General features: G+C 36.2%; 2 protein-coding genes across 5 annotated transcripts; one reads left to right on the plus strand and one right to left on the minus strand.

The window, feature by feature from the left end:
* The first annotated feature begins 5584 nt into the window (after positions 1–5584).
* On the plus strand, positions 5585–31507 carry LOC110114085 (putative methylesterase 11, chloroplastic). 2 transcript variants are annotated; one of them, XM_020846847.2, is made up of 5 exons: positions 5585–6108; positions 16348–16536; positions 16996–17139; positions 17795–17926; positions 30918–31507. In XM_020846847.2, the coding sequence occupies exons 1-5, from the start codon at positions 5794–5796 to the stop codon at positions 31227–31229; spliced, it is 1092 nt and encodes a 363-aa protein (XP_020702506.1). In that variant the 5' UTR covers positions 5585–5793; the 3' UTR covers positions 31230–31507. The 2 variants fall into 2 exon arrangements, with proteins under 2 accessions (XP_020702506.1, XP_020702505.1); XM_020846846.2 differs by having other exon boundaries at positions 16348–16584; positions 30918–31466.
* A 3617-nt stretch (positions 31508–35124) lies between these two features.
* LOC110114074 (kelch domain-containing protein 2) lies at positions 35125–55561 on the minus strand. 3 transcript variants are annotated; one of them, XM_020846831.2, is made up of 11 exons: positions 54959–55561; positions 48655–48804; positions 47980–48147; positions 46247–46399; positions 45491–45643; positions 44589–44690; positions 44242–44412; positions 36970–37144; positions 36680–36887; positions 35729–35849; positions 35125–35503 (listed from the first exon to the last, which is right to left on the minus strand). In XM_020846831.2, exons 1-11 carry the CDS (start codon positions 55164–55166, stop codon positions 35442–35444), a joined length of 1671 nt encoding a protein of 556 aa, XP_020702490.1. In that variant the 5' UTR covers positions 55167–55561; the 3' UTR covers positions 35125–35441. The 3 variants fall into 3 exon arrangements, with proteins under 3 accessions (XP_020702490.1, XP_020702488.1, XP_020702489.1); XM_020846829.2 differs by having other exon boundaries at positions 44589–44750; positions 54959–55559; XM_020846830.2 differs by having other exon boundaries at positions 35125–35500; positions 44589–44750; positions 54959–55558.
* Between the last annotated feature and the right edge of the window lie 16528 nt (positions 55562–72089).

The raw sequence follows: 72089 nt of genomic DNA on the forward strand, positions 1-72089 counted from the left end.
TTTTAGATCATCAAAGTTGCTGGTGAGAGGAGCTTGCATGTGTTGACTCAATTGTTGAACGGCAAATTGTATATCTGGACGGGTTAAGGTGAGGTATTGTAGCGATCCAATGAGTTACCGATAGAGGTTTGGATTGGGAAATTCTGGACTGTTGCTGCTGGAGATTCCGGTCTTGCTGGAGATGGGTGTTGCCACCGGTTTGGAGTTTTGCATACCTGCTTTGTCCAAAATTCTTTGAGCATACTGTTATTGATGAAGGAGTATCCCGTAGGAGGTTGTAGTAGTTTGGATGCCCAGAAAATTCCCCCAGATCCCGCATTTGGAACCGGTCATGCAGGCTTGTTAAGAGTCGGTTGATCTCCGAAGTTGAGTTTCCGGTGAGTAAAATGTTGTCAACATAAATAAGAATGTAAAGAAGATTAGAACCCGATTTGTAAATAAAAAGAGAAGGATCGGCATTACTAATATTAAACCCGAAATTTTGAAGATGATGTGAAAGGGTAGCGTACCATTCGCGTGGAGATTGTTTGAGTCCGTATAGCGCCTTGTTTAATTTGCAGACGAACGTAGGATGAATGACGTCTTGGTACCCAGGTGGTTGTTCCATATAAACGGTTTCAGACAGTTGACCGTGTAGGAAAGCGTTGGAGACGTCGAGTTGGTGAATATTCCATTTGAAGTGAAGAGCGACGAGAATGAACACACGAACCGTGGGAATTTTGACGACAGGACTAAAAGTTTCCAAGTAATCAATTCCGTGTTCTTGGTTGAATCCCTTAGCAACGAGCCAGGCCTTGTACCTCGCAATGGTGCCATCGGATTTAAGTTTGGTTCTGTACGTCCATTTGCATCCGAGGATATTTTGAGATGGATGTGGAGGAACAAGATCCCAAGTTCCTTGTAGTTGTAATGCTTGGAATTCTTGCGACATAGCTGCACGCCATTGCTCACTTTTGCTTGCTTGATTGTAGGTAGTGGGTTCAAATTCGTGCAGAATGTGAGAGAGATTGAAAATTTGCTTTGGTTTAGAGATACCAGTCTTAGATCTGGTGATCATGTGATGCGTTGGAGGGTGTAATATGGGAGAAGAAGTGCACTGATTAATGTTAGAAGCCGGATGCGAGTGTTGACTGTGTTCGATGACAGGAGAGGTAGGAACCTGATATTGATTAATCGAAGTGCTCGGCTGAGATGTGGGTATACTTGAAGTGGGATTAGAAAGGTGATTGCTGATGGTGTTCGGAAGACTGGTAGTGGGCACGAGAAGCAGCGGAGGAATGTTGGGCAACAGACTGTGAGAAGATGAAGTACTAGTAGAGAGAGTTTTGAACGGAAAAATTTGCTCATTAAAAATGACATGCCGAGATGTATAAACCTTATTATTATTGGGATCCAAGCAACGATAGCCTTTTTGAAGGGGAGCATATCCAATGAAGATACAAGGGTATGAAAGAGGAGATAATTTGTGACTCGAGTATGGCTTGAGCCAAGGGTAGCATAAAGACCCGAAAACCTTCATATGAGTATAATTGGGTGGTTCATGATGAAGTATTTTGTGAGGAGATTTGTTGTGCGTGTTAGGTGAAGGAAGTTTGTTTATTAGGTAAACAGCTGTGAGAAGAGTGTCTACCCAAAGATAGGAAGGAAGAGAAGCTTCGATGAGCAAGGCGCGAGTTGTCTCGGTAATGTGGCGATGCTTGCGCTCGGCGACTCCGTTTTGAGATGGCGTGTATGGACAAGTAAATTGGTGAAGGATACCGTGGGCGGCAAGGTAACTTTTGAATTTGTTATTGACGAACTCGCCTCCGCCGTCAGTACGAAGCTTGCGAATCTGAGTTTGATATTGCCGTTCGATCATTTTCTGAAATTCAAGAAATTTAGAAAACACTTCTGATTTATATGTTAGTGGATAAATCCAAGTGTATTTGGAATAATCATCTATAAAACTAACATAAAATCGAAAACCGTAATTAGAGGTAATTTGGGATGGACCCCAAACGTCGGAATGAACTAACTCAAATGGAAAAGAGGTATTATTAACAGAACTTGAAAAGGGTAAGCGGTGGCTTTTAGCCATCCTACACGATTTGCATTTAGTAGTAAATGATTTATTACAAATGTATGGAAATTGTTTTCCTATCTGAGAGATTATTGCCGACGACGGGTGGCCGAGGCGCCTGTGCCAAAGAGCGTGAATAGCCTGAACAGAGATGAGAGCAAGCTGGGCCGTGACATTAGTGTTGTTCTTGTTTGGACGAAGAGGATAAAGCCCATTAATACACGGACCCGTGAGAAGAGTTTTGTTGTTCGTCTGATCCTTGATGACATAGCCATGCGAAGAAAAGGTAATATTGTAATTGTTGTCAGTGGTCAATTGATGAACGGAAAGAAGATTGAAAGAAAGGTTAGGAACAAAATTTAATTGAGAAAGTTGAAGATTACCTTGTGGGGTGGGTAACAAGCCTTTGCCGGTGTTATGAATAGGAATCTGCTGTCCGTTTCCTATGGTAACTTGAGTAGCACCGGTATAGGGATGCGAGTTGTGAAGTTGAGTTGGATCCGAGGTAAGATGAGAGGATGCTCCACTATCAAGATACCACTCGGTCGGTGGCGGAGGCGCTGGGGAGGTGAAGAGAGCAGTGTTGGGCTGTTCAGTAGTGTATTGATCGTCGTGGCGGTGCCAACACTTGACTGCAGAGTGACCATTCTTGCCGCATATTTGGCAAGTGATAGCGATTCTGGGTGGTCGACCGCCTTTGGTGTTGGATGGCTGATTCCGGTTGTTGTAGTTGGATCGACTGCGAGACGAATTTGATCGGCCTCACCCACGTCCATGCTGGGCTACAAGGGCGGTAGAATTGCCTGAGATTTGTAGTGAGTTAAGTTCACGTGTGGTTTCATGTGCGAGGTTTAATTCCTCGCTACACAGTAAAGTGTAGAGATCGTCGAGAGAGATCGGTTGTAGATTTGTCCGGATGGATGTTTTGAAGGATTGGTAGGTGGAGGGAAGGCCGTCCAGAGTATAATGGATAATTTCTTCTACGGCGATGGGGGCACCGGTAGCAGCGAGCGAATCGACTTTGGTCTTGATTTCAAGAAGATACTGCGCCATGTTCTTGTCCTTCATGGTTAGATAATGAAGCTCATGTTTGAGCTGAATGATTCTTGAGCGAGTGCTTGATTGGAGCCGGCGATCAAGAATAGTCCATATTTCGTGGCAGTGGTCGACGGAGAGGATGTAAGGTAGAATTGTAGGCGAGATTACCGAGTATAAGGCCGCCGCGAGGTTTTGATCAATTAAGATCCAATTTGCGTGGGCGGGATTTGGGACTGAATCACCAGAATAAGATATGATAGTATCCGGTGGAATGGGTAAAGAGCCGTCCAAGAATCCGTGGTAGCCATTAGCTTTGAAGAGTTTCAGCACTTGTGATCTCCATAGGGGGTGATTTTCAGCGGTAAGAGCGTTGGCGACGATGTTCTCTACATTGCTCATGAGAAATTTGAGAGCAGTGGGAAAGGTGGGGCAGTTTTGCAGCGGATCGTCGGCGACGAGAGGGGAGGAAGGAATAGAGGTAGCCGTGGAGGTCGTCATGACAGGAGGCAAGTTAGTCCAAAATTTCTGCCGACGGGTGGGTGGGAGGAAGAAGCAGGTTACTGCTCTGATACCATCTTGATAGAAGCAGATGGACGCGAAGCAGAGAAGGGAAAAGAATGTGGAAAGCAAACAGAATTTTTCATTAATGGATTATACAGAGATACATGGTATATATAAAGTAAAGACTAACAAATGTCCTAACGTCTGGATGACGTGGCAACGGTGATATGGCCAACGGTTATACAAGAAGGTACAGTTTCTTGTATAGCTAACAGAAACCACAGGAGGCATATTAGAACGAGAAGTCTTCTTCCAAATATTTCTAGTCCTACTTCTCCCTCTACCTTTTTCCTTTGTAAGTTTTTCTTTACTCTTGAGCTCCTGTAGCTTAAATGGGCAAAGCAAGATAGGATGAACCAAAGAACCACAGCCGGAACATGCAGTTGGTTTCCATTAATAAACAATATTTAAGGAAATAACATGACGTGCAACTGAAACTTTCACTTTCTTAGGAAGAGGAGAATCTTTATTAATAAGAACACAAACTCTAACAAATATAAGCTTATCTTGCTTTGCCGTAAGGGCATCCACCGAAACAAGAACACCCACACGATTGGCAATCTTAGAAATAACATTTGGAGTCAAGCAAACTAAAGGCAAATCAAGAGTTTTAATCCATATAGGAATAGAGGTAAACTCCTCACGTTTAGGCCAAAACAAAAGCGACCACAACTGCAATATAAAAGGTTTTTCGAAAAAGAACCAAGGATCTCCAAACCAAACCCTTTCATAATATTCACGATATGAAAACTTTATTAAGAAAAAACCTTCACTTTATGCAAGAAGAGTAAAATTTTCTTTAAGCTTCTAGGTTTTAAGCATTATCGAAGGTAGTGCTTCAAAATAAGATCACTTATCCAAAGAATAGTTAATTAATGTTAAACCCTATTTTTTTTTGAAGCCGACGTAACATCATCTTCAAAAAAATAAGCAATATTATCTGAAGAGGAGATAAAAGAAACATAAAATACTTTGAAAGAAGATTGACGAGAAGTCAATTATCCATTCCAAACTTTCTTACTCGCGAGAGTGCGAGACCCCGGATGAGATATCCAAACTTTAATCGACGACAAAGGAGAAAAGTCTTTCAAAAGATAGAAGAAAAAAAAAACAAGAAAAATCAGGGAAAAAAACTTCTTAGGATTTGTTAGAAACCTCCGCTGCCATTTATTAGGGGTGTCAATTTTTGACACGACACGAAACACGACCCGAACCCGACCCGGAAAAATCCAGGTTCGGGTCAACCCAAACCCGAAACGGGTCGGGTTCGGGTTCATGAAATCAACCCGTTTTAAAAATCGGGTCGGGTTCGGGTTGACCCGCCAACCCGAAATTGACCCGAAAGTGACACGAAAAATCATTTTTGACCCGAAAACCCGAGATTGACCCGTTTTTGACCCGATTTTGACCCGAAAACCCGAGATTGACCCGATTTTTGACCCGAAAATTAGCATTTTTGGGTCAATCCCAGGTCATTCGTGTCGGGTCGGGTTGACCCGGACCCGAATCGGGTCGGGTTCGGGTCCAGAAACCTGACCCGTTTTTAAAAACGGGTCGGGTTCGGGTTGACCCGAACAGTGCCGGGTCAGTTCCGGGTTCGACCCGAACCCGACCCGTTGACCCGAATTGACACCCCTACCATTTATATCCACCCCGCTCAGACCAGAGAGATTATTAGGTGCGGAGTGCGGATGGGGAGAATCGTCCGCACAATTATTGGATATCTAGCAGTACCCGCACTCGATATTGCTAAATAACGTTAGGTATTCAGTACTTATGCGGACGATGCGCCACCTAATAATTTTTCCTCAACCGAGATGCTCGTGGCATTTTACATTTGTAAAACATACAACAGAAAAAACCTTAGGGGCTTATACGCAAAATGTGCTCTCATATTGTATATATAAAAATTAAAAATAATGAAGCTGTCGTCTTCCCCTCCCAACCCTTTCCAGTTTCACAGAGCCAGCGATACCTACAAACAGCAAGCAAACAAGAAGGAAACGAAAAAAGAACTCGGCCGGTGATTTACCATTTCCTTCAATATTTCTTCAAAAAATGAATTTTTTTAGCTCTGACTCAAACCCTAGAAAGAAAATCGCCCTCCTTTGTTTCCCTTCGTCTCCAACGAAGGAATGGGTGGAATGGCGTCATGTTTCGCCAAGAAGAATGAAGGGGCGGAATCGGATATTAAGTCCAATAAGAGGCGGGTGGAGTTGCAGAGTGGGATGGATGCGGATGAATCGCTGATTCAGGAGGCTGCGGCGTTGTTGTTGCTTAGGCAGCCGCAGAATGACAGACTAGACATGACGCCGGTGTTTGATCGTTCGTTTTCGGTGAAGTCGCCGTTGATAGGGAAGAAGAAGCCGCAAGGATTGCCGAGGAACTCGAGCTCCAGGGCTAGGTCGCTGACTGCCCCCGCCATTTCGCTGCGAGAGCTTGTGAATCAGGTGAGTGATTGAAATTTAAGAAGCCTTTGGGAAACCAATCGTAGTTGAGTTCTTTCAAATTAAAGAAGGGATGCTTGTTATTATTTTGGTTTTTGTTAAGGGTGGAAATTTAAGATCAATATATCTGCCTATTAACACTGCTAAATATTTTTTAATATCAAGCACAATAAAGCTACTCAACCTCATAGAAACATGGATCAATAAAACTCGTAAAGGAATTATTATCAACATTATTAAATATAATCAATTATTGTCCCCTAGATTTGGGTAAAACTCTATTACAATGATATAAAATATGTAATATATATATATATATATATATATATAATTGTTTCATTAAAAAATGCATGAATATTACTTATTTTTACATAACTTCTGATAAACAAAAATTAATAACACTAATTTTGCATTCATATCATGGGAAAAATAATAATTACAGATCTTTTACAATTTAAATAGTTAGATTAAGAGTGTTCAAATCACCTATATAAGATCTTTTGAGTCGATTTTTGTTGAAACTAAGGTAGGTTGGTGTTACAATGATTTCTTCTTAGTCCTTTCTCACTTTTCCTTAAACCATAGCTCTTTGAATATTAACTTTACATTCCACCTTAAGCAACAAAATTTTAAAGGATCACTAAGTGAGCTGATAGGAGCAGAAGCAGTTGTATAGGTCATATTATCATCCCAAACCAACTTTGCCATGAATCAACTAAAAGGTTAAGAAAACTTGGTGAGATAATGATGATGTTTTGGCTCAAGATATTTGTAGGCTTATTTGACTCTACAGAGCTTCCATCTTTGTTAATTAGGCAAGGAAAAAAGTTGTTTGATGAGGCTTTGATCATCATTAATCTTAAATGATCCAAATATGGTTGATTTGGTGAAGAAAGTGCATAATTTTTAGTTCCTTAGCCCCAAAATTTAGCAAAACTACACCGTAGGCTTTAAAAGAGCTTCATGTCTGAGGAAAGAAGATATTGTATCATATCACCTCAGAGGATGGAAATAATGTATCTCTTCTTTCCAACATAAGAATCAATGGAAGGCTGATTGAGTGAAATCTTCTAGAAATTTATTAGTAGTGATAAAAGGTGTTAAAGTGAATTTAACTGATTATGGGTACTTGATTTCCCATGGGTGTGCCATACTCTAGAAAATCTCCTTAATAAGATCATTCTTTCCTGCTCCTAAACTCAGCCTAGTGAGATCTAATAATTACATAATCAAAGGGAGATAAGATTAAGCGGGTAGTCAACACATGGAGCTCCACAATGGGTTACATTTGTGAAACAATTGGATGACATTAGAGAGGTGATGTGGATATGTGGGGCTTACAATCCACGAAGATAGGATTGTCGAATGATAACCTGAGACTTCTCGACATTAATTCCATGGGAGATACTAATGGATTTGACCCAAAAAAAGAGACTAGATCAAGTGACTGAGCTTACATTTTCCTAAGGAACTATAGGGTAACTGTTTGAACCAGGAAAAGGGTGGTTTCACTCTTCTAAATGCCTAAGCATAGGGAGGGGGATCATGAAAGCTAATGATAGGATGTATGCTCTATGGATAAAGGACACATTCCAATCCATTTCGAATGATAACGTGGTTTCACCCTTCTAAATGACAATACAGAAGGACAACTAGTAAGAAGGCAAAGTGGGTCTTATGATCTTGCCGTGGAAGCATGATAGCCCATATGCACATGAGGGCTGCTATCTAAAGTATAAAATATAGTTATTCTATATTACATGCTTACTTGACTCAAAGCCATGCAATTTGAGTGTGCAGCAGCTAGGCTTTGTCGAATTGGTTTAATTTTGTACCTTGGAGGTGTGTAGCCAAATGCTGCCACACTTCTTTTCTGATTTATAATTAGACTTCAATGTTCATTTGAGAATTTTTAGTAGAAATGACGGGCCAATGGATAATTTTTAGGAAGAATACTTGATTATTTTTAGCTTTTAAATTCTTTCCTAGAGTGCTTTCCAAAAATTAAATTAAAACATCCTCACACAAGAAGGTAAAACAAGGAAATCTCGCAAGTCTTTAGTTCTTTCTAGGAAAGTAGTAAAGTAGAAAAATTACGACGTAAAGATGAAATTGCATTAAAACATTCAACAATGTCACCCACTTAGTCATTTTTCAAACTCTGTAGGGGTTTATCGCCCAAGTAACGTATACATAACACAAATACTTGTTTATTATATCAAATGGGCTATTGTATTAGCTTTGAAATATTAAAAATAAATATTTATATTGAACTAGAATTCCCTAAAAATGTCATTATTGGTTCAACATCAATATAATGTGAGTTATAACGGACTCCACAATGTCAGTGACATGTAAATAGTGGGTGATGGCATACTGGACTGAAGGACCTATCAAATTGATGACCAATGAGTCCACACAGTACCGAGCGGCTATGCCCAATCACTATGAGCTAATCAAGGCATGGCTTATAAATCGATCCATAAGTTGGTTTGAGAGCTGATGGGTTGAAGTAGCCTCAACATTGAAGTTGATGACACTAGAGTTGGCATGTGGATGCAGAATGACATTAAGATTTTGTTTGGGACGGCTTTCTTGCTGCTTCTTAAAGCCGCTTTTTAGTATAAAATTTTTATACTAGAAAGCGGCTTTTAGAAGCAGCAAAAAAACCGTCCCAAACGAAGCCCAAGTTGAAGTCATCAGATGTGCATGGATGCACAGATTGGAACGAGCATGTGCTGGTGATGGCATATTGGGGCATGAAGGGTGGATTCATGGTGGGGGAATGGTGATGCCAAGTTGCAGGGTAAATATTTTGGCGACTCAAACAGATAAAGGTGCCACCTCACAGCAAGCCAAAGATGTCATCTAAAAGTAGAAGACATTTTATCTCGGTGACATGGAAATGTTGTCTCCCTAAAGTTGAAGCATCGTTTTCCTTGCTAGAGCTGATGAGTGGACAAAGTTAGAGGTGTTGGCATGTGGTTGATGATTTGTAGTAAAATATCTAACGGTTTGTAGCCACGGACCTGCTTTTCATTTCATTTCTTTTATTATTATTATTTATTTATTTATTTATTTTTGGACCTGCTTTTCATTTCCATTTAGTATGATAGCTAGGGAAGAGCCACTAGGTGGGAGGTTTGATGACGAAAAATGAGTTGGCGAGAGGAAAGGCAAAGGTGTTTAGGAGAAATTACCTCTTACGATGCTTTGAATGTAAGGTACGAAAGTTCTTGGGGAGCATGCTAATCAGAAAGATCAAATTCGTTGCAAAAAAAAGGTGCAGATGTTTTAAATTTCAAATCCTCCCAAAGTCTACTTATAAAAAGGGAATAAAGTTATTCAGATGTATCTTTCCATATTGTTGAAGGGACTAATCACTTTAAAAAGACCTCTAAAGATGGACTTCCTCCTCTGGCACAACAAAGTTTGATTTTCAGCCTCAAACAGATGGCTTAAAAGTCAAAGTGAAGGGTAGAATCCCTCATGCTTGGGTAACTTTGAGAATTATTATCCCTTTGATTCTTAACATGACAAAATGGAGAAATGATTCATGTAGCTGACCTCACATAGTGGATAAAGGCTTGTTGTTGTTGTTATAATGATCATTTTAGTCATGCGAGATAAAAAAGAATATTGACACCTTTCACACTTTAATGAACATTTTGAAATTAGAAAGATCACATGTTATCATTCTATATGATTTTTAAATGATTATCTTTTAATTTTTGTGGGTCCCACAAAAGTTAACCTCTCCATCTATAAATATAGGGGGAGGCTAGTTCATTTTCATCGATTTTGGGTTCATTCAAATTCATGGTGTTTTTTTAGGCTTTGAGTGTCGTGGTGAGGTCCTGTTTGCATTCTCGAAATTACAAGTATTTCAAAAGTCTCTTTAAGTCCTATATTTATGATTTATCGTTCTTTTTTTTTGTTATTTTAGAGCCATTTACATTGTATTTTAGGTGTTTAACTTTGTATTTGTCACTTCATTTAGTTATATTTTGATCATTTTAAGTCTCATGTATGTTTTTTTATTTATTTGTTTAGTTCAAATTTTGGCAATTTCATGATGTATCCCCCTACGTAGGAGGAATATTCAAGGGTTTGTGCCTGCTCACAATGCTAAGAAATGTCTGCATATTTAGTGTCTCACGACACCGCAACTAAAATTTTTAAAATCCAATTTGCTAAGACTGGAGCTTTGAGAAGTTGCACAAGAGAAATTGCAACATGTAAATTTCCTCGCTATGCTAAGAAAAGCAAGCTAGGTGTCACGCCCAAATATTGGAACTAGAGGTTTGACCAAACCCCTTGGCGTGACATGCTGAGTAGAGACAAAGAGGTCCTCCAGAACTATTCCTAAATGGGGTCACACGGGGGATGTAGCTCAAACGGTAGGAAAAAGGGGGGTCACATGACATTGAAAGGTTCTAGAAGACTCAGGAAGGTTCTAGAATATTCTAGAATGTTTTAGAATATTCTAGGAGGTTCTAGAAGTTTCTAGAAGACTCTAAAAGGTTCAAGAAGATTTTGAAAGGTTCTAGAAAGGTCTAGAGTTTTGTGGAAGATTCTAGACTACTCTAGAATGTTCTAAAATAGTGTTGATACTTAGAGAGTATTCTAGGATTATCTAGAACTCTCTAGAATGTTATAAAATTATGTAAGAGTGTAGAGAATAATGTGGAGTGTTCTAGAGAACTTCACACTCATGAATAATGGAGGGAACTCTAGAATGTTCTTAGGCAAGGGCGGAGGGCTATAAATAGGACCCCTCCCCCTTATTTGTAACAATCTCCTCACACCCCTCAAAAACTCCTCTTGTATAACATCCCTTGTAATAATAAAGCTCTCACATTCAATTTTTCTCTTTCTAGCCAAGCCTTGTAGGAGTTTAAGGCTACTTAGCACTAGGGAGGTGTGCTAAGGCCACACTTGTGACTAAGGCAAAGTTTCCCCGTGGCATAGGGCTTACTTGCTACGTCACGAGCACCACTTACAAGTTTTCCCGACCATGTTAAAAAAAGCGTGCATGATTATCTTGTCATGGCAAACACACCACAAATAGGATTTAGAATTTATTTGTTGCGTCGCCAAAGTCATCGATGAGTTCTCTCCCTGTACTATAAAAAGCATGCATAAGTTTTGTTCTTGGGCACATGTGTCACTATCGGGATTTTGAGGGTGTCGTTGGCGAGTTTTCCCTTCATACTAAGAAAAGTGTGCACGGGTTTCACTTGTCGAGCTAAACATGTCGCCAACGAGATTTTAAGGATTTTGAGTTGCATTTTATACTTATGTGCACGAAGGCATTTACAAAGTCTCTAAACTTTGGTTCGCCACCTTTGTTTGCCTATCTACCAGTGGATGGTAGGCGGTGCTTCTCTTAAGAACAGTGCCCTGCAACCTGAACAGCTTCCTCCAAAACTAGCTGAGGAACACTTTCTCTCGATCAGACACAATCGATTCAGGAATCCCATATAGTCTAACCACCTCTCTGATAAATGTTGCCGCCACTGATATTGTGGTGTAGGGATGTCGTAAGAGGATAAAATGTGCATACTTACTAAGTCTGTCAACCACCACTATGATGACTGTGAATCCCTCTGATCGTGGTAGGTCAGCTATGAAATATTGAAATCCATAGACATTTCCTCCCATACTCTGTTTGGAAGTGTCAAGGGTTGTAATATTCCTCTTGGAGCCATGACTATATATTTATTTCTCTGGCACACTTCTTACCTCGCCACCATCTCCTCAACATCTTTATACATTACCCTTCAATGAAGCTCAGATGGCAACTTTCTATAGGTCTTCTGTACTTTTGAATGACCTCCAACTGTACTGTCGTGGAACTACTGTAATAAGTGTGAATATATATGGAAGTTCGTGGTATCACAAACCTCCCTTGATGCAACAGTTTCTCTCCCTCAATATAGTAACTAGGATGTCTACTATTATCTTTCATCAAATCCTCCATGTTCTTTCTTAACTCTTCATTCTACATGCTTTCTTCTTTGATGGCCCCCAATCTACCATCAGTAGTATTGAAATAACCAACTCCTGAAGTTCCCCAACACATCTGGATAAGACATCAACCTCTTTATTTTCAGAACCAGGCTTATACTGAATCTCAAAATCATAGCCTAATAGTTTAGACAATCATCTCTTATGCTCATCAGTCACCATCCTTTGCTCCAACAGGTACTTCAAGCTCCTCTGACTCATCCAGACAATGAAATGCCTACCCAAAAGGTAAGGGCACCACTTATGAATAATCAAGACAATGACCATAAACTCTCTCTCATACACCGACTTCAATCTAGCCTTTGTAGACAACACTTGACTAAGTATGCTATAGGTATGTGATTCTGCATCAGCACTATTCCCAACCCATATCCGGATGCATTGGTCTCCACTACAAAGATTTGGATGAAGTCCGAAAGAGCTAAAACTGAAACTATAGTCATGGCTTTCTTCAATCTCTCAAAAGCCGGAGTCGCTTCCTCTCCCCATAAAAAGTTGTTCTTCTTCAGTTGCTCGGTCAAGGGCTAAGCTATGGTATTGTGCCCCCTCATAAATTTCATGTAGTAACCAGTTAGTCCTAGGAAACCCCTCAAATCCCTTATGTTCCTAGGCATAGGCCATTTCTGCATTGCCTCAATTTTTGTTTGATCGACCGCCACTCCCTCTTGGGACATTACATGTCCCAAGTACTCCACACTAGATTGGGCGAAGCTGCACTTCTTTAGGTTGTCCCTCAGTTGATGCTCCTGTAAAACTCCCAGAACCACCTTCAAGTGCTCCAGATGCTCCTCATTCTTACTGTGCACCAGAATGCTATGAAAAAATACTAGAACAAACTTCTTGAGGTACTGCCAGAATAGCTTGTTCATCAAATATTGGAAAGTGGCAAGGGCTTTAGTAAGCCCAAACAACATTATCATAAACTCATAATGCCCCTCATGTGTCCCTTAAAGATATCTTTGAAATGTTTGTCTCCCTCATTCTGATTTGATGGTACCCTTATTTCAGATCCAACATGGAAAACATTACTGCCCCATACAATTCATCTAAGAGCTCATCAATCATAGGAATAGAGAACTTATCTGACACTGTCCCCTTGTTCAAAACTCTGTAGTCCACATAGAACTGCCAACTCCCATCCTTCTTCTTGACCAGTAGGACTGGACTAGAGAAAGGACACACTCGACCTGATAATCCCAGCCTCCGCCGTCTCCCGGATCAGCTTCTCAATCTCATCTTTTTGGATATGAGGATAGCGATAAGGACGAACACTGATCGGCGTTACCCCTTCTTTTAAAGTAATGGAATGCTCCAACTCCCTTTGTGGTGGTAGGCTGTGGGGAGGTTGAAAAGCCTCGCTAAAATGCTGTATGAGTTGCTGCATTAAAGAGGGAATATCTCCATCCTCTTCTAGTCCGACCCTCTCCAAGAAATGCAACTATATAAAAAATCCTCCTCCCACCTCCTCTATGGTCCTGATTAAAGTCTTGAGAGATACCCCAGTCTTAGATAGCCCTGGATCACCTTGAATCACCATTCTCTTTCCCCCAACCACCAGTTCCATCCTCAGTGCCCTTGGTATCCCCCAATGTCTATTGTCACTTCATCCCCAGGATAACATCAGTGCTTCCCAACTTTAAGGGAAGAAAATCTTTCCTCACTTGGATCCCTTGTATGGCCAACATCACTCCCCTGCAAACTCCTTTACACATCTCCACCTTTCCCGTGCCCATCATCACCCCATACCCCCTGTATCCACTAATTTGACCCCCAGCAGTTCAACAATCCGGGTGGAGATGAAATTGCGGGTTGCCCTACTGTTTATCAACACCATAACCTCTCTATCCAATATATCTCCCTTCACTTTCATGGTGTGATTTGGGGTGAATCCCACCACTGAGTTTAAGGAGACTTTTGCTAATCCTCCACCTCTAACCCACTCTCACTTCCCTCTTTAGCTTCCTCGTCATCACAGACGGTGAGAGCCTGAAGAATTTGATCCTTACACCTATGCCTCGATATGTATTTCTCATCTCATCTAAACACAACCCTTTTGCCCTCTTCTCTTGTATCTCCTTTTCTACTAGTCTTTTGAAATTTCTCCCATTTCCCCTTCTCCAGCTCTCTCCTTGGGCTCTTCCCTTAGACTCCCCAGAGCAGGTCCCTTGGGAGCTAAGAAGGTAGTGGTCATTCTGTATGACCCTCTTAAGTTGCTCCTTCTAGCCCCCCTCTCCATATGCTTATGGTCCTCCACCAACTGTACTAGCTCCATGGACTCTCCTAGGTCTCGTGGCATCATCACCCTAACTGCGATCTCCGTTTTAAGCCCTTTCATAAAGTTTCCCTTTAGCACTGTCTCTGAGAGTCGGTCAAGTCTGCTGGCTAGATACTATAACCTGTCACAATAATCTGCCACGGTCCTCTCCTGTGTTAGGACAATGAATTGCTCATAGAAATCTCCTTCCCTACCTGTTCGAAAATGTTCTAGCAAACAATCTTTTAACTCCCTTCAGCTTCGAATGGGTTGCCTCATGTCTCGTCATTGGTACCATGCCAGTGACTTACCCTCCAAATACAGTCCTGCCACTGCCAGCTTCTCTTTCTCTGTCAACCTATTAACAACAAGGTAACGCTCCACTTTGTAGATCCAACCATGGCCATCCTCGCCCTGAAATATGGGCGTCTTCAGCTTTCTCACCTTCGGATCACCCCTGTTTCCCCTGAATCCTCCATAACCTCCCATTCCTCGAAGAGGACGTGCTCCCCAGTTGTCACGATCTTCCCTCCGACGATCATAACCAAACCCTTCATCACATTACCCTTTTCTTCTTTCAAAATTAGTACCTCGGCAGTAGAAATCGTCCATTCTCCCCACAAAATCAGCACCCCTCCATTCGTAGCCCATATTCATCTCCTCCCTAGAAAGTGGTTCTAGATGAGGCAATCCGTCATCTCCCTAAAGGATCTCCACTTCCAGATTCTCCCTCCCCCTAAACGGGTTCAAATTTCCTCCTCTCTCATGGCCGCCGGTGGTCTCCTTTGCTTCCGATGTCGCCGAATCTTGTTTGTCTTCAAGCATATTTTTCATCATGTCTTTCAAGGCGACGAACCTTCCTTCCATCTTTTCATGGATGGATGCAAACTGTTTCTGAAAATCAGAAGTTTTCTCCTCGAAATCTGTCTTTAGTTGTCCAAGTTCTCCCTCCATGACTTCAACATTCCTTCCGGCCATTGATAGCCCTTGGATCGATGTGCTCTGATACCAATTTGATAGGAAATGGACACCTCCAACAAAAAGTCTGCTGTTTTTAGAAGGCAAACAATAATATGATAGCAGCAACTTAAAAACTGTAGAAATCTGAGAGGAAAACGATGGATTCCACTAGGAAACGAAGAAAAAATAGCAAACGATACAAGTTTCTTCAATTTGAGAGGAAGAAACGAGTCTCCAAATCCCTAGCCAAGCGATTAGAGCCCAAGCACAATGAAGATCTCAAATTTCATATTCAAATTCAAGATGAAACCCTAATTCTAGCTTTAGCAACTAATTAAAGCCAAAGGATATATACAAAATCTCTAAACAACCTCTAATTCAAATATTTCCCTCCAAAGCAATTTTTAATCAAGGCGTGAGCCCCATAGAAGCAGCCTGCCCCTTCTCTTCCTCTTCCCTGGGCCGACGGCTGTAGTAGAAAACCGGTCCACTGGTTCAACAGGAACAGCCAGCCCCTCTTGGGCTGGCCTAATAACACCCTTATCATGTTTGCAAATATGATAAACTGTGAAGTTTTTATGCAAATGACCCTTCCTAATTTGAGATGATGCTGTTTTTTTTTTTTTTGCTGCTGCAATAATGCTTCTTTTCCATTTTATTTTACTGCTAATCAGCTTCTATCATCTGCTACCAAGTTACTATTAAATATTGAATGGTATACTAAGTTAGATATTTATAATAAATTTTGGTCTGTCCAGTCTTAGGAAAATATTTCATTCTGACTTTTTTTTCCTGTCCGAAAAATGAAAGCAGGAAAATTCATCCATCTATGATGAAAGCCATCTTTATCTAAAATGGATGACCAATGCTATCTGCGTTAAATTAAATCTTTCAATCTGGTTTCTTTTGGGCAAATTATTTTTCTGATTCTTTCTTTTTTGAGTTTTTCTAAAAGAGTAGCGTTGTTGTTTCTTGTTTTTTAAATGATACCTTTACAGGAAAGAGGACTGGATGGTTTAGAAACAAAGAAAGTTGTTCTTGTGCATGGAGGTGGTTTTGGCGCATGGTGCTGGTACAAAACAATGACACTTTTGGAGGATGCTGGATTTGAAGTCACGGCAATAAACCTTGCTGGATCTGGAATTCATTCTGTCGATACTAACAACATCACAAGTCTTCCCCAATACGTAAATCCATTGATTATTTTTCTTGAAAAGCTTGGTGATACTGAGAAGGTCTGCCTTCTTCTAAAATTAAGATTGAATGTGTTGCATGATTCATTATATTGCAATGTTGTTTAATGTTAGAATCTCGTAATTCACCATGAATTTACTATGTCAAGAAAAATACTTTCTGATTTTGAGCATAATTGTCTACATTCCAACCAAAGATGTGTAGTTTTTTTTACAATGACACTATTCCAATCAACTTGTATGATATGAAGATATTCTATAATGTTAATTTATTTTTGTGTTTTTCTTCTGTAATGTTAATTTGTTTTATGTGCATCTTACAATGCTTTTCTGAAATGACTGCCCCTTGGCTCTGCAGCGGTGTAGAATTCACGTCTTGATTGGGGAGCATTGAATTTCTTGCTGGATTTGAAAACTGTACTCTATTGAATTTTAGCTTCATGCATTTTGCAGGTGATCCTGGTTGGGCATGACTTGGGTGGAACATGCATCTCATATGCCATGGAAGCTTTTCCGGCAAAGATTGCCAAATCTGTTTTTCTTGCTGCAGCTATGCCAAAAAATGGGCAAAGAACTATTGACGTGCTCTCTCAGGAGGTTTCAATTCATTTTTACGAATCTTTCAACAATTTATATACTAAATAATATATATATATATATATATATATTGAAGATTATAAAATATAACTAAAAATTTTAAATTATAGCTAAAAATACTATTAATTTTTCTTATTAAATAGTTTTATTAAAAATTACTAAAAAAACCTCTAATTTTAACACCATTAAATCTAACATCCATTATTTTGAATGTTGGGATCAAAATAATCCCATTCTAAAGAGTTGAATGGTCCCTCAAGATAATTTGAGACCATTTTAATCCTTCCTAAAGAGTTGATAGACCATTTTGATTTTCTCTCTCTCTTTATATATATATATATATATATATATATATTCATTTGCTAGCTGGTTGCCAACGCATATGCTCATGTCTTTGAATTTGAGATCTATTATTAATATCAATTGTATCTATGAGAAAAGCAAATGCACTTGAAAAATTGTGAAATTTCTTGACATTTCTCTAAATGCACATTATTGTGAGGTATATGGACAACATCATATGTGCTTAGTACTTATGAATCGGTTTTAGGGTTAAATGTAGAATAATGCTTTCTAGAATCAGAGGATTGTAAGCTTTGATTAATCTGCGTTGAAAACTCATAATCTGGTCTGCTTTTCATTTTTCTGACAATAGGAAGCTACCAACGATCTGATGCAACATGGTCAAATCTTTTTGTATGCAAATGGAAAAGATCAAATTCCTACAGCTATCAGCTTTGAAACGTCATCATTAAAAGATCTTTTATTTAATCAAAGTCCTACGAAGGTATGTCTTTTTCTTAGGAAAAATCATTTGTTTATTATTTGTTGTGGAATCCCTATATATATACAAAAGAACGCATACAAAAGGAAAAAGTAAATAAGAGAATATCTTGATTGTGGATTTGTAGAGATATATCTAGTACTAATATGTTAATTAGCACTTTTCTATAACTCTTCCCCTTAAGTTAGATTATATATATCACTTAGCTCCAACTTATCATATAGCTTGAAAATTTGAAGTGAACCCAAAGCTTTGGTAAAAAAATTGCTTGTTGTTTTGAGCTTGGAACTTGAGTAGCAATAATCTTTGATAGATTGTGTTTTGAATAAAATTACATTGAACCATGAAATGTTTTTTTCTTTAATTAAACATATGATTACTAGTAATGTATATAGCCACATGGTTGTCACAAAAAAATAAAGAAACACAGGTTGAGTGGTTGTACAAATAATTTCCACCAAAGGGTCTTTACCCACATCATCTCACATGTAGAGCATGTCATGGCTATATATTCTGTCTCAACTCTTGATTTTGCCACCATTATTTGTTTCTTGTTTTTTTTATGTGACTAAGGCTTCGTTCGGGACGACTTCCTTACTACTTCTTAAATAAACTTTTTAGCATAAAAAATTTAATTTTTGTACTAAAATGCTACTTCAAGAAAAAGCCGTCCCAAAGGAAGCCTAAGTTTCCTTGCACAAAGATATAACACCCGAATGTAAATTTTTTATCATTGATGGACCCAATACAAGCAATGCCAAAGAAAGCTTCCATTTTAAAATATTCGTTCTCGTATATAAGAACATTTTTTCTTAGTAACTTCTTGATGCATTCAATGATACATCAAATAACTTCCTAATGCTCCTGTTTAAAAGTTTGCATGTGTTGACTTACAACTCCACCAAAAGAGGAGATAGGTTGTCTGATGACAATAAGATAGATTAATTTCCAACTACCCATAATTAACGAGAGACATCTTCAAGCATTTTCTCTTTAATTGTAATCTTGTGAGTTTCAATATGAGCATCAACTAGTTTGCAATGTAATCGACCAAGTTCTTCAAAAAAGTCAGGTGTATAATTCCTTTAAAAGAAAGAAACTCATTTGCTCGGTTCAAATTCAATACCTAAGAAGTATTTTGGATGACCAAGATAAAACAAAAACATCAAGCCTTTATCGCACAATCTGGGGTTGGATACATTAATCATTTTTCTCTATTGTGTCCTATTAAGAGTCAAATTCTCATTTAAATTCAATATAAATGTCATTTCTAATTCTTTCTACCCACATTTTTTTAGATCTGCCTCTACCTTTCTTATCATAGGCTAGATATATTACATCTACTTTCCTAAATGGGAGAGTAGTGTTATACTTTAGTACTTCATTCTAATCACTCTCAGTCAAAAGTATTCATGAACATAAACTACCAAGATAACAAAATAAGATGGACAATGTTAGGCGAAGATGGATTGATTTGTTGTATTACTGTAAAGGCTGGCCTTGATGCGGACATCAGTAAGAGATTTAGACACGTGTACCATCGACGGAGGCGTAGATCAATGGCCACGATTCATAGTCTCTACTTTTGACATATTTGTTGTAATTTTTATTTATGTTATTTCAGTTTCCTAGTCTAGCCCTGAGGGTAGTGAGTGTCTTTTATAGCCCCATGGGCATTTGTGTCTTTTTTTTCTTTTTAGACTTGAGATCCATATATAAGGGTCTCCATGCTTTATATGAGAGTTAGTTGATGAATGAAAAAGAAAATTATCTTGTTGTTCTCTTTGTGAGTTCCAAACTTCTCTAAATCTCTTTGTGAGTTCTTGAGGAGAGAGCATCTTAGATCTCTTTGTGAGTTCTAGTGGAGGAAGAGTTGAGGTTTGTGTGCTTTGAATTTCTTTTCCCCCCCTCCCAAAATCCGTGGCACTCTCCCTTTGATTTCCTCCCCACGGCTCTCCCCAAAACCCCATCCTGCCGCCCCTCCCCACCTAGCCGCCGGCTGAAGCCTCACCGCCGGTCAAGAACCCCACCTGCCGGCCCCCTTGCAGCCATCCAGCCTTGCCGCCGGCCCCTCTTGGGTCTTGGATTTGAAATTCGAATTTCCCATGAAGCATTTACTACTTTCCTAAAACAACTCCTTAATTTTAGGCTATCATATTAATTGGATTTCAATTTGAATTTGAAATTCAAATTAATCCTAATTGTAGCCCTCTTATTAGGAAACTTTCCTTTTAGCAAAAATCTGAAATTTGTTTCAGATTTTCTTCAAATCCTTGATTAACCATGTGGTCCCCACTTGTTTAATTCCCAAGCCCTCTCACCACCTATGATGCACCGACACGCCTCTTAAAGAGGGTATGCAGTGTCGGACACGGACACACATCGGACACGGCATGGACACGTATCCGACACGGCATTGGAGTGTCGGAATTTAAAACATTAAAATTTAAAAATCGAACACGCGTGTCCGGATATTAAATGATAAAATCGTCCATTCTATTTAGCCTTTTCCGCGAACGAGAAGCTCTATTTTTTCGATCCACGAAAGAAATCTTCTAGGGCGGACCGGGAGAGCTCGCAGTCGACGCCAAACAGAGCCCGCTGCCTTCGCCTCCCGTTCCTTCGTCATTTCTGCTCGGCCAAGCAGAGCTCGTCTTTCCCATTCCTTCGTTCTTGCGTTATTTCTGCTGTCATTCGAGGCAATGTTCGCAATCAAGGCCAAACAGAGCATCTTCTGTGCGCAAGAGAGCCAATACATGTAAGTGAATTTCTCCATTTCTTCTCTTCATTGTTGAAAAACCTAATGTACATGCTCGGTACCGCTCGGTATCGCTAGGTACATGCTCGGTACCGCTCAGTACATGCTCGGTACTACTCAGTACATGCTCGGTACTGCTCGGTGCCGGTAGGTACATGCTCGGTACCAGTAGGTACATGCTCGGTACCAGTAGGTACATGCTCGGTACTGGTAGGTACATGCTCGATACTGCTCGGTACTGGTAGGTACATGCTCGGTACTGCTAGGTATATGCTCGGTACTGCTAGGTACATGCTCGGTATTTTCACATACAAACAACTTATGAACTTTAAAAACAACCAGAACCCTGAAACCCCCGCAGGGGCGCTGCCCCTTGACCCCGCAACCTGACCAGGCAGGTCGAACCCCGCCAGGGGGCAGCGCCCCCTTGGACCCCCGGCAGACCGGTATATTGTTTTATTCATGTTGTGATTTTTTTATTTCACTTCATATCAATTTAATTCGATGTATTCATATGCATGATTGGTTTGTTAGCAAACTGAGCTCGGCTGCTGGCGGGAGTGGATTAGGTGAAGGTTCAAAAGAGCCATTTGTAGAAACTGATAAGCCATTATGGATTCATGTTACAAAGTTAGGAAAAACATTTGAAGGAGAAGGGAATGTGTCATTCAAATGCAATTATTATGGTGGCACCTACAAAGGATCTTATTCTAGGGTGAAGGCACATCTACTTAAAATTTCTGGCCATGGAATAAAAATGTGTCCTAAGATTACTACGTCGCAGTTGATTGAATTGAACAGACAAGTTGATGAAGCTGAATCTAGGATCCAAAGGACACTCCCTAAAGAGGTACCTTTGCCATCTACTCATGGCTCATCTCACACTTCTTCCTCATCTGTGAGAGTTAATCAAGCTTTATCATTTAGAAGTGAAGTATATGAAACAATGAAAAGAAAAGAAAAGGAGTAGCCAAAAAGCAACACACCGTTGCATTGTTTAGCTCATTTACTAAATCCAAGGTATATTTATATTTATCTTTTAAATTAATTTAAATTTGTTGGTAAATGAACATATAATTTTATATGCTTTGTATTATTTGAAGGTATTCAAGTAAAGAATGGCTTCAAGAAGACCCTCAACATGTCTCACCATAAAAAGATTTAAAAATTTCAAATATGAGAAAGATATGCCTGAAAAGATATTTTCCAAATGATGAGAGAAGAAAAATTAATATAGAACTTGCAAAGTTCTTTGGATATTTAGAGGATTTTGGTGATAAAAAATCTTTGGTTGATAGATGGAGGATGGATCCAAAAATGTGGTGGTTGATTCATGGAGCTTCAGCACCGCTTCTTCAAACAATAGCAATAAAACTTCTTGGTCAAGTATCATCCTCTTCATGTTGTGAGAGAAATTGGAGCACATACTCATTTATTCAATCAACGAAGAGGAATAAAATAACTCCACAATGTGCTGAAGATTTAGTTTATGTGCATACAAATCTTCTGCTTCTATCAAGGAAAACCTCACTTTATATGACAGGTGATAACAAGATGTGGGATGTTGCTGGAGATGGGTTCGAGTGCCTTGATGATATGGGATTATTGGAGGTTGCAAATCTTTCTCTAGATGAACCAGAGTTGGAAGCAATGATATTCAATGATGATGATATTGAAGGCCAAAGACCAACATCTGAATCTAATTTTATCATTCCCTCTATTGAGTAGTTAGATATTCATGTTGTATTAAATGATTTTTTGCTTATATTTTTGTGTTTATACTAGACATTTTGTACTAAACATCTTTATGTTATAAGCTAAACAAGTTATCATGAAATTGATTTATTATTGCTTGAGATTTTTACTATAATGTCACCTTAATTTTTATATATTATATTAAAAAATTATTATGCCGTGTCCACGTCGCACCCGTGTCCTATATTTTTTAAAATTGCCGTGTCCCGTGTTCGTGTCGTGTCCGTGTCGCCGTGTCCGTGTCGGTGCATCATAGCTCACCACTCTACATGGACGGCCACTCCACTCTCTCTCCCCCATTAATTCTTCTTTAATACACCATTAACCCTTTCCCTCTTAGACTAATTTGAAATTTGAAATTTTGAAACTGAAATTAAACCCTCCATATTTTTGTAAATCTGAACTTAAATTCAGATTTGGCTCTTCTCCATCATAGCCTCACCCTCTCCCCTCTTCCTCCCAAACCGTGACCCCCCACCCTTTCCCAAACCCACGGCGCAATCCTCCCAAGCCCATACCGCCGGCTTTCTCCCCCTTCCCTTAGCCTTTTCATCATACCAATCCCTTGAAATCATGTATGGCGGATCCCGAAGTTGACCACGGATTCGTACTCGACGCCCACGGAGACATCCACATCGCTCGATCACCATTCTTTGATGTCGGGTTTGGTTTTGACGACACCGTTGAAGATTACTTGAACCGAATCCTCCCCCATCTCGTGGACATCCTAAACGATCAATTCTCGGACTACGAGTGGACCATTAACGACCATCCATCCGTTTCTCCACCTCCACCACCTTCGCATCCCTCTCCATCACTACGGATCGTCTGCGCCGTCTACCTTGGAGTGATTTCGTTTCTTGTATGGTTCTTCTTCCTCCGACAACCCTAGCCGTAGAAGAGTGACTTTGAGCCTCAAGGTGAGACGATCACTTTGTTAACCGTCGGATTCTAGTTGACTAATCATTTCATTACTCTTGTTTAAGTTGTTATTTTAAAGTACTTGCAAATTTAGTTGTAATGGATTTCCTAAACATCGTTTGCCTCTAAGAGCTTTCTTGATTCTTCAATTTTGAGATGCCTTAAGATTAATTTTATCATTGCTCCAACAACATTTATTAATTTCTTAAAACAACTCCTGGTTTTACATCAGGCCTCCTCAACAACAATCTCATTGAAGTTGTGTACAATGGGCAACCGATTGGGTACATTGCTCAGGGGAGACCAAAATATGCGAGCTCAATAAGGCCAGCCTTGATTGATGACAATATATAAAAGAATATGGATGGATCTGAGCTTAACCACTGGAGGTGATGTACTAAAACAGTCGATCATGCATTTGAGTAAAATCTTTAGTAATGAGACGGGCTTTATATTGATCAATGGAGTCGCCAGAATGAAACTTGATGGTGCAGACCCAACGGCAAAGGATTGATTTAATTTCAAGAGGGATGAATGGATGATCAAATATAATGTATGTTGATGTAGCAAGGCAATCATTTTAGTTTCATTGCCTACTTCCACTAGATATTTTGAAGTGCCTTCCCATATGTCCTGGGAATTAAAAATGTATGATAAAGATATGAAAAAAAATGCCAAAATCTAAGGAAAACATGGTCAAAGGATATATAAAACTGAAGTTGACCAATGCAATGAATTTTAAATTTCCAAAGGGGAATGCCCACATGAAGATTCTAAAATTTTGTAGAATGGGAATGCACGATCAAGTATGATAATTTGGTTGTTGTTGTTATTGCATATGGTAGGTGAGGCTATTTTATGTACACTTGGAGAGATGTGGAGAACTAGATATGGGGGGCTCTATAGATGGAAAGATGAGTCAAATGGTGGGTTTAGAGAAGTAGAGAGTGGATTCATGGAATGTGGCATCTATGGAGGTATAAACATCGAGTGTTGGGGTCATAACAACATTTGCTTTACCAAGAATGAGAGTAGCCTAAAAAGATGCATTGAATGACTTGAGGAGAAAGTTTGTCACTAGTGTGAAACAGTGGACAAAACAAAGAACCAAAAACTTTAGGGGTGAGAGAAAAGGAGGACGCATGTGATACAAAATGAAGATGGGCATGAAATTACTAAGAATAGTGGACGGATTCCAATTAACAAGATAAGAGAAAGTTAACACTATGTCACCCAAATTGACGTGGACCATCAATATTTGGTCTACATCAAGTAAAAGATAATACTTGCATTTAATAACCCCATTATATTGAAACATAGGACATGATGTTAACAAGAACAATGGGAGGGATTCAATTAATAATATAACAGGCATTTAACACTATGTCGCCTCAGAATTGAGATGCCAACCTAACAAATCATAGAAGGGTGTGACATTACCAAGAATAGTGAAAGGATTCAATTAATAAGATAACAAGCGGTTAACCATGCATTACCCAAAAATTGATTTGGGATATTTATATGAAGCATCAACATTTGTTTTACATTGAGTAAATGATGCTGCTTGCATTTACAACACCATTATATGGAAGCATAGAGGGACAAAGTGTGGCCTCCAAAAATTCATGCCCCGGCTTCTCCTCTTTAAGGCAGATTGGGTTTGAAATAAGACACTACTCAGAGATTTCACCCTCATTTTGTGTTGACTTTGGATCTGAGTTAATGTTTCCTATAGGCGCAAGCCTCTGTAATTAATTATCCCTCCCGATAACGAGAGAGCACTTTCGATTAAGGCTAATTGTCAAACAAATACGTAGAGATACAATCTGGTGTATAGTAGTAGCATGGGTTGATATTTGAAAATTTAATAGTTAATATTAAAAATTTCACCACCTTGCTCTTAAAGCGGATGGTGGGGGAATTGATGATAGACCCAATCAAGATCCCATAGTTCCATCGTCCTGGGTCATCATGGTTCCTAATCTGCTTAGTCAGAGGAGGTAGTCGACCCAACCTAACAAAAGGATCATTATCGACAGCCATGAGTTGCTTCTTCCAAGGGTATCTTGTAGACCTGTGGTGAATGTTTGTCTAAGGGGACAAATCTGAATTCACCTTAGCTAACAGAGGGTTTTGTATGCTATCGATTATATTCTATTTGTTTCATATCTCAAAGATTTGATGCCATTGGGGAGCATGCAGGCTATAATCGTAATCTTAATAGAGTGGAGTTGTTGGACCAAGTTATTAGATTAGAGGGTCGTGGTCGTAATCGTTAACCATGCGCTATGTGTGCGTGTTGCGAATCTGATGATGTGGTGTCGTAGGTGTGAATTTCTTGCTTCTTTAGACAGGTAAGTTGTCATGCAGTAACGAACATCCTACTATTGCTTCCAAATGTTGATATCTGCTACAGTTCTTTTATATTTGCTTGTATGTGGCACATATTATATACAATGGGTCTTCTATAAGGGCCCATGGGTACTTGCATTTACTTTAGTCATTTTTGCAAGTCTTCTACATTCGTTTGTAAGTGCTCGATGTGTTGTAGATATGTTGCCTTTGCCCTTTGATGATACGCCGTGGGTGCCTGTATTCACAGGGGTTCCATCATAATCACAACATATCTATTGTTGTTGCTTGCAGGGAATCAACACATTTGCTAGGAACTTATTTATTGCTGATTATAGGAATGAGCCAGTGTTTACTACTTGCTATTCATCATCTTTCATAAGTGAGTTATGGCAAGTTTCTATAATCACTTGTGAACAACTTGTTGTCCCGCCCTTTATCCTTATAACACTACTTATGGGCAGGTCATAGCAAGCATCATCGGCCTTTCGTTGCATGTCAATCACCATCTTCATATCTTGCTGATGAACATGTGATGTAATAGACTATTATTCGTAGACGTGCTACATTTTTTTGCACATCTTTTACGCTTTACTCATAAGTATGGCATCTATAATTGATGAATCGCTTGCACTTAGATTATGTATTCCCCTTCATTCAATTTGATTGTCATCTATTGATGTTTGCTTGCAAGCACATTATTACACGCATTAATCTCTTTTATTTGTAGGAGGACAATATGTTTGTTTGAGTGATTGATACATGCATCATAATCAATCATCCATCTTTATATGGCATGCAATGTCTGTCTGCTTTTGCTTAATCAAATTATACATGTTCATGTTGATTGTTGTTCATGAGTGAGGTGTTTCACATCATTGCTTACAAGTAAGTGACATTGGGGTTTTTATTTGCCATGAGCCTTCTGGCTATTCATTGATGTTCACTTGAATGCTTTGAATTATCATTAAGGATTTTACATTTTAATTTCATTGTGTATTTATTGCATTGTAGTTTGGTTCCCTGTTATCCGTTCGAGTTCAAGTCCAAATATAATCCCCTGTTAATTGTTCATGTTCACTTGACCGTATATTGTGTATTTTATTTCTCATTTTTTTTTCTCCTCTCTTTTTTTTAATGCATATATATATATATATATACACACATTTTATTATGCAAATATATGTTACTACAAAATAACAGTAATCAATAATAGAAGTAAAATAAATGAAATGGAATATAATGAAATGAAGTGAAATAAATATAATAAAAATTAAAGTAGACAGATAAGCTAAAAAAAAAAGTTTACTGTGTGTTGATTGATAAAGAAAGGGCTGTTTGGTTTGCCGCTGGAGATGTTTTGGAAGAAAAAGGGTCACGTCAAAAGTGATGAAGGAGATCGGTCTGCGGCCGTACGGTGGACGGAAGCAATTCCTCCTCTCATTTGGGCTCGAATCCCCTGAACGTCCCAAAAAAATTGATGAAGTACAACTCTACCTGCTGTTGGTATAGAGTTTGGAGGCTTGTGATGGTTGTTGTTGGATTGTAGTGGGGTAGGAATAATCAGATTTTTGGAAGGTTAAGTGAAGGAACGAAGTTATTTTAAATGAGTGGGAGCTTGGTCCTGTGGAAGCAGAGAAGTTGGAAGTGCAGAGTGGCTGGAAGGGCTCTCTGAACAGGGAAGGTGCAGCTATCGTTTCCTAAGGGTGAGGAGGAAAGTTGCTGTCGGGAGAAGTCAAGTGTGCGGCTCAAGTTGGACGACTGGGGGTCAAGCGCGATCGGTTAAGCGTGTATGAGGTGGAGGTTTGCGGTATAGAGAGGGATTTTGCAGTGTTGTTCGCTTGTATTCGGAAGGCTCGTCAGAGGTTTTCTAGCATTGGTTTTGATGTCAGTCAGCACAAGAGTATAGGGTCCGGTCGGGTTTCAACTTTCAATCGATCAGGTGGAGCTCAGTCAGTAAAAGAAGACGGGATTGGAGGATTGGATGCTGTGGTCGAATGGTTCTGGGTGTCGCGTATCAGCATAGGTCGATGGGAAGAGATTTGGCGAAATCTGTCATGGAGACTTTTTTGATCAGACGTTCTCATGAAAGGAACCGAAGAAGGGCGAAGTTTTAGCTTTGCTTTGTTTTAACAACAACAGTGAAGTCCATAGAGGCAATCAGCGGGATTTATGGGGATTTTGCACAAAGACATCGGATTTTGCACAGAGGTTTGATTTTGACGAGATACAAGGTGAGTTTAACGCTGATTTGAATTAATCTAATTTTGATTCTTTATTAAATTAATAATATTATTAATTTAAAACGAAAGCAACAAGTCAATTAACAAAAATTGCCTCAATCCGTGTGCGATTTCCTTGATTTACGTGCAATTGTCTAGAAATTTGCTCAAATTTGCACGCGGAATTTCCATTGGGCAAAATTATTGTTGATTTTGGGTGTTGCTGACGTTCCTAATGCAATGGCGTAGTCCGTTTTTGCGGTCGGATATTGTTTGGGCAACGCCGCAAGTCAATTTAAGGTGACGGTCATCCCTTTTGATCAATCTCGTCCAATTTGACTGCGAGGGGTTCCACTTAGGTGAATTCGATGTTCTGATTGCAACGGCGCAGTCCGTTCGACAATCGGAAGTCATTTGGCCCTTCAAGTAATGTGCTGCGTTTACGCGCGCTGCTTGAATCGCCTTTTTCGCCTCTTTCTCTCATGCATTTTGATGTAGGGGTTAGCAATAAGTTCTAATGAATGATTTATAAATGCCAAGGGAATATTAGCATGTAAATGTTAATTATAGTAGCAAAATGATTTATGATTTCCTAATATGTCTAAAATGCAAATAGAACTTGAGTTTGACACTTAATTTAATAGACCCAGGTGATAGGAGAATGATTGTGAACCAAAGTAACAAAGGATTTAAATCTAGGAGAATAATGATACGACTCAAACCCCAAATATCTGAATGGAATAACTCATAAGGGACATTACTAGGACTTGATTTAAAAGAGGGAAAGACTTGAATTTAAAAAGGGTGTAAGAGAGGAACAAACTCTAAGAATAGTGATGGTAAAGGATGACCCAAACTATAATGCCACTGGTATAGAATGATGGTAAAAGAAAACTCAGATGATATTAGGGGTTAGATTAGATTCTATTAGCTTCAATGCCTCCATCAATTATTTTCTTTATACTGAGATCTTGAAATGCACAATGGTAATGCTAGAAGGCTAAAAGCAGTTGTGAAGATAAGATAGTAAATTTGAAATTAAATTTATAGAAATTTGGGAATATATAATACATCTTGAAGAGATGAGCTCTTTTAGAGCGATACAAAGTTTTTGCTAGACCCAATGATAGGTGAGATACAATAAATGTAAAGATAGGAAAAAGAAATAAGTGGTTATTTCGTATCATGTCATGAAGTTGTTGGTTATTATGTATTAGAAATGATCTTTTTTATTAGGTTTAATTGAGAATTTGACTCTTAACGACATAATGGAGAAAAAAGATTCATGTAGCCGACCCCACATAGTGAGATAAAGGCTTGATGTTGTTGTTGGGTATTACGTATCATATGTGAAGGGCATGAGAGTTTAGAATCCATAACAACCAAAGAGAAGCAACCATAATATACTTAGAAGTGGCATGACATATGAAGCAAACACAAATGTTTGAAAGTACTAAATAAGGTGATCATAATCATCTCAAGACAATGGTTGATCTAAAAGAGATGGCAATGATTAGAGCGCCAAAGGTCGTCAGAGTGTGCTAGAGGCATGCTGAGCTGCTGAGGGATAACCAAACTTGTATTAACATCATTCTAAAGGTTGATTGGTGTGGCCGCAATGAAGGTAAGAGGAATAGGCTTTTCCCTCGTCCGTGTGGCCACAATAAGAATAAGAGGAAAAGGATTTTTCCTTATGGTCATGACCACCATCAACCTTGACCACTACGATGCCCCATTGCAAGGGCATATTAGTTAGAAAATGAATGAGATTGATCCACAGGCTTAAGTGACCTAAAGAATGCTGCAGAGAGCATTAGCAGTGTTAGGAATGATATATAGTTAACTATCATCTGAGATTGAACATGTTGGGGGATTGATGAAATCTAAAGAGAAATTTAGCATTGAAAAATTCCTTATTCAATTTTTGTCAGTCGGTTGGATGAGTAGTAAAATGGTGTGTAATGGAGAAGTTCATCCCACTTTCCTTCCAAAGTATTGTAGTATACCTAAATATATAAGTCATATTGTTAAAGAGTAAAGACTTCAGAATATAGGGTGTAGACATGAGGAACATGATAGGTAATGCAATAGATGGTTCAAGACTATATAGCAACCAAGTGAGGACAGCATAATCAAATGCTTTCCATTAAAACTCGAGGGTGTTATCACAAGTCAGGGAAGAATTGAAGTTTGTAATGAGAACCAACAAACAATTGAAAAACCTGACCACAAGAGATATTAAGTACTATTGAATTTGATGATGATGCCGATGGTAGATGAAGGTTGTGTCTTAGTAAGTTGAGTGAGAGAAGTCATTACATTGTAAGGAGCGTCATTAAAAAATCTAAAGAGGAACTCATATTATGGAGATGAGTGAAGACTAAAATATTATGCTTCAAGTAGGAAGAGAACGACATATGTGAGATACGACAAGGCCGGGCATCAAGGATAATCCTAAGCACTCATTGGGCCGGGAGGCAAGATTGGCGTAGTTGGTAGTTACGTGAGCGTGAACAACAAGATAGCAAGGTGGGAACCATCATTGGTTTCACGGGCAAGCAAGATACGCGAGAGTGAGAACGAGTGAACATAGAAGATGAGCACATGAGCTAGGGGGCTCGGGGGAATTATCATTAATAATGAGGTAAGAATTAAAGAGGAGAATATCATTAATTATGATGATATTAAAATATAATTAGAAACATGGCTAATGTTAATCAACTAATTAATACTTTCCTATAATATTATTTTCATTCTTGTACTTTCCAACATGTATTGATGACAAATTGTTAAACGGTAACAATAAACTATCTACAAAAAGAATTTGCCAAGAAAAACTTTGGCGTTATTCTATTTTCTTCTATATAGCATCATTACCTTTAAAATATGAAAATATTAAACCTCCATTTTTATTTTTATTTTTTCCTCAGTCAATGTTATTGTTGCCTTAATAGTGATTTCCTCCTTTTATTTTTATTTTACGTAGGATCTCTCTTTGGCATCAGTTTCTATGAGACCTATTCCTTTTGCACCAGTACTGGAAAAACTCGTTCTTACAGAAGACAACTATGGTTCAGTCAGGAGATTTTATATAGAGACTACTGAGGACAATGCGTTACCACTTTCCCTGCAACAAAGCATGTGTGAAACCAACCCTCCTGAGAAGGTTTTTCGCCTAAAAGGCTCAGATCACTCTCCATTCTTTTCGAAGCCTCAAGCTCTCCACAAGGTCTTGGTAGAGATAGCAATTATTCCTCCTAAACAGAACTTGAAAACCAACCATTATCCTAGCATGTAATCCAACCTGTAAGACTAGCTCATATGATGCTATACATGTAGATTTGCATAAAAAATTGAACTGATCAGACTGAAGTTTCATATTAAATACTTTTTTTTTAGGTATTTCTCTTCTCATTGCTCAAGCTCCATGATGAACTCTTCAGGTTCACACAAGCTCATCTGGTTTAGAGAAGCATTAATGAGTTTCATACTTGTAACTTATTTGTAATGGAAATGTTTCTATTCTTAAAGGACTCTGATGAGACTTTATTCTCAGAAAAAGATTATGTTAGAATCTTTTGAGCAGAGGGAATAAAAGATCAAGTAGAAGACAAAGGCATAAAAATAGAAGATATTTAAGTAACAATTTTTAACTAGCAGAAAGTTAAAATATCATTTTGTCTTTTGCATTCATAAATTCTCTTTCATATTCTAACACAAATTGTATCAGAATATCTTGTTGCATTTTGATTTGCCTTTGGCATTCCTTTTCATTGCTCATATAGTTACTTTACCTTAGCACATATTTGAAAATTGCTGAATAGTGGAGTCATATATGTGCTTGTTCTGATGATTGTTTCAGTCCTGCATCAAATATGTACTCCTTTGTGTGATCAGATTATGTTCAGAAAGGTTTGGCTGTTTGAATGCTTGTATGATGTGCATGTTGGTCGCCTTAGATTTAGATTCGCTTCTTTATTGACTGTTGGGCTTCCATAGCACTTTTTTCTCTATATTATTTAGTTATATAAAAAAAAAAAAACTTCATAGAAAGAAAAACTATCAATAGTCTGAAGCTGCTTCATCTCAACCTTAGTCTTGTAAGTATACATTCATATCAGAGATTTGATTCTGAAAACTTGTTGATCAGTTGACCTTCAAACATCCATTAAATCAGCGCAAGTAAAAGAGGCGAAGTTGGCGACCTAAGCGACGGTCGGCAGGAGCGACTCATTACCTAAATGTTCAAACGACCTTCGACCTTCGACCGCCAAACGAATTGCGTCGTTGCCATTAGAATGTCGAATTCACCTAAGAGGAAGCCTCTCGCATTTGAATTGAAGCTCCAATGAGAGAAAACGAAGCTCTCGTGTTCTTTCTTCCTTCCGTTCATAAGCTCATGCCTTGGCTTATTTCCTCGCACACGAGCTCCATTCCTGCTTCCTTCCAAGCTGATCAACTCCAGCAGCCAATTCCTCAGCCGTTCGCACCCAGCACAACCCGACGGAAACATCCGTTTCTTCCCCACACCAGGCCGAATCCACAACCCCATTAAATAGCCGACCTCACTTGTACTTCAATCTTATTCCTCCCTAATGAGCATGACATCACTAGTGGAGTAGCTCAGCAAATCAGGATCGTTGATCCATAACAGAATTATTATTATTATTAAAAAGAAAAGAAATATAAAAAGAAGAGAAAAAGCAAAAGAAAGAAAAAAAAAAAAAAAATAGAGCGATAATATTTGTGTTTTGTGATCGTTGTCTTCACTTTAACACTAACACCGTTGTGGCTTTGGTCATCAAGGTATAACTCTCCTAAACCTTAAAATTTAAATCAGGTTCTCGGCGCTTGTGGCACGACATAAAACTATTTAAGCGTGTTTTTTCTTAGCGTGCTGGGAGGGAATTCGGTGTAGTGCTTGAGGTAAGGTAGGTAAGCATTGTGCACGCTTTTCTTAGTGTGGTAGGGTAAAACCTAAGTACTCGTGTACGAGCTTCGGTGTCTATGAGGAAACACTATGCATTTTCAAATTGTTACCACTGAAACCCCATGCAAGTCTTTCTTGGTGTGGTGGGATTGAAGGCTACAGCTGCGGTGTCATCCGGCATAGACCATGCACGTCTTTCTTTAAGTGGTGGGCAGGCTAAGACTTCTTAAATTTTTTCTAAATAGGGGAGACATCGAGAGGTTGTTGAAATTTTGATTGACATGAGAATTGATTTTAACAATTAGTAGGGAACTGAACATACAAGTTGGACCATAGGGAATATGGCCTAATGTTTAAAATTAAAATACAATGTGTGTGATAATGAAAATCTAGCATCAATGAATGAACATAAGATAACGGCGAGCAAACTTTCAATGCAAGTGATAATTCACTCATAAATAATGAAATTAAAGTAACTTGTGATGTTCATCTAATAAACCCACAAGCAAGAACTAAGAGCTGGTACGTATGAACTCCTATGAACCGTTGTAGGAGATCTGACTAAGTAAACTAGGGATCATGATGACCCGGGACGACATAACTATGGGATCTTGACCGAGTCTATCATAATTCCCCCTAACACCTACTTTAAGTACAAGGTGATGAATTTTTAATTTTAAATATTAAAATTTTAAATACCAAATCTTGTTGCTACTATACATTAGATATTATGTATCTGTGAATATCATGTATCTATTTGTCGATCAGTCTTAATTGAAAGTTCTCTCTCGCTATCGGGAGGGGTAATTAATTATAGTGGCTTGTGCTTATAGGAAACATGAACTCATATCATAAAGTCCTTGCAAAATGAGGGTGAAATATCTGGATAATGTCTTATCTAAAACCCAATGTCTTCTAAAAATGTTCCTCGGAACTCACTCGTTAAAACTCTTCTTGACGACCCTAAAAAGAGAAGGGCCATTGAGAGCCCATAGGGGCGCGAATTTTCGGAGCCCACACGATCTAATGCTAGTTTTATGCTGGAGTATTAGAACAAAAAAGAGTGGTTGATCATGACTAGTTTAATAGATATGCTCTCTTTTAATTTCTATTTGATCATTATTTATTTATTGCTGTCAAAAAATTTGTGTGCTAAAAAACTATTTTTTACAGTAACTTTAAAAATTGTATCTTTTTCAATGGTAACTTTATAATCACTTTTACAAAAAATTACAGCGTATTTTATGATGATTTTGGTGAATATTTATTACTTTTTTGCTTCCGATTTATCTGCAGCTGGGTGGACTTGATCATGATGTTTTGTGCAAGTCTGAGTCTGAACAGATTGGGATATCTTATATAATTTAGGCTTCATTTCGGACGACTTTCTTACTACTTCTTACAGTAAAAAAGCCGTCCCAAACAAAGCCTTAATCTCAGCTTAGTTAGATCTTTGTCTCTTAGTATCACATGTCTAATATCCAATTATTTTTCATCACTAGAAAGCCGCATACAAGGGTATTATCAAGTAGAGTTCAAGCAAATCAATCTAAACTCAATAATTTTAAAAAAATTGTCTAAAGATATTTCAATTTTTTCATTTAATATAAATATATAAATAAATAAATATACATATACGTTTTTATGTTTGAATTATAAATGGATCAAACTTTAGTCAATATTCATTTGTTAGCTTGTGTTCACAAATATTTCAAATTAAATATAAACACAAGCTAATTTATATTCATCTATCAATCAAATTCAAACTCAAATTGAACAAGATTGTATTCACCTTTGACTCATTAAAAAAAAAATCAAAATAAATATTCAATCAATCTAATTTACTTAATGAACCAATTAAATATAAAATTCTAAGAGAGAGAGAGAGAGAGAGCCTAAGGCAAGCTATCCACAAATAATAAATTGTTTTTACAGCTCCAAGTATGTAATTTATGAGAGATTATTCTGTGCGGACACCTGACATAGCATACCTTCTAGAGGCGAATCAGGTGCAACCACATCATCCAGTACCGAGCTTGGTACCGAGTAATACCGAGCCGCGGTACCGAGTAGGGAATGACATGACACATTTTCATTGGGCTTTGGACGGCGTTCGACATCCGCACAGAATAATTCATCATAATTTATAAGTATATCAAGCTGATTTCAAACCGAATCAAACTTAGCTCAAATGAAACATTAGTTTATTAAAATTTAAATGAATTTCTGAGAGCTGAACATATTATTAAAAGGCCCAAGAAAAAAAAAAACAGCCAAAGCACTCTTAGTGGAGATATATGCCAAAGAATTTTTATGCAACTCTTGTGCTAAATGATGAATATTACCTCAAACATAGATCATTTTCATCAGAACGTTCACTGTTGTTAGCCCAATATGTTTACATGCTCTCCTCATCTTATTCTTCCATCTTTCATTTCACGACTGATATTTTCAACAGAAGATTTAGATGATTTGCGTCATCGCCTGAGCTATTATCAACTTGTAAAGGCTATCTAAATGTGAACCATTTTCCTAAGAAACAGCCTTTACTATTGTTGTTTCCATAGATGCTGTAAATGTTTATATGTTCTTTTCTGCTGCCATGTTCGATTGTCCATTAACAGAACCATCTACTATACCTGCTACAGCAGAAAAAAAAAATGAATGAAGATGAGAATGATATGACTGGAGTAAGAAATGGAGTAACCAAATGAGCCCTTATAACATTTCGTTTAAATTTCATTCTTTTTTCAAGTAAGTTTTCATGGAATGTTCCACCTCCTACAAAATTCCAGTCTGATATTGCTCTTTCTGACTGCAACAGTCCAACCAAAGCATCAGTAAATTTAATGAGTAAGATCTTATACCTTGGGCTGAATGGGATGTTACCGCTTCATTTGCTGCAGAAGTTTGGCATAGCTTTTCCACATTCAATTTACATGAGGCACCGGAGGCTTCACTTTTGATAGATTCTGCCTCTGATTTTCCCTGGGCATACAAAATAGCATAAGTAGTTATACACTAATGCTTCGTTTTGCAATAATTATACTTGTTTTTGGAACATTTAGACTTAATTAAGATAAACTCACATACACATCACATACATACGACTTAGGCGTTTGGAACGGCTTTTTTACTGCTTCTTAAAGCAACTTTTTAGTACAAAAATTGAAATTTTTATACTAAAAAGCTGTTTTATGAAGCAGTAAAAAAGCAGTCCCAAACGAGTCTTAATCTCAAGACCTCTTGGTTAGTAGTCAAAACTCCCGCCCAACCAAGGTGAGTTGCGTTAAATATACTTTTCTTTATGTTATTTTCAATATAGGAAGAATCTTCAAAAAAAAAAAAAAAGGGAAAAAGATGCAAAGAAATACAAATAAGAGCTTGAACATAGTAAAAGTTAGTACTCTAAATTATTTTGTTCTGTATTATTCCAATCTGCAGTTCTTTTCCATTTTCTTAAGCTTAGGCTCGATGGATACTAGGAACTTGAGTGAAAAGAAATGAAAATCTCAAATAAATGGCTGTTGATTCATAATCAACCTATAAATCGCTTGCATTTCATTCATTTTCTTCACGTTTCTCTGATGTAGATGGAGTCCCAAGATTCTAATATATATGTACCTGAAAGGGACAAGCTATTCCTGTTTTCATTCAAATGTCTTCTACATTAATAAAATCTACCAGCATTATTGGTGCATCTATTCTTCTATGTATAGATTCAAATCATTTAAATTCATCTTGTACAAAACTTTTCTAACAAGTAAGGGACATGAAAATGAAAGATGTGAAAATAGAACAGAATTATAAAAACTAACCATATTTTCTGGTTTAGTTCCATCTTCTGTGGTCCGGTCAGCCAATTTAGAATCAGGATTTTCATGAAACGGTTGAACTGGCGCTTCTTTCCTGATTGCACCTTCAATATCTTTTGGATCTTTCTTTATTTCCTGAGGTATGTCTGTAGCAGTAGTACATATTTGCAGACTCGAGTTCAATTTACTATCAGCCTCTCCTCTCATCCTCCTGTTACCAATGAGATAAAATGGAAGATAAAAAAATGTCAGTCATAAACTCGAAGAATCTGGCATAATGAGAAGCTCCTTACTTGTTCATGCACGCAAGACTATCTTCACCAGAGCGCGAGGTGTAGGAGAAAAGCATGCCACGAAGTAACTTTCCATTTATAGTTGTCTCAATCGCATATCCATGTTGATGTGCGCCTGTAACTTTAGCTTCAAATACTATTTCCTCATCAGAATAGGAGCCACTTGTTTTGGTCCCTGCATTGTTACACCACCAATTACTAAGATTATGTACAATTAACTTGGTTACATATATAAATATAAATCAGAGTATACTTCTAATTCAAGAGAGTAAAAAAATTATTTGAGACACATAGGGTCTATTTGGGGCTGCTTTGCTTTTCAGAGTACCGCCACATTCTTATTTGGCTATTATTTTCTTATTATCTTTCAAAATTTTATGTGATGAAAAACCACCTTTTACAACTAAATTTGCTAGAATGTGGTGGCTTTTAGAAAATTATTGTCCCACTATTTTAAGGAAAAAAATTATAATACCCATGACAAATTTCAAAAAAGTTGATTCTTGTTATAACTCTTACCTCTATTTTAACAAAAAGCTACAGCAGCCCAAACTTAATAGTCTGTTATCTACTTAACTGTAGGAATAATCTTAATTCACATGAACATGACGGATCTACTGAAATAGTTTAAAAACAAGGAAAAAAAGGGGAAACAGTACTCTTACAAAACATCATCTTAGTTTGGCTATGAAACACACGAATCAAGTTCTTAAGAAGGTATTAGTCTCAATAATCAGGACTAAACTAAGTCAGCCATATTAAACAGCTCGAGTTCAAGGGAAAAGGTCCCAGAGATGACCAAGAAATATTTAAGAGTGGACATCATCGGTATTATGTTGGAATATTGACATAATACTTACAAGGTGGTTAACTATCCTGTTATGCAAATGCTTCATCAGAATATTTTTGACCCTTGGCATCTACGGTCCATGAGATGGAGGACAGACTTTTACAGTAGCAGCTTGTTTATGGAATCAGCCCTCCGCCAACTCACATCTATGAAATTGAGGTTATATGTAGTTGGATATGAGCGGTAACATGAGGAGTCAATATTGGATAAATGCAGTAAGTTGAGTTACAAAAAACTCATGAAATGCTCTAACTGGCTAAAATATCTGTTGATTTTTAGACCAAATTATTTGGGCTTACAGATAGGACTAAATAAATAAATTTATTTTAGAAGAATTCTTATGATAGTTTACAACAAGTTTAGCTCAAAGTAGCATACGAAAGATAATTTTAAAATTCAAGGCATTTAAGGTGCAGCTAAATTTTGAGCATACAACACAGCATAAACTGTGATAAGTTTCTTTCAATTAAGTTTTCGGGTTTGCTTGGGGCAGCTTTTTCACTATTTTTTTTTTTCAAACTGTTATAACACATTTGGTTATTGTTTTCTTGCTACTTCCAAAAAATTCGGTGGTGGGAAAGATCTATAATATATACTAGCTAGAAGAAAGATATAATCCAAGTTTTTAAAAAATAAATTCATAAAACACAATAGCTTTCAAGGAAATTATTTTCCGCACAATAGCTTTACAATCAACTTTATAAGAAACTACAACCACCCCAAACTAACCCTTTGCTTGCCAGCTTAGTCTATAAGATTTGATGTGTTATAGTTATGCTATCATCATTTAATTATTTAAAAGAGGTAAACTAATCATTTATATCATATTGATTAAATTATGATTGCTAAAGAAAATTATTACTATTATAAATAGTATACCATAGGCTATAATTGGGGAAAATTAATTATGGAATAAAACAATCGTTTTCCGCAAGCATCCTCTTTGATGATTGACACTCTCTCTCACTCTTAGCAGTTTGACTCTTTTTTCCCTCTCTATATCTCGTCTCCTATGCTGTTAAGTGTTCATTCATCAAATCTTCTCAATATTCTCATCCCCTATATCTTTTATGTTCTTATTTTACATCCAATTCTTTTCTTCTCAATATCATGGCATCAAAAGTGTTCACAATTTGCACTTCTTTAGCTCATCATGTGATCGGCCATGCAATAGATTGGCGACAATATGACCTTTAACAATCATGCCTCTTGAAGTTCATCACCAAGGGAGCCACATTATATCTTTATTTTACCATGTTTTTGGGTAGCAAAGAATCAATGGCGAACACCACAATTTGTACTTTGTGGGTTAAAGGATTTTAATTGTAACAGTCAATCTTCCTACCCCAATTCGGGATAAGGGCTCAAGACTTTTCACTACCATGTTTATGGTCTTGGTAGTTGACTGATTAGCATGTAAATCAAGATAAAAACACTTGAATACATTCAGTCTTATCATAATTTTTCTTGTATGAACAAGTCTCCATCATACATTGAACAACTTGAGACAACTTGGAAATCTGACTTTCATTTCCTAATTAACTAGGAGCATCCAAGAAATCAAGGCATCTTAGTCATCGTCATTTAAATTTCATGTACCCAAGGCATGCTTGGTTGTATTTTTCTTTATTTCTTTAGCACTTTTATTGTATGGGCTCATGTTGTCGGTTCTCATAAATCAATTGCAATTTTAGTCTTATGTAGTAGGGCCATCTCTTTTGTTTTTGGGCCTTATATTGAAGCTATGTAATGTACATTGTGTTATGTGTATGTGGATGCATGAATATGAGCATTAAACAAACCTACCAATACCTTACACCTAGCCTAGTAGCCCAATTAGCCTATTTTGCCCTCTTTGGTCCACCTTTAATCGTCATCACATATATTAATTGACTTCCATATCAACAAGCTGATTTTCCAACTCTCTCTCTCTCTCTCCTCCCTCTCACAAGTGATTTCATTTTTTAATAATTATAATCTTTCTAATAGTTATAAAATAAAATATGACTAAAATTATTATTAATTTTTTTATTAAAGAAATGTTTGATGAAACTTTTTAGAAAATTATAATTACTTGAATTTTTTTTTTTAATAAATGTTTAATTAAAAAATGACCAAAATACCCTTACATTTAACATCATTAACTCCAACATTTGATGTTAGGATAAAAAATGTCTCCATTTTAAAAAGTTGAGGGACCAAATTGATCCCTCAAAAGAGTTGGGGACCATTTTGATCCCTCAGACAGAGTTAAAGAATCATTTTGATTATTTTCTCGATTAGAAAATAATATGAGGAGCCTCCCCACTATACTAAAAAAGAAAACATGCAATGTCAGTACATTTCATCATCTACTCTAAAACCAAATCATAAACCCTTTTGAGCTTCAAGCTACAGGACTAGCTTTAGACTAAAGGAACAAGGTGAAAGTGCAAAAAAAAAAAGTCTCACAATAGGCAAACTCCTATAGAACATGCAACAACAACATCAAATCTTTATCCTACTATATGGGGTCGGCTACACGAATCCTTTTTCTCTAGTGTCCTATTAAGAGTGAAATTCTCATTTAAATCTAATAAAAAAATTATTTCTAATACTTTTTAACCAAGTTTTTTTAGGTTTACATCTACCTTTCTTAACATAGGTCAGATCTAATACATCTACTCTCATAACCATGTCATCGAAAGACCAATGTTTTATATGACCAAACCATCTAAGGTGACTCTCTCTAATCTTATCTACCATTGGAGCTACTCCAACCTTTTCACATATATAGATGTTTTGCATTCTGTCTCTAGGAGTAAAGCCACTCATCCACCTGAGTATTCTCATCTATGCAACACTACACTTAATTTATGCTTCTCTTTTTATGACCATTCTACGTAATGAAGCATTGCAGGTCACACGACCTTCTTATAGAATTTTCTCTTAAGTTCGATAGGTACTTTTCTATCACACAACAAGTCTGATGCATTCCTCCACTTCAATCATCCAACTTGAAGTCTACTAATAATATCCCAATCTATTTCACCATCACTTTAAACAATAGACCCAGGGTATCTAAAACATGTACCCTTTTTAATGACCAGAACCAACGTTTTAAAAGGCGAAATCGGAAATCGAGGCGTTTTGACTAAGCGAGGCGAGGCGTAAGCCTCGAGGCGGATAGAGGCGTAAGCCTAAAAAATGATAAAAATAAAGTAATTAACAGTGCCGAGCATGTACCGCTCGGTACCGAGCATTAATTAAGTTAATCAATAATAACTTAGCTGCGTCTAGGGTTTGCCTTTCATCTTCTCTTTTCGTCCTTGTTCTGCTTCGTTGTTTCATAGGTGTAGAGATTACACCGTCGCTTCTTTGGCTCCTTTATGGCTGTTCGACTGCGCTCCTTCGACGACTTTCCCTTCCTGTCGGATCATAAGTTACGACATTTTGATAAGAAGAAACAACGGGAGCTCGTTAGCTCGCTGGCTATGAAGGTAACTTTCTCCCTTTCGAGGCGCTGCCTCGATATGCCTCGGCGCCTCACGTATTGAGGTGTACGCCTCCATGGAAAAAGGCGTAAGCCTTGCCCGGACGTTCGAGGCTTAAGCCTCAGTTCGCCCGACCTCCACCTCGATTCGAGGCGCGCCTCGAGGCGTCCGCCTCGAATGCGTTTTTAATCGATGACCAGAACCCCCAAAGTCACAATCCCCCCTAGATCTATTATTACAAAAATTACACTTGTATCAGTTTTAGATCTACTCAAATGAAAACTTTTATACTCTAAAGTTGACCTCCATAATTCAAGTTTTCCTTCAACTTCCTCTCTAATCTTATTAGCAAAAAGAATATCATCAGCAAAAAGCATACACTATATACATCCTTTTGCTAATGTCTCGTAAGAACATGCATGACTAAAGAAAAAAGATATAGGCTTAAAGCTTATGGTTGATATAATATTATAATCCAATTGAAATAGAAAAATATTTGATCAAATCACCTTGTGTTTTAATAGAAGTAACAGCTCTTGCATACATATCATTAATGACTTGAATATAAGCAATACTTTTGGAACTTTATCATATGCTTTTTCTAAATCAATAAATATCATATGTAGATCCTCCTTGTTCTCTCTATACTTCTCCATCAAAACTCTCAATAAATGTATAGCTTCTATAATAGACCTACCCACTATGAATCCAAATTGATTGACAGAAATATTAGTATCACGTCATAATCTATGCTCACTTACTCTCTACCATAGTTTTAAATGTATGAAACATTAACTTAATTCTTCTACAATTCCCACACACTTATGTATCATATTTATTCTTAAAAATAGTAACCAATGTACTCCTCCACTCATCTAGCATATTTTTAGTTTTTAAAATAATATTAATAAAATTAGCAAGTTAAGAAATTCCTTTATCTCCTAAGCATTTCCACACCTCTATTAGAATATCATCAAGTTCAACTACTTCTTCACAATTCATTTTACTTTAAAGTCTCTCTAACTTTGATTTTACTAACATGATAAAAATAAAATCTCTATTTTCATTTAGGGTGTTAAGGTCACTAAAGTCAATCGTATTATCACAATTTTTACTGAAAAGCTTATCAAAATATTTCATCCACCTATATTGAAAATCCTCTTCTAATAAAAGCACTTTTTGATCTTCATCTTTAATGCACTTTATTATAGAATATGGACATCACAAAATTTTTTACAAGGTTAATAACCCCACTAAATTATAAATTTTAAAAATCAAAATTCAATTAAATTATAATCCTTTGACCCTATATTTATAAATCTTAGATAGAGTTTATTAAATCCCACAGTCAATGCGGAATTAAATATTAGAGATCTAGCTAGACTCGCTACTGATCGATGATAATAGGGGTCAATGGCCACATAGACTAATTACTTTTATTTATGCTAGGTTATCATGATGGAGATTGGTCAATGTAATAGGCAAAAAAGGCCCTATTTAGCTTTGAGATGCTTCAAAGGCTTGTTTTCAAGATCCATATCTTAATTTTGTAAAGATCTGAAGAGGCTCGTCCAATGACTCTTCAACTCATAAACTCATAGGACATTGACATGGACCTCATTTGAGAATATATATCTATTCAATTGGTTATAACCTAATGTCAACAAGGTTGTCCTAAGGGACATTTGTTTAGACTTGAGGGCATTGTTTGAATTGGTCGTCCACATTTAGCAACCCATTGACCGGACAATAATAAAAAAACCATAGCATTTTTTTATTCTTTATAAATGGGGAGAAGTGTCGATAGGTTCAAATTCAACCCTAACTGACACAAATTGTCTTTGTACAGTTCGATAGCAACAAAGCATTTTTTCCTAATAATGGCAAAGTATTGTTATTTTTATATTATTTTAGTTCATTTTTTCAATTCCTCTTTAAGTTGTTTGTCCGTGGTAAAATGTTAGTGTCCTTGAGTCCAGGACAATACAACAATTCTTCCACATAGCCCCTATAGCATGAGGCAACTTTTTATCCTAGTTTGTGTTCCACGAAAAAATTTGTAAGTGATCCTACATCAACCCCACAAAAGAGATAGTAAGAATTGAAGTCAACAATATTTTGGTTAAGCCAAAAAAGGCGAACATGATGGTGTATGAAGAACAAGCCTATGTTTTGGGTCTAAATGCTAAAGAAGGCAGACATAGGTGGTGTATGAACCACCTAGGCGAGGAGCATCTCTGCCATACCAGAAAGGAGAGCATTGGAGTACCGCCGACCTTAGAGGAAGGCCTGAAGTTAAGGATAACTCCTTTATACCTCAAGTGTCATGACAAGATTTCAATAGCCCTGCCTTTGCCTTCTCCCTTTTCAATTTTCCTCACCCCTTCACATGAACTTATGAAGGAGCCAAGGGACGAGATGCTTGCATTTAGGATATGTGAGACAAATATGGTATGATATATGAGGAAGGTCAGCAATCTTTTAGGCTCAAGAGGTGGTTCAAACCAAAACAGTACATTCCCAAGCCTAGTAAACTTCATGCATCATCAAAATCATGGACGAAATTCTGTCCAATTAGTTTTGGCTGAGTTCACAGGGGTTTGGGTCAGGTTCCTTGGTCCAGGTAGTTTTACATTGAACCCATATTAATCCATTTCACTAAGTGCGTCTATGCTATTAGGATTCAACTTGTTCTTATCCCAACTGACCAATTTTTTTGTATCTTGACTGGGCCTCAACCAAGTTTGACCAAAGTTGAGATAATGCATGTTTTGGACTAATAATTGATGAGTTGACTCATGATGCATGTCAGAACCTTCCATGGTTAATATGGCCTCACAAAAGAAAGAATTCCTTAATAAAAAAGGAAGACATGTTTTTGTGTTTCCTTGTAAATCAATGACTTAGCCTCAGAAACCATTACACATAACATTAAAGAAAAATACACACCTGCTTCGCCATGTTCATGTAAATGTAAGGGTTGGGACACACCAGATGTCTCTGAAGTTAAAGTCGTGCCACTAGATTTCTCCACTTTACCATCTGTGCAATTTATTTTCAACTCTTTTCCATGCAATAAATCTTGCTTTGGTTGCGATGGCCAATTATTCGCTATCATATCTAGCATAACCCGCCATAGGTAAGAACAAGGTCAGTCAAATTGATTATAATACCTGTTGCGTCCTGGAATATTCGCGGCGGTAGAGAAATATATAGGCCGCGAATATTCCAGGACGCAACAATACCCAACAATGATAATCAGGATTCTGAAAGACAAAGCAACGTCAAATAAAAACCTGTATATAAATAATACATATCATCAAGGGCCTCAAGTGATTTATTGCATCCTCCTAGGAAGACAAGAATGCCCCTCTGCTCATCTAAGCAGTCCCCAGCACCTGAAAAACGTGCAGAGGGCCCTCTGTTGATGTTTGTCACTCTATTCCATTTACCAGTTTCTGCTTAACAACTCAAGCGATATTAGAATAAAAATTCTATAAGCAGAAACAAAAAGTTCCACATAGACGTTTCTAAATTTCCTAAGAAATACTGGCAAAGTGACTTTTCTAATATAGTGCTTGGCCCATCCATTATCCATCCACTATCTGGTTAAAACTTGCACAAGTTTGAGATATCAAACTTGGTCCACTCTCTGTAAACTCAAAAAAATATAAAGTATTGATTTAGGCTTCGTTTGGGACGGCTTCCTTCTTGCTTTCTAAAACAGCTTTTTAGTACAAAAATTTCTTGAATTTTAAATTTTTGTACTAAAACGCCGTTTTAAAAAGCAGTACGAAAGCAGTCCCAAACGAAGCCTTAGTTAGGCTTGGATGGTATTGCTTAGAAAATCGGATTTGCCTTCAATATGAATACTACTACTACTCCCTCTCTCTCTCTCTACAATATGACTACTACTACTCCCTCTCTCTCTCTCTACAATATGACTACTACTACTCCCTCTCCAACCTCCCAGACATCTCTCTTTTTGCCCCTGTTGGCGTGAGGAGGCCAGCTGAAATGGCTTACAACCAGATCTTGCATGGTTAAGTTTATACTGTAACAATTTTTAAAATAACTAAGGGTGAAGGAACATCCCATGGTCAAGACTCATTTTTCATAAGAAACTTACGAGCCAAACAGTAAAATGATACGAAGTCTTCTAGCAAATGATAAAATTGCTAGAAGAAGAACTACTTACCAACATTTAACACATGGAGGTCATCATACAAGTTCCTAGCATCCGTGAAACCACCAAATACAAATAAATTACTTCCAAGTGCAACAGTTGTGTGCCCTGCACGAGGAGCGAGCATCTGACCCGAAGTAGTTATTTGCCTCCATGTAAGGGTATCTGTTTACATAAACATCAGATCCATCAACTAATATAACAAGTAATCCAAACAAAACTAAACAACAAAGAATTGTAGCATTGTATGCAGTTTTATGGAGAAATGCAAAGAAATACATAATTCCCAGACAAGCCTAAACTTGTTATAACAAGAAAATAACATTTTTACACAATAGGATGTCATTAAGGAAGGTTTTATTTTCTCCAATTCAATATGGACCAATAATATCTAATAATGAGTTTATGAAAAAATATTTATCAAGACATGTTTTCTTGCACAAAATATACCACACATAATCAGCTTGAACAGAGCACCATAATGTCTGGATATCTCCAACTGATAAGATGAAATAATTTCATGAAACTGAGGCTTTGTTTTGGATGGCTTTCTTACTGCTTTTTAAAGCAGTTTTTAATACAAAAATTTTAATTTTTATATTAGAAATCTGCTTTAAGATGAGGTAAAAAAATCGTCTCAAATTGAACGGACAATCATCTTTAAATATCTCCAAACAATAAGATCAACTAATTTCATTAAAAAATTTAATGTAAAGCTACATATTGGTGAAATAGTAATAATTTGGTCATCAAATGCAGAATTGGTACCTGCATCCAGCATATGAACATCAGAAAGATAACAATCAGATGCATCTTCACCGCCAAGTACAATAAGTTTATTCTTCCATGATGAGCATGTATGACTATCACGAGGGACAGGTGGAATACCGGATGTTATGGCACATTCCCAAACTAATGTTTCTGTAAAACAACAAAATAAGAAAGAAATATTTATATTAATCATCTTCTCAGTGGGTACATTTAGTGAAGCCATTGTCAAACAGATTTCACTGGTTATTTAACATCCCAGAAATCTTAGAATTTTCAAATAATGAGCAAGAATTGCAAGTTCATTCTTCCATGATGACCCTTTTTTCCTCAAATATCATGTGATGCGTTGAGTATTAGATCTGATACTCCAAACTGTTATATGCATGTGATCTGAAGGAAGCCCATTACATCAAAACTTGTACTTGAGGGATTATGAAGAAAATGTTCAAGTAGTAAACAATATTAAGATGAAGAATTTGGGAACGTACATAAAATTTGAATATGATCACTTGATCCATTAACCTCAATCATCAATGATAATAGCAGGAAAGCTTAATAGATAAGTAACCTGTTTTCTCTCTCCCAAGAATGTGACAAAGCAACAAGCCACCATGATGGGCGAGGCATAAAAAATTGTACTAGAGGACCCATGAGTTTTCCTATACAACGAAAAGCGCATCGAGGCATTAACAGACTTCAAATAAACCACTAAATATGCCAAGGCATCATTGATCTCCCTAATCTAACCAAAGAGTCCCCATGAATGCCCATTGTCACCCACAATCCTTGAGAGACCACCTGAGATGAAGAAACTCACTATTCCTAATAATGTCCTCGACAATAACAGCTAAATCAAATCCAAAGTTCACATGAAATTTGTCTTGGAGCAAATAATTATAGATAAGGTCCCCAAACCTAAATCCGATGGTCATAGCAAAAGGTTCGACTTGTAGCTATACTGAAATAAAAAGTTCCTTGATTCATTGTACTAGTGTTCACCCCATAAAATCCTAGATGATAAATCATGAGATCTTAATACTGTTTACTATCCATCAACATTTTGATTCCCTAAGCATAAAGTAATGTGATGAGATATCAATATATATATATATGCCTCATGTGACAGAAGTTTATAAGAGACCACCTTAACTAAGATTGTTATCCTAATCAGAATATCTTAATGAATTAGAGGGTTTGTGCATTTAGAATGTCTCAAACCCCAGAATTAAACAAAACCGTAGCAAATCTTGTTATGAAATTCAATTTTCGTTGAACATTAGCAAGTCTCAATAGCTGTAACTTAATGATTCTTTTCAAAGCCAACAATCATGTAATTACTAGGGGGGGTTACCTTGCTTCTAGCTCTAGATCTTAGTATCTCCAATAATAAGCTTAGCAGTTTATAAACTCATCACTATCCACTCCAAGTGTTCCACGAGATGTTAACTTAAGCTTGCATGAATATTTTGCATATATCGTTGTCAATTACCTTCGGTCTACCATTTTGCTTTCAGTGCTCTTCACATTAATTTCTTTCCCAGGACTTATCACTCATATATGTTAAGAAAATAATCATTTGTTTAGCTTATTTTTAAGATGAGTTCACAAACAAAGATCTGCCTTGTGGCAGCTCCAATCCACGATCACCTATAAGCCAAAGCATAATTATAAGAACAAAATAAAGTCCTGCAGGAATCTAGGAAAAAGTCAGTAAAGGTTGAAAAATTTGCCTGTGTCCAATATGTAAAGATCATTATAATATACTTCTTCATGACTGTTGCCGGATTTCCCACAACCTCCAAAAACAAAAAGTTTCTTGTCTACAAGTGCAGCACTGTGCCCCTCACGTGCATCAGGTCCCCTTTGATGCAAGATTGGTGACATCCATGTATTGGTGGCTGTAGAAATGGTTTCAAAGATAAGCCAATAGTATACAAAAAAGTTTATAAAAAATGATCAAATATAATTTGCAGCAAACAAAGTAATGAAATTTAATCATATCTGATCAGTTCCTCTTTCATTAGTTCTACCGAGTTATAATTTGTATAGAAAACAAACAACAAAGTAAAAGTTCTCTAATTTGCAACAACTATAAGACTTAGGATAAAAAATGGCGTGGAAATTTAGATGAACACTTTCATGAAGTTGTTTCCCAAAAATCAGATCAGTCAACAAATAATAATAGTAAACAGTAAAAGCCCTTTAATCTACGAAGTAAAAGATAATACTATGGGGAATAAAGGATGGCAGCGAAATTTAGATGAATATTTCATGGAAAACTTAGATTAACATTCATGAAATTGTTTCCCAACCATCTGATCAGTCAATAAGAAATAATACATACTTTGAGGTTACTAGCTAAAAATAGTAAAGTGTAGTTGATATCCTCAGGAAAATATACATACAAGTATCCAAAATGTGCAAATCATTGAGCGGATTAGTTCCATCTGTACCACCAAACACAAACAGCTTTTTTCCAACAGTAGTACAACTATGGCTGTCCCTGGGAGAGGGTGGATCACCCTTCATCATTGGTTTGCTCCATGTCTGCTTAACTGCAAAAGATAAAATGCAAGAAATTTTATGCACAACTAACCTGGAGAACAAACTTAGAGGTCAGAAAAGAAATATGTTAAATCTAAATCCAGAATATTGTTGACATACAAATGAATTTAAGAAAAAAAATATTAAATTGAACAAAAAACAAGCACTCAAGGTTAAAACTGTGGCACATAATTAAAACTACAAAAAATTATTGTCGCATAAAGATAAAAATATATAAGAAAAATAGTGGAGATTAAAACAGAACCATAAGCAAAAGGAAGGGAAATTCCAGTAGCTTTAAAGCAGAATACACAAGCCAAATTGAGAAGCAGAATCCTTTAATGGTATGAGCTTTTCCTCCAAGATGAGGTCGTAAGTTAGGGGGAAAATAATCATAGAATTTCTACTAATAATCTTCAAAAGTGTTGGATCTGTGACATTATATGATGGGTTTCCTTCTCCAGAATATCCCATTCCAAGAAATGGATATAGTCTCACGGAAGGTCAAATGCTTTCAGAGTTATTATTCATAGAAGACAATTCAAACAAAACATGGAATTTCTTCAAAATATATCGTCATTTTTAGCTTTCACAATGCTTCAAGCAAGGTGATCCAATTGAACTTTTAGTCTCCTTTGTTGTTTTCCCCTACTATTGGATGTTTCATCATTTCGTTGCTTGCAGTATGTATTTACTATTTTATATTTCCTGTATACTCTGGAAATTGTTGTTAATTGCCCATTTTGTACTCACATCATTTTACTGTTACAATACTGCATTAAAAAAAATAGAAAAATATAAAAAAGAGTGGGGAGAATTTGCAGAATCTAATCTTGCAAAAGTTTGCAGAACTGCTTACTCCAAAAAAACTTCAGAATGCAATGCTAATTACGATAAAGGGGTATTAAAGTATTTTGGGCTCAAGTTTACAAAAATTATAAGCACTTGATGAATTGTTGCATTCAGTATTGAATTAAGCTTGTTGTTCTGATGCCTAGAATGTTATGTGGCAACTAACAAATTAGAAAATCAGACAACAATAATGATTTATCCATTATGTTTAACAAATTCAAGACTAAATAGTTCTCCCACCCAAAAGACCTTCGAAATGTATTTAAAAATAAATTGGTATTACATGTTTATGTAGTGTGGATTGCATTACATAGACTCAAATTACCACATGTATTTTAGAACGTGTGAATCACATGTTCCTTCAATGCCGACAACTCCGGTGGCATGACAAGCTCTTTGTTGGTCAAAAGAAGACATCCATTAACCCCTTTAGCCCTCACGTTCACTTTTAAGACTATGAAGGACATCCTCTTTAAAACCAACTCTATCAAGCTTCGTCACTCTCAAAGTTGACCACAAATGCTAATCATGCTTCTCCTGACCACAAATGCTAATCATGCTTCTCCTGGTGAGATCAATTTTATCCAAACCATGGAAATCGATGGACAGCTATGGAGGGCCATTAATGTTATGTTTTAACCACCATAGAACTTAGTCACGCTACCAAGGAGATCATTATTGAAGGAACAAGTTGTTAGTTTTGTGTGGAATCTCATTGTGTCGATCAATCGGATTGTACTACTGCTATGGGTGTAAACGAGTCGAGTCGAGCTCAAGTCACCCCTGGCTTGAGCTTGAGCTTGATTAATTAATTGAGCTTGAGCTCGAGCTTGAGCTCAAGCTTTATTCTACAAGTCCGAGCCGCTCACGAGCCGGCACTTTTATTATGAAAAAAAGAAAATGATTATGATTTAAACAATTATTGTAACAAAATGATAAAAAGAATGAGAAATTATAAGAAAAATAATAAAGAAATACTTAATATAAGAAATCATGATATAATTTTTTAATATTTTTAACAAATTTATATTTAAAATCCTGAATTATAATATATTTTAAGTATATTTTATGTTAATATTTTTTAAACAAGGTGACTTACGAGCTTATGAGTCGAGTCATTTATCTAGCTGAGCTCGAGCTTACTCATGAGTCGGCCTGACTCACTTACACCTCTAACTGTTGTCTTGGACCTCATTTCCATTGGTTGAGCTCTCCAGGGGGGTTGCATGGGGTCCCCCCTGCTTGGGTTCGGGTACAACGCTACGGCGCTGTATACCCAAGCGTTGCGACACTTTATTGTTTGGTTTAAGGCAAACAGAGAGCGGAGTGACACAATGCTCCAAACTCCGTCGTATGATGCTATCACACAGACTAGAGACATAAAGTGGAGCGCCGTGACACTCCAAACCTGGCATCGTGGCTCTACGAGGGAAGTCGGGCAATTTTCTTCCTTATTTTTCATGAAGAGTTGTCCCTTGGTGGTTTTAATTAGTTATCTCTTTGTTAGTTCTTGTGTGAGAGCAGTTCAAGAGTAAAGAGAGACAAGGACAAACTGAGAAAAAAGAGATATGTACAAAATTTCTCCCAATTTTCCTAGTAAATTTTTTTGTGTGGTGAGACTTCATGGTTTTTTTTATTATTTCGAGTTTTTCCATATTAAATTTCGGGGTTCTTTCTTTTCCATTGCAATTTTTCTTACTTGTTTGTGTTAGTTGTGAAATTTTAATTACCCAACACAAGTGACTCACATATTTAATAAAAAAAGCATTTGATACCCTAGTTCCAAATTACATATACAACAAGCAACAACAATAATAACAACAAAAACAATAAGACTTTACCCTACTACGTAGGGTCAGCTACATGAATCTTTTTTCTTCATTGTGTCATATTAAATGTCAAATTATCATTTAAATCTAATAAAAAAGATCATTTTTCATCCTTTCTAATCAAGTCTGTTTAGCTTTACCTCTATCTTTTATAACATAGGCTAAATCTAATACATCAACTCTCCTAGCAAACAACATCAAGCATTTATCCCACTACACGGGGTCAGTTACATGACTCCTTTTTCTCCATCATGTCCGATTAAGATTCAAATTCTCATTTAGATCTAATAAAAAAATGTCATTTCTAATATTTTCTAACTAAGTCTTTTTAGGTCTACCGCTACCTTTCTTAACATAGGTTAAATCTAATACATCTACTTTCATAACCGGGTTATCAAAAGGCCGCCGTTTTTTGTGACCAAACCATCTAAAGCGACTCTCTCTAATCTTATGTTACTAGAGCTACTCCAACCTTTTCACGTATATGCTCAATTCGTATCATGTCTCTAAGAGTAAAGTCACTCATCCACCTGAGCATCCTCATCTCTGCAACACTTAACTTAATATTACGCTTCTATTTTAATGGCCAACATTCTGCGTCATAAAGCATCGCAGGTTTAACCACCAACTTATAGAATTTTCCCTTAAGTTTGAGTGGTACTTTTCTATGACACAACAAGCCCAATGCATTCCTCAACTTAATCCATCCAACTTGAATTCTACTAATAATATCCCCATCTATTTCACCATCACTCTAAATAATAGACCCAATATATCTAAAACGTATACTCTTATTAATGACATGATCACTCAAAGTCACAAACCCCCACTAGATCTATTACTATTAAAATTACACTCCATGTATTCATTTTAGACCTACTCGAAAGAAAACCTTTAGACTCTAAGGTTGACCTCCATAATTCAAGTTTAACTTTAACTCCCTCTTTAGTCTTATCAACAAGAAGAATATCGTCAGCAAAAAAGTATACACCAAGGAACATACTCTTGTAAATATCTAGTAAGAACATCCATGACTAAAACAAAAAGATATGGGCTTAAGGCTGATCCTTGATGTAATCCAACTGGAATTGTAAAATACTTGGTCAAACCACCTTGTGTTTGAACACAATTAACAGCTCCAGCATACATATCCCTAATGACTTGAATATAAGTATTATTAATCCTTTTATTTTTTAGAACTTTCCATACCACTTCTCTTGGAACTTATAATATGATTTCTCTAAATCAATAAATATCATATGAAGATCTTCCTTTGTCTCTCTATACTCTTTCTATCAAACCTCTTAATAGTAGACCTACCATAGTAGACCTACCCAGCATGAATCCAAATTGATTTTGAGAAACATTAGTATCACATCGTAACCTATGCTCCATAACTCTCTCCCATAGTTTTAAAGTATGACACATCAACTTAAGTCCTCTAAAATTTGCACAATCGTGTGCATCACCTTTATTCTTAAAGATAAGAATCAACACACTCATTCTCCACACATCTGACATCTTTTTAGCTTTCAAAATAATATTAAAAAATTTAGTAAGTGAAGAAATTCCTTCATCTTCTAAACATTTTCACACCTCTATTGGAATATCATCAGGTCCAACAGTTTTCTCACACTTCATTTTTGTTAAAGCCTCTCTAACTTCAGCTTTAGTAATACACCTATAAAAACAAAAATCTATATTTTTATTTAGAATGTTAAGGTCCCTAAAGTCAATCGTATTTTCACAATCTTTAATGAAAAACTTAGCAAAATATCTCATTCACTTTTGTTGAATATCTTCTTTTAAAAAAATAGTTTTTTATCTTCATCCTTAATGCACTTCACTTGAACTAAATCCTTACTACTATCTTTTTTTTGCTAGCATATATATATATATATATAATGAGCAACTTTATATCTTTCCTAATTTTCAAAAGAAATTTACATCTAAATCAATTTTTATACTAGAGCTTCTTATTTTTTATTTTTTCTAACACATTTTGATTTAACCATCAACTATTTTTACTATTATAAACTTTTCCTTTTGATACTCCAAGCACACATCCTTTGCAACATTCTAATATTACAAGCTACTATTTTTCAAAAAATATTAGCTTCTACATGCACCGACAAAATCTTAAGATCGTGAATCTTACTCTCAAAGACATTATTATTAGAGTTCTTTAAATACCATCATTTAATCCTAGAAAAATGATATACTATATTTTTCATATTTTGCCTAATCATCTTAAAGTCTAAAAACTAATAAGCAATGTTTGACACATAAACTTTCACTCGAAATAACTTTACAATCTCTGCAATCTAAACGATCTATTTTTCTTACAATAAAATAATCAAAGTTTTACTATATCCATTCTTATAATTGATGAGATGCTCATTCATTTTCTTAAATAAGGTATTAGCAATAACAAAATATAATATAGTCTTACCACTTTCATTAATCGCTCCAAACTCACAGCCATCATAAATATTTTTAAAATCATCTACCTCTCTACCAACATATCCATTTAAATCTCCCCTAATAAAAACTCTTTATTCAAGAGGTATCTTTTACATTAATTCTTAAAGCCATTCAAAATTTTAATTTTGAGAACATATCCAAACCTATTTGAGGAGCATAAGCACTTAGAATATTAATAATTTTATCATCAACTATAATCTTCAAAGCTATAATTTTATCTTCAATTCTATCAATTTTTACAATATTATCTTTCAAACTCTTATCTATAATCACACCTACACAATTTCTAGTATAACTCCTAGCATAATACCAAAGTTTAAACTCTAAACTATCAATATTCTTAACCTTCTCTCTCACCCATTTAGTTTCCTGAATGTATAGAATATTTATCTTCCTATAAATCATAATATCAATTAATTCCATTAACCTATCTGTAAGTGAACCTACATTCCACGATCCTAACATAATTTTAGTTTCATAGACTAGCTTCTTTACCCACATCCATCCATGATCTGGGAATCCTTTTAACGCTGCATCCGAGCGTCAAAGCAACGGCCTTTGCACACTTCTCACTGTATTCAATCCACAAAGCGACCAATCCAACATGTGAAATTTTACTTTCTTACTCTATCTGACAATATCAAGAATTCAATCCGCATGAATCCAAATTAATTTTGAAGCGACCAGTGCCTTAGCAATCCAATTTCGAACCATGAATCTGATTGCCTATAAGAACTACAAACATTAATAACAAAACCCACAAATGGCAAAACAATTCCTTAAGGAAAGTTTCATAATGGTTAATTGACCCAACAAACTCCAAGCAGCAACTCCACAACACCAAAAAAAAATATTCTTTCTCTATGTTCCAAAACCCCAGCCACTTCAACCAGAAATCACAACAGAAAATCACCGACATTCACCCTATAAATTGAAATGAAACACAAAAGAAGGGTTTAAGAATTATTAAAAAAAAACCTCGGAAGGGATTTCTGCTCACCGGTGTCGAAGACGTGCACATCATTAGTCTGGCAAGTATCGCCACCATAGCCGCCGAAGACATAGATGTATCTGCCGCCTTTGACGGAGTTGCAGGAGTGACCCCAGCGCTTGCCGGGTCCCCAAATCCCGCCGGTTCTACCCGCCGATTTCTTACCTTCTGGCGTTTCCCTTGCCCTCGCCACCACCTGAACGCTCTCCCACCTCATCCCCACTGCCGCAAGATCGAAGCTTTCGCCGATCTCCGGCTCCAATTGACCCGCCCGAAGCCAAACAAAGAAAGAATTGATAAAATCGGAACAAAAGTTAGAAGTGCGCACTTAATGAAGAATTAATAAAAATGGAAGCAATTCAAATTTATTGGCAGACTAGACGAGGAGAGTGAAAGATTTGAGAGGAATGAAGCCAAAAGAATCGAGGGATTGACAGAGAGAAAACTAAAAAAAAAAAATTGTTCAGATGATAACTGAAACGTGTAGATGTTTCAGATCATCGCACCCATTTCACCACCCAAATGCTTGCATGCTCATCCTGAGGCCTGAGCTGTTGGTCCTAGAAAATGGTGATTACGTATTATTTGCAAAACTGAACCGCAAGATCTGCTTTTGATGGTTCGAGTTAATGGTTTTGTGGAACCAGATCTATCGTCATCTATAAAAAATGTTTTTTTTTTATTTAGAGCAATTACTGATAAATCTTAGAATATGTTTATTATGAATTAAATAATAATAATTTTTTTAATTATTGAGATACTTTCAAAGAAGATTTTCATATAAATCTTGATTTTGATTGAACTTTTTCATCTTCACTAATTAATTATATATCGAAAGAATTTAATCTTAAAAATTACATAGCTCATTCGATTCGTTGATTGAAAATTACTAATCAGAAGGTCTTGAATTTAAAATTTATTTAAATAACTCAAATGTAATTAAAAAATAATAATAAATATGCTTGAATTTCCATCTCTATCGTTGAAAACTTGAAATTGAGGTCTATGATTATGGGTTATGAAATTCAATAATACAATTCATTCTGGATGGTAGATTTAAATATTTCCATCACCTTTCACATCAGAAAAAATTTGATAAAATCTCAACCATCGAAGTGGAATGGATGGTTGAATTTGACAATTGCACTTTGTACCATCATCATGATAGTTTTTAAGGATCTAAATCATATAGCCCTAGGTTTCATTATAGTCTACTCAAGTGACAATTCAAATAAGTGACGATAAAAATAGCTTAAATTTATTTTTGCTTAATTTTTTGAGTAAAATATAAATTAATTAAAAGAAAAATAAAGCTTCATTTGGGTGAGCATTCATATTATTTTATGAAACATTTTTCTAGTAATTTTTTTTTTAAATTTTAAATTTTAAAAAATTTTGTATAAGAAAATTTTCTCTCTTCTTTTTCTCCCCTCTTCATCTCTTCTCCCCTACTCGGCAAGTCAAGAATGAAAGGGAGGGATGATTGGTGTAATAGGGTTAATAAATGGATTGAGATATTTTATTATTTTAAAAATCACTAATTTGATATAGCGCACGACACTTAACTTTCCAGCTCTACAGCGGAGCCGCCTGGTGCCGCAATGCTCACTCAAAACATAATTTTTCTTTTAAAAATTTTGAGAGTTCAAATTTGTCTATTGAAATTGTGGTAGAGGGTTTTGACTGTCTATTATGTCAACAATGGATTACATGTGCCATTTAATTGTGTTGTTCTTAGGCAATTGCGTGTATAAAATAATTTTTTTAGAAGTTGTTGTAAAAATAAACTTTCTAACATAATTTTTTTTTTTAAAATATTAGTCAAATAGAGACTATGATAAAGATCTAAGAAGCAAAGCAAGAAGAATGCCCTCCTAAATGGAAATCACATCAAGCATCCCAAAAGGAAGCCACATGAAGCAGAACCGTCCAAGAACCACATCCGCAAAGCATCAACTCGTGAAGAAGAGCTTGCCAAGAAGACTAAAGGTGGGACATCTGATTTGTACGCGAAGAGATCCACTGGGCAAGATTTATCAAGAATGAGTTACTAAAGAAACTTAGAGTTTCAGTAAACAAGTAGAAAGATGAAATGTAAAGCTGATGATTTCATTCCTCCCTTAGGGACTTACAGATGCAGTTTATATAGAGACAGATACAGAGTTATACAAGACTAAGACCAATGGTACCATGCCACGTATACAGAGCTGGCTAAACCGTGATATTACATAGTTATTTATGTATTATTTTGTGAGTGTTCTAATATTCCCTGACAAACTAATGGGTGAATAGTGACCGTTAGTTTGGTTCTAAGTGTAGTAAATCTTGGTGTAGATAGAGATTTAGTAAAGATATCGGCTATTTGATCAATGGTATTGATCGGTAGAAGCCGTATATTCTTGGTGTTAATATAATCTCTAATAAACTTTTGATCAATCTCTATATGTTTAGTTCTTGCGTGAAACATTGGATTATTGGCCAATGCAATCGCGGACATGTTGTCACAGAACATGTCGGTTGGCTGATCTTGAGGATTGCCAAAGTCTTGAAGTAGATTGCGAATCCAAATGACATCAGCGGTTAGTGCAGCTAATGCGTTGTATTCAGACTCTGTGAATGATTGAGCCACCGTGTGCTGATTTTTGATTGTCCAGGATATGATGGTGTTACCGAGAAAAGAGCAGTAGCCCGTGGTTGATCTTCTTGAAACTGGATCACCCGCCCAGTCGGCATCTGAAAAAGATTTTAGGACTAAGTTAGATTTGGAAATAGGTAATCCATAGTCTAACGTACTTTTGATATATCGTAGAAGGCGTTTGAGTAGATATATGTGTTGTGAAAGAGGATTATGCATATGTTGCGAGAGTTGATTGACACTGTATGCGATGTCTGGACGAGTCAGAGTTAGGTATTGTAAAGAACCTGTTATCCTACGATACATGTGAGGGTCAAACAATACTGGATCTTTCGGAAAGTTTTGAGGCAGTTTTGTGCATGTGGGATTGGCGAGAGCGTGACATTCGGTCAGCTGAGCAATCTGTAGTAATGACTGAGCATAGTTTTTCTGGGATAGGAAACAGGATTGCTGAATGTAGTCGATCTTGATTCCTAAGAAATCGTTAGCTACGCCCAAATCCTTCATGCTGAACTGCTGACTTAACCGAGCTATTATTGATGATATTTCTTTAGGATTATTTCCAGAGATAAGAATATCATCAACATACATTAACAAAAAAAATTGTATAGTATCATGTTTATAATGAAGTAAAGAAGGATCGGCTGCGCTGTGTGAGAAACCGATAGAGACAAGATAGGAAGTAAACGTGTTGTACCATTGCCTTGGAGCTTGTTTCAAGCCGTATATGGCTTTGTGAAGATAACATACGTGATCGGGATTTGATGGATCCACAAAGCCTTTAGGTTGAGCCATGTATACAGTTTCCGTGAGATTGCCATGTAAAAAGGCGTTCGCCACATCCATTTGGTGAACGGTCCAGTCATTGTGAAGAGCCACTGTGAGAAGCACTCGAATGGTGGGTAGCTTGGCCACCGAGCTAAATGTCTCTGTGTAGTCAAGACCATATTCTTGATTGTTCCCTTGAGCTACGAGTCTCGCCTTGTGTTTTGCGATGGTTCCATCCGCGTGCTTCTTTATCCTGTAAGTCCACTTGCAACCAAGTATTAAAGAGTTGGGTGGTGGCTGGACCAGCGTCCATGTCCCGTTTTTCTGTAAAGCATATAATTCATTGTTCATGGCTGTTCTCCATTCAAGATGTTTGGCTGCAGTATTGTAATTAGTTGGAGTATTGTCCGTTTCTGGAGGAGGTTGGATATGTAGCAGATTTAACCGAGATTTGGGTTTAAGAGAGCCAGTTTTGGCTCTGGTAATCATATGGTGTGTAGGGACAGTAGAGCGCTGGGTAGCTGTATCCAGAACTAGTGGCTCAACAGTATGTTGAATAGATTGGGTTTGACGTGTTTGTTGTTGAGGTTCTTTGGTGACAGTAGTAGAAGCGTTTGTAGTGCTGGTATTAGCGGTAGTAGGGGCCGGTTGAAGCAGAAAAGGCAATGTTGGTGCGGCAGGTGGACTGGATTTTTGAGCCACTGTTTTAAAAGGAAAAGAATGTTCGTTAAATTCGGTGTGTTTTGAAATGTAGATTTTGTTTGTAGATGGATCGAGGCACTTGTAGCCCTTGTACGTATCGGAGTACCCAAGGAAAATCACTGATATGGATTTGGGTTGCAATTTATGATGAGTATGAGGTGGAAGGAGGTAGAAACATTCGCACCCGAACGTTCTAAGGTGATCATATCTAGGTGCGGTTTGGTGAAGAAGTTCAAACGGAGATTTCTGATTAGTGATTTGTGATGGCATTCTGTTAATGAGGTAGATGGATGTAAGAACTGCTTCCGGCCAGTAACAGTATGGGACCGCCGCTGTGTGAAGTAAGGTACGAGTTGTTTCAATAATATGACGGTGCTTGCGTTCAGATACTCCATTCTGTTCAGGCGTATACAGACAGGAAATTTGATGCGCTATGCCATTGGTCTGTAGGTAGTGCTTGAAGTTGTGATTAACATATTCCGTTCCTCCATCGGTCCTGATCATTTTAATGGATTTGGACGTATATTTCTCAATTTGAGCACGAAAAACAGTAAAAATAGTAAACACTTCATATTTGGTTTGCATAGGAAATATCCAAGAAAATCTAGAAAAGTCATCTACAAATAATACGTAATAACGAAAACCTTGATTAGATGTAACTGGGGCCGGTCCCCAAACATCTGAATGAACAAGATCAAGAATCGCATTTGTATTATTTAAAGATTTTTCAAAAACAAGTTTGTGACTCTTAGATTCTTTGCAAGAAGAACAAGAAACAGAGAATTTGTTTATACTAAAATGAGCAGTTCTGTTAGCTATGGTTTTCATACTCCGTTCATGGGGATGGCCCAGCCTCTGATGCCATATATTGGCATCATGTGAAGTGCCCGCTAAGGCCTCATGAGATGGTTCGTCTGAGATCGTTTTAATGGGGTACAATCCGTTCTTACAGGGTCCTTGAAGAAGTGTTTCCTGCGTCTTCAGATCCTTCAAAACAAAGCCAGACGGATTAAACGTAATCGAGATATTGTTATCTCGAGTTAGTTTTGAAATAGATAGTAAATTAAAATGAAGTTCAGGAGAATGGAGAATGTTAGAGAGTTTTAGCGTACGGGTTGAGGTCGGGAGCAGACCAACCCCTGAGTTCGTTATGTTGACGGATCTTCCATCTCCTACAGTGATATTTTCAGACCCATTGTAAGGTGAGGAGAGATGCAGATTGTCCAGCGAGTTTGTTAGGTGTGAAGTAGCCCCTGAGTCTAGAAACCAGTTGTTTTGGGAGGTATCTGACGCTGCCGCCAATGCCCTGGGTTGGGACTGAACCTGTGGGACGTATTGGGCATTCATATGATGCCAACAATCCGACGCCGAATGTCCCTTTTTGAGGCAAATATGATAGATTGTTGAATTCTCATATTGCCTTGCAGTAGGTTCGTTTTGCTGCGACGAGCGTCCACGATTGCGACGCCCTCTACCACGAAAAGCGTAGAGTGCCAGATTGGGATCGGGGAAAGAAGAATTTCTGGCAGCATCAGATACAAGATTTATTTCTTCACTAAGAAGAAGAGGATACAGTTGATCTAAGGTGATCGGGGTAAGCATTGTGCAAAAAGCAGTTTTAAAAGCTTGATACTGGGGGGATAACCCATTGAGGATATACATAATAATGTCCTCATTGTCAATCGAAGCCCCTGCAGCTGTTATCTGATCGACAAGAATCTTGATATCAGTTAGATATTGATTCATTGTTAGATTCTTGATCGAAATATGATGCAGAGCATTCTTTAGTTGAAGAACTTTAGAGCGATTGGTTGCTTGAAACCTATTTTCAAAAGTAGACCAGATCGCTGCAGTTGATGCTAGATTTATAACGTAAGGAAGTATATATGCCGAAATCGTTGAGCAAAGCGAGGTGGAAAGATTTTGGTCCGTTAAATTCCATTGTGCAGACTGAGTTTGCGTTTGATTGGATTCAACGGAATGAGAGGTAGAGGAAGAACATAAAGAAGAGTCAAGAAACTTAGCAAAACCGTTTGCGCTAAAGATTTTAAGGATTTGAGATCTCCAGATGGCATAGTTGTCTTGATTGAGTTCGGTAGAGACGATGCTCTTGATATTAGAGACCACGAATTTGAGGCTTGCAGAGATGATGGGTTCCTCTTGCTGCATCGTCTCCGTGTCTTCTTGAATCGCCGACGAGGAGGAGTTCGGCATTATTTGCGACTTTGATCGCCCGCTCTGATACCATAAATAAACTTAGAGTTTCAGTAAACAAGTAGAAAGATGAAATGTAAAGCTGATAATTTCATTCCTCCCTTAGGGACTTACAGACGCAGTTTATATAGAGACAGATACAGAGTTATACAAGACTAAGACCAATGGTACCATGCCACGTATACAGAGCTGGCTGAACCGTGATATTACATAGTTATTTATGTATTATTTTGTGAGTGTTCTAATAGTTACTAAGAAAAAGATCCTAATTGATACCCTTGATAATTGACATCATGGAGATTCTTCCAATGGATCCTATCATCAAACAACTCCAATCCCTTGAGAGGAAGTCAACCTCAACCATAAGTCTCTCTATTGATGACATGTGTACACATTATACTGAATCAAAAGTCCAATGAAGATATCATTGAATAATATGAGTGCAAGAAGAAGAGAAATAAGAAAAAGAAGAAGAAGAAACAATGAAAATTGAAGTCATTTAGATGGTAAAACATGTTGGTGAACATTTTGCTCTACATGTTTGTCAGCATCGACAACATGGAGCTTTTCCTGCTATCCCTTTTGAAGGATAACCACAAGGGTGAGAGGAAGAAGCACAACCAAATCCTCCTCAAACGGTTAACAATAGGAGGAATAAGAGTCAGTGCTTATTAAACTTCTTTTTCCAGCCTAAGTGCAAAAGCATATACTTCGTCAAATGAAGGCTAATTAGGAAAACAAAATATCTTAGATTGAGTGTCAAGATGAATGAGATGATGACATAGATGAATATAATATACAATTAATGCAAAAGAACGCCATCGCAATTTCTAAACATATTATGCTTGCTAAATCAATTATGTTTATCCATTTTTTATTTTTATGTTTTAATGCATATTACTCATAAAATCTCTAAATTTAGTTTGCTCTCATGTTACTCTTGTTAGTCATATTTCATAACTAGCATAACATTATTATTTTTTGGCGTAATCGACTTGATTGTAAATGACATTTTTATTTCTCTCCATTGCAGTATGCTTTAACATTCTCATTTTTATAACACTCACAATAATATCCTTTGGCTACTCTTTATATTTTTCTATCGATCGTTGCATAAAACAATCAATTCTATAATAGCGTGAGTTATAAAAATTGTCTTTTAAGCATTAAACTATAATTTGTGTGATTTTCTAAGATTTTTTTTCCTTCACTATCTCCAATAACATTATTTGCATAACTCATAAATTAGTTTTTTTTTTCTATAATTAATAAAAAAAAATACCTTTTTCTATACCCTTCAATGATAGCTCAACTTCATTTACGTGGATCAAATTTCATTTTGCTCTTGTAAACAAATTTGTGCTTTAAAACTAACATGCAATAGTACTCCAAATAGTATCTTCATATGTTCTCCAAGTCTCCAGTAAGACTATCATGTCACTCTACTTTAATATAAACTATAAAATTAAGAATTCACATTTCATTACTACTTAGTTTATAAAATCAAAAGCTAGCATCAAGAGTGTTCCATATTAGCCTAAAAGTTTCTACACACGCGATGGCAAACAAGCCAGAAAATGACAAGAAGAAAACACAACTTTTTAGTTTATCGCACAAACTCCGGAATCCATCTCCCCATTTTTTCTTGAAAAAAAAAAAATTTAACCCCCATCTGAACAAATATGACACCTGAAACATCCAATATATCAAACACATCCATATATATACACTAACTAAAACAAAATATATGTATTTTCATGGTGGGCCTAAGCTTAGAGAGGCTAATTATAATGAATGCTACTCATTAAAAGATTAGTTCCATTCCCCAACTAATAAGGGATGTTATTTTACCAACCGAGTTTCTCTCCGATGGCCGCACCGTCGATGATACCACTCTTACAGGCTCGGTTGTTCGAAGCTCGAAAATGGAGGAAGCCTTCAAAATTTTTAAAAAATATCGATAATATATTACTCTATCTCCCACTAATACTCTCTTTCTCTCCAAGCCCAACTCAGCATCAGTGATGAGAGAAAGGTGCCAAATGGAGCTTTAGGTTGGTTTGTCAACAAATGTTGAACTTTGCTTATCTTGTTATTTCCCTTGTCAACACTATCATATGCAGCTTTTGCAGAGTTAACAAAAATTTTAAGAAAGGTGTTAGAGGGGACAAAGTGGTATATTTGATCAGTTATCAATTTTAGGTTCTGTATGAGTAAACAAGAACGTACAAATGTTAGACATATAGATGTAGATGTATGAAATGGTATATATGTAAATCCACTTTCTTTTTTTTTGCAATCATTTTCTTATAAGAACATGATGATGTTAATGCATAAAATAATTTACAATATTTCAATTACTAAATTCATATATGTTTTTTATTAGATGTCAAATTAAAAGATTATTTTGAGTGTATAACATCAATTTTAATTAAAAATTAATTTTAAAGTTATATTTAATTTGTATTACAAGAGTTAGGATATTATTGAGGGAATTGTCTCATATATGAAGTTCTATATGATTCTTACATGTTATATTTTAATGATGAAAATATTCTTTTAGTGAACTAGCCATATTCCCTACATAAGAATTATTTTGTAATATGCTTAAAAGTTTTTAAGAATTCATGAAATCCTAACTTAATTTGTCATATTTCATAACTCTAACAAACCTGTAATTTCATTAACATACTACACATTCACATGTTAAATCTCACTGCTCTTGGGGCATGCACTATATGACCCTACTTAGGTTCTACTCAGTTCATGCAACTACTTGTTAGTCACCCATGGCCACTATTTATCGTCACTATACTACCCTATTCACTCACATGAGCTTATTCATACTGCCTCACATAACATCATCTATGTGATGCTCCAGAATCTAATCAGAATAATTAATTTTTATTTTTTAATATACAACAATCAGAATTATTTAATTTATTTTATCAATATAAATACCAAAAAAAAAAAAAAACTATTGATCAAAACATCAAGATAAATATATGTATTCATTTTCTAAAAAATCATGCATACTACTCAGGATATATACAACTACGATATTTCTTTCTATACATAAGTACAAAAGAATAACTATAAAATAGAAAGAAACAAAATAACTATAAACCTAGAGAATCATGATCAATCTCATGCTTCTGATCCTCTGCTATGACCTGGAATTATTTAAATCATATATAATGAGTTAAAAAGCCAAGTATGTCATCAAATCCTACAACCAACTCAAAACAAGCAGTTTCAATTTGACAGGACCAGGATCCGACCCAAAAAATTTTGGGTTCAGGTCACCTAGTTTTGCAAACATGTTGGGTTCAAGTTTCATTTTTTAAATGATTTCAAATTTCGGGACATGTTCAGGTCAAACCGAAAACCATAAATCGACCCCGTTACCTGACTCACCCCCTCGCCCAAAGCAGTCCCGCTCCTGCTTGCCCGCACTACCGTGCTCACCCACACCACTAGCTCGCTTGCACTGCCTCGTTGTTGCACTCGTTAGCAACAATCTCACGCCCGTGCTCCCTAGCACCGCATGCACTCGCCCGCACATACGCTCGCCCGCATGACACCGCAGGCTCGCCCACACCGCACCACAGGCTAACCCACACCGTACTGCAAGCTCACTTGCATCGATCGCAATCACCAACACCTGCATGCGCTCTGCGCTTATGCCCCCAGCATTCACGCATGGTTGATTGCGGCTTAGCTGGTTGGGTCGGGTCAACCAGGGTTAGGGCACGGGTCAAGTGCACTGCCCGCTGTTGCGCTTGTCAGCAACAATCTCACGTCCACGCTCCCCAGCATAGCATGCACTCGCCCACACTTACGCTCGTCCGCACTATCGCGCTTGCCCGCATCACAGGCTGGTCCATACCGCACCGCAAGCTCACTCGCACTGATTGCAATCAAACTCACCCCACGAGCTTTGCGCTCATGCCCACAACATTTGCGCCTAGCTGCTTGCAGGTTAGTGGGTCGGTCGGGTCATCCCGGGTTATGGGGTCGGTCGGGTCATCCCGGGTTATGGTACTGGTCAAGTCTAGGTTTGAATTTTTGATATGTTTTCCTAATCATGTCGAGTTTTGGTCTGGTCAATTAAAGTCGGGCCTGCAGGTTTGGTTCATGGGCATGGCGGGGGCCTACGGGCCTGGTTCATGGGTGGGGGCAGCGGGCCCGCTCAGACCAAATATAGGAACATTTTTTCATTTTTTTATGTAAGCAATTTTCTTCGGAAAATTAACCGAAAATATTTTCTTGTAGATTATTTCCGTCAAAAAATTTGTCACTAACATTTTTCAGTAGATTTTTCATCGGCATTTGTTTTCTAACGCATGTTTTACCGTCGAAAAATTTCCACTGGAAATACAAATTCCAATGAATTTTAGTTATTTTCCTGCAAAAATGACCGTCAAAAAATGACTTTTTTCCCGTAGTATTTGTTCACTAGTCAAATCTCCTCTTTTTATAAGTGAACAACATTAGGCCACTGTAAGCATCGCTACTCAACAAACTTGCTTCCAATCCTCCAAATTATGCAAATCCAAATCAATTGCGCATGATTCATAATTTCATATATAACTCCGCTAACTTAACTAAAAAACTAAGGATACCTAAGGTCATTTAATGATATCTAAGTTAAGCCACTAAGCAATTTAGGCTCAATTTTAAGCAAATCAGTATAGACTAATGAACCATCTATGCTTAAGTAGAATAGACTAGAGTCAAATACTCACTTAGCTACCAATGCTCAATTTGAAAAATATAGGGTTAGGCCACTGATAATTAATAGCCACATAATAAGAGTGTTAAATTTGTACTTTTAAAATAGTCTCTTGCAATAAATTAAAAATTTTTATAGATAATTCAAAATAAGCTAAATAATTAAATTTAACAATTCAAACTACAAACAAAAATACACAACACAAGATAACTTAGGTGTTAGATAGATAACTAATTATGTGAATGAGTCTATGACTAATTAAGTTTAATGTTAATGATAAACTTAATTACACAAAATATTCCAATTTAATCTAGTAACACCAAAGTTATAAATGCGTCTAGATAAAAATAAATTGATTATACTAAGTAAGAGAAATTAAACTTAAACTAAGAGAAATTTTTTAACTAAATTTATCTTTAATTTTGATGGTGAATGGAAGAAATAACCAATTATTTTTATAAATCAATATCTAAATGCAATGATTGAAATGTAACAATTAGAGCTGACAACAAATCAAAATTGATTAAAATCAATTGAAAATACTCAAATTAAATCAAAATAAATTTCAAACCAATTATTATGGAAGCTCAACTTGAACATATATTTGGTTTGATATAAATGAAAGGAGAATTCTATGATGAATAAAGGTAATATAAACATTTTTTTTTCTTGTAAGAAAAAATTTGAACAAATTAGAAGCTTACTTTTCATAATTACAGCCTTCAAATGATATAATAATTAATCAAAATTATAATTATCTGCTGAAAATTATCTGATGTTGAATAAAATATTTGATTTTGTATCAATATTTTGAGCAAAGAATGTTAATGTTATTGGAATTGCTTTCTCTATATTTAATTTGCTTATTGAATTTTATGTCTTATATGTTATTAGATCATTAGAAATAGTTTTTTTTTTTTTAAAGTGTTTGTTCTAACATTCTAAAATTTCTCCATTGGAGAGATTTTAGAATCAAAAAGGGAAAAAATATCTAAAACCCTCTTTTATTCATGGTTGGCCATAGGATGAAAAAAAAGAGGCCATGTGCCTTAATTATGCCTTCTATAAACTTGAGGCAAGAAGTAGTTGTTAAACAAATTTTAAAAGTTCATGAAATTATGCTCTCTTAAGCACGTTTTAAAATGAGTCATCTAATGGATTGTTCTCGATACATTCACTATATCATATATTAGACTGAGGTGTGATGCTAACTATCACTTGATTCATGTTTGATGCTCGTTGTTGTCTGATGTTTGACACCCGATATTATCTAGCTCCTACTATCCCCATCAGTTGGCTTTCAACACCTGTTACTTATGCCATCATTCAACCCCTATCATCATCGTACGTTGTCCTCATCCAATGCTTATATCATAGATTTAATGTTCATAATCACCAAAGATTCGGCTTTTGTTGTCTACCATTCGACATGACCCCACTCCAGCCATCATTACATGCCCTTTCACTTGGTGACCACCGATTAGCGACATTCGTTGTTGCTTGGTTGATTGATTTTCCTCCCTCTTTTTATAAAGAACATAACATCAAAAAATTCATTTTCATTAATGAAAACACCTTGGTACTTCTTTCTCCATCACAGCCAAGGGACCATCCTACTTGTTTATCTTTTCATATTATATAGGGCATCTTCTTTAGCTTTGCAAATAGGCTCTACTAATAACACAATATTTTTTTAGTGAAGATTTCTGATCAGGCAAGGCACCATGAACTTTTCTTTTCATATTCTCTGCACAATATATTATGTTTCATGAAATATTTTCTATTTATTTTTTTTTTTACTTTTAGAATAGCTAGGTAAAAACTTTTGTACATTTTTCTAGTTAGAGACATATTTTGTAAATAAAAGTAAAGTTTACTCTGTAATTAATACTCATAAAAATATTTTACCATACCTCTAAAGAAGTCTAAAACTAACTTATAAACTATAATTTATAAATATGTAAATAAATCTATGTAGAAAGTAAAAATAAATTAAAAGAAGCATAACCATTGAAGAGATAGAAGGAACTCTTAAGTAATAAGTAATAACCTCTTGCAAGCTGCAAAGGCTTACTTGAAGAAGTACAAATATTTTACAAGTATTATGCATTGAATACAATTACATATGTAACAACAAATCAAAATTCAAACAGGTAATAGTAGAGACCGAAAAGTAAATCGAGCTAAATTTAGATTTTCTTTGAAAAAACTTCCTTACTGCTTTCTAAAAAAAAAAAATTAGACAAAAAGTTCTTAATTTATTAATTTTTTATAGTGGAGGCCATAATTTGTGACAGAAAAATGAGATCATATTTATGTGGTGACAATTATTTGACAGTGGAGGCCATAATTTGATTATTCAAAATCATAATTTTATATTTTATAACATAAAAAATCACATTCATGTCTTCATATGCCTTAGACAAGCATTAATAATCAGCCAATGTTGATATCTTTAAATTTTAGTATTTTACTGAAAGAACAAGTTAATGACACACCACCTACCATGATTTTTCAAGAACATATAATATTTGTCAATTGAGAAGATCGATGTTGATTAGCAGAAGACAAATTCATTTCATAATCATTGATGAATGAATGAATGAATGTATTTGATTTGTCTGTTCATGCCAAGTTCAGAAATATTAATTAGATATATATTTCATATCTATGTAAGAATAAAATATTTGATTTTGACAAATAAAAAAATTTATGAAAAAAAAAATAGTTTATAAAATGCCTAGATCATTTTGAAGCTAGCATAAATAAAGTTAAATAAATAAATGACAGTAGAAGTACAAGTAAATAATATTGACAATTTAAAATTGTTTCATCTTGCATATAGATTTTGATATATATGTCCTTTATGTTATCAAAATGTTAAAAATATTATTTTAATAAATTAAATAATCTTAATGAAAATAAATATATCAATCTTATATTCAATAAATCTCAATAAATTTTGAGTTCAATTATCAACAATAATAACAAGAACATCAAGCATTTATTTTCTTTTTGGTTCTAAGAACAGTAGTTCTACATGGTGTCGGTTACATGAATCATTTTCTCAATTATGTTCTATTAAGGTTTTGTTTAAGATAGCTTTCTTACTGCTTTTTAAAGCAGATTTTTTGTACAAATGTTTTTTGAACTTGAACTTTTTGTACTAAAAAGCTGCTTTAGAATGCATCAATAAAATTGCCTCAAACCAACGCTAAGAGTCAAATTCCCATTTAAATATAATAAAAAATATATTTTTAAATACTTTCTAAACTAGTCTTTTTAGCCTACATCTACCTTTCTTAACATAGATCGGATCTAATAAATATACACTCCTAATCGGGTCACCAATGAATTCAATTATCTTTAATAAAAAAAAGAAAGTTATCATAGTGGCACTAATATTAATTATATTCCAAATTTGCATCTAAGCATAGACTATATTATATTAATTGTTTCTTAAGAGGTTAGACTTTATATTCCATCCCACCTAACTAGCTTATTAATTAAATTCTTGGCCTATGTCAAGAAAAATAAGATGGGCACATAGCCTATTGACAAATGGAGCAAAAATAGATAAAATTACTCTTAGCATTAATTTATATAAATTGATAAATTAGCATCACAAAAACAAATCAATTAAATGTGGATAATTATTGTTTATATGTCCTTAAAAATAGATCTTGAATATTTTATGATTTTGATCAACAACCTTAGTTCATGCTCAAATAGTTTTTCTTGTAATATATTGAATGTCCATCCTCCAGAAGAAGCACATGAAATTTTATGCCATCTATTTTTTATGTGATCGAACAATCCTTTATTTTTATGTTGTTTGATCACATTAAAATTTACGTCATCAAAATTGATGTGATTGGATAATCCTATATTTTATATTGTCCGATCACATTAAAATTTAAGTCATCAAGATTAATGTGATCAGACAATCCTCTATTTTTATGTTGTCCAATCACATCAAAATTTATATCATGAAGATTGATGTGATCGGACAATCACATCAAAATTTACGTCATCTCATTAATTAGCTTCGACAAAAAAATGTCTCTTAAGCAACAATTAAGCTTAGACCCATTCATGCTGATTCGATCTTCGTATTCAAATCTCCATCGATGTGATGATATAATGGGTATGGACCACCATCACCCCAGTCATAATCATTAAGAGCATAATGATGCAACAATGATCTTAATTGAAGATGACATGATTGATTCACCTTATCAATCAAAAAAGACTAAAATGCTCTTGATTAGAGAAAATTTTAATATCATATAGAACTCAAAGACACAACTCTCCTTGGCCTATTGGTTGAGAGCTAAGGCTTTCAACTAAGAGGTCTAAGGTTCAAGTCTATGTGTATGCGTTGTGTGTGTGAGTTTGCCTTAAATGGCCTAAATGTCCCCAAAAAAATAAAACTCAAAGACCACATAGCTTCTCCACCATACAATTCATTAAAATATTATATTTTAAACCAAATGTTTAAATTCTAGCTTCCTAAAGGGTGAAATGTAAAGGTTCTTCTCATTTGATTTTAAGGAAAATTTTAGTTGAATTTGTTTCTTTTTATTTTTCCCCTTTAACCTCAATTACTTATTTATTTTATTTTATTTTCTTAGATAAGACTCACAAAGTGGCTTTTAGGTTCCATAAACAATAAAAGTGCATGTCCTTAAAGAACCAAAAGCTCTTTAAAAATACAATCTTTGAAGCAAAACCTATGAGCTAATGATTCTACCTATTACAATAGAGCGAAAAATAATAAAAAGAAAAACACCAAAAGGGAACCAAAGAAAATCAATCCAAAACAAAGAAACAGTAGCAACCACACGCAATAGAGAAGCCACAACAACCACTGAAAAAGGACATGCACAAACACAAAAAAAATAGAGACAGGAAAAATCAAGAGATGCCTAAAACTCACCACGCAACAGAGCCATCACATTCAAAGAGCCTCCACAGGACAACTCACACAAACAACAAACCACAATGAGGAAAGACCATCAGAACCAAGGACGAAACAACCACACAACCCAGCCACAATAAAAACCTCCCAACCACCAACACCCCTCACAGTAATGCCAAATAGAGCCCCACCCCAGCAAGAACACCAACCTCGAGAAGACACTCAATCAAAAATGCCATCAGAGAAGAGAAAAACAAAAAACAACGCAACACTACTTTTTAGATTTTCACTTACGACGTTTACCAACATGGGAAAAGGCATGTATTACTAAAGATCCTTCTTAGGATTTGAAACCCTCAGAAAGGAATCTAATATTTATTTTTCCTAGTTTATATACTAATTATATATTAACTAAACTCATTAAAGATCAAATTTTTAGTATATTTTAAAGTAAGGAAATATATCTTATGTTTTTATTAGATGAACCCAAAATTAGTTACATAACTACCTTCTAATAATAGTTAAATAATTACAATTAATTTGGGTTAAATATATTTATTGGATCTGATTCATTTGAAAAAAAAAAAGAATGGGATCGAAGTGATTTAAGTTAAATGTACAAAATAAAATTGAAAAACTAGAATCAAGTCAACATTTATTTGTTACTATAAGATTGAAGAAGGTGCATGTCACTAAAAAAAAAAAATTCACAAATATGTGGGGGGTTTTAACCCTTAATCTATATCAATCAAATTTGAAACCCTCAACGTAGCTATTAAGCTATCTTTAAATGTTGAAAATCTTAGCAAAAGGGAAAAAAAGAAGACAACTCCGACCAATGCTAGTGTGTTTGTAATCAATCAATGAACAAGAAGTTACTCACAATGGAGAGTTACTTATGGGTAGGAGCGCGGTGCTTGCGACAACATTAATGAACAATGAGCGGACGAAATAGTAGACACGAGGCGAGAAAAAAATTAGCATTTTGTAAAATGTTATCATTTCTTTATCTTCAAATATCACAAAATACTATTTTCGTTCTTGAAAAGCTGTTTGTGCCATCCTCAAATATCACAAAATACTTGTATAACAATGTTTGTTTAATGACTTCCTGTATTTTACTAATAGAAGCTGTTTGTGCCATCCTCCATTAATTTTTCATAAC

Source organism: Dendrobium catenatum, unplaced genomic scaffold (genome assembly GCF_001605985.2).
Source record: "Dendrobium catenatum unplaced genomic scaffold, ASM160598v2 fragScaff_scaffold_1408, whole genome shotgun sequence".
In the NCBI taxonomy this organism is placed as follows: domain Eukaryota; kingdom Viridiplantae; phylum Streptophyta; class Magnoliopsida; order Asparagales; family Orchidaceae; genus Dendrobium; species Dendrobium catenatum.

What these genes read in the sequence shown, in the direction of transcription:
- LOC110114074 (XM_020846829.2), bottom strand. Translation starts at nt 55,166, where the DNA reads ATGAGGTGGGAGAGCGTTCAGGTGGTGGCGAGGGCAAGGGAAACGCCA. An exon ending in TATGTATTATTTATATACAG is followed by an intron (nt 44,413 to 44,588) that starts GTTTTTATTTGA and finishes GGGTTATGCTAG; the next exon opens with ATATGATAGCGAATAATTGG. An exon ending in AGTCTTGCGTGCATGAACAA is followed by an intron (nt 36,888 to 36,969) that starts GTAAGGAGCTTC and finishes CATTGGTAACAG; the next exon opens with GAGGATGAGAGGAGAGGCTG.
- LOC110114085 (XM_020846846.2), top strand. Translation starts at nt 5,794, where the DNA reads ATGGGTGGAATGGCGTCATGTTTCGCCAAGAAGAATGAAGGGGCGGAA. An exon ending in TGCGAGAGCTTGTGAATCAG is followed by an intron (nt 6,109 to 16,347) that starts GTGAGTGATTGA and finishes ATACCTTTACAG; the next exon opens with GAAAGAGGACTGGATGGTTT. An exon ending in TTAATCAAAGTCCTACGAAG is followed by an intron (nt 17,927 to 30,917) that starts GTATGTCTTTTT and finishes TATTTTACGTAG; the next exon opens with GATCTCTCTTTGGCATCAGT.